Source organism: Ahaetulla prasina, chromosome 10 (genome assembly GCF_028640845.1).
Source record: "Ahaetulla prasina isolate Xishuangbanna chromosome 10, ASM2864084v1, whole genome shotgun sequence".
Classification (NCBI taxonomy): Eukaryota; Metazoa; Chordata; class Lepidosauria; order Squamata; family Colubridae; genus Ahaetulla; species Ahaetulla prasina.
This window is the reverse complement of record NC_080548.1, coordinates 56,735-114,539: the sequence shown is the minus strand read 5'-3', so window position 1 is coordinate 114,539 and position 57,805 is coordinate 56,735. Positions and strand designations below refer to the sequence as shown.

Genomic DNA, 57,805 nt, shown 5'->3' with positions numbered 1-57,805 from the left:
GTCAAGCGGGACTGGCCTAATATTTTTTAAATTTTTTAATTGGGGTTTTATCATTTTAGGGTTTGAAATTTGAAATTTTAAATTTTTTAATACTGGCCATTTCTTCTAATTTGCTCGGTTTTAAATTGTTGTCTTAACTGTATTTTTTCATGTTTTTTACCCTTTGGCTGTACACCGCCCTGAGTCCTTCGGGAGAAGGGCGGTATAAAAATTTAATAAAACTAAACTAAAACTAAATTCTGCTGTTCTGGGTACACAACTCTGAACACCGTACATTGAGCTGTACACCAGGCAATGCACACAACTCGTTGGTTCACAGAACTCAGGCTAAATAGGCAACAAAACAAACTTCTATGACCAAGTCATAAATATTTAATTCATGTTATTAAGCCTACTCTTATCAATGAGCCAGACTGAGCTTAGAAATTCCAATTCTTGTTGAGATAAAAATGTAGGATTGATAGCATCATCACCAGATGGATATAGTCAGTGGAACTACATGTCATCAGTCTCAGTGCTGCAGTAGAATACTGGGTGGACTCGCCTGAGTACTTTAGTCAACTGTAATGCCACTGTAATTGGGTTTATGATCTGAACAATTGGGAATGGACCTATATACTTAAGACCCAGTTTCTTACAAAGTTGGTTCAGCTTTAAGTGTTGACAGGTAAAGTCCCTGATTCTGAGCTCCCTCTGAGGGGTTCTCTTCTGATCTGCCTGTCTCTTTTGCTACTCCCTGGTCTTATTCAGGGCTTTATGCACATTTACCCAAGTAGCTTTCAAGCTATCCATTCATTCAGCTTGTAAAGGTAATGCAGATTTAAAGCCGACCAGCCCCTTTAAGACTGGGGATGAGTCAGCAGGGTTTTTGCCCTTTAAGAAGCTGCCTATATAAAGGAGGCCATTAGAGGTCTTCTCTCTCTCTTTGTGTATCATTCTTGTGTGTTGTGTGTTGCTCCCTGTTAAGAAGACTGGTTAATTGCCTGGCTTTGCTTAGCATGTGTGTGTGTGTTTGTGTATATGGAGAGAGAGAGAGAGAGAGGTAGAGAGAGAGATTGCTCCTAGAAGCACGAAGCAGAAAACACCAGCCTGAAGATGACGATGAGACTTTGTCGAATCGTCGCCAAGACACTTCCAATTTTACGCGGGAGAAAACCCGAATAACCAAAGACCTACATAGATATAGATGATATAGATATAGATATAGATATAGATATAGATATAGATATAGATATAGATATAGATAGATAGCTTGTAGATAAACCACTGTTTGAAAAACCTCTGTGTACTGTATTTTGTTCCTGGATTGTCTCAAAATAGCAGATATAGATAGATAGATAGCTTGTAGATAAACCACTGTTTGAAAAATCTCTGTGTACTGTATTTTGCTCCTGGATTGTCTCAAAATAGCAGTCACACTGTGCACACTCTGACAGGTTATGGGCCCAGTCCAGAAAGAAGGCCAGAGTGACTAGAGAGACCAGAGAGAAGAGAAACCCAGTGAGAGCTTGCACCAGAGCCAGAGGGGTTGTGCCACGTGGTTTGATAGTGGTTAGTGGCTTGTGAAAGAAAGCAGGCCGCATGGCCTCTGTCTGAGTAATGGGAGGAGGTTCCTTGGTGTCTTGGCTGAATGAGACAAACTACCTCTCCTGGAATATGAAGATGGAGATGTACCTGCAGAGGGAGGAGTTGTGGACGATAGTTACCAGCAGTCCTGGATGATGAGGAGTTGTGGACGATAGTCACCAGCAGTCCTGGATGATGGGGACCAGAGAAGAAATGAAAAGGCATTAGCCAGCATAATTCTGGCTTTAGAGGACAGTCAGCTGATACATATAAGGGGCCTCCAGTCTGCAAAAGAGTGCTGGGAGGCTTTGTGCAGTGTGCTTGTTAGGGAGACTGTGGGCAGCAAAGTCTGGCTAATAGTCAAAGAGCTGCTGTAAAAGGGGAAAATAACATTTATGTACTGGAGAGAGGAGAAACATTGTACAATGTCCTATATGTACCTGAATTAGATCATAATCTGTTAAGTGTATCCAGGTTAGACAGGCAGGGTTATGAAATACTGTTTGCAAGAGGGCAGTACTCTATCAGAAAAGGTGGAAGGATACGTGCATGAGGAGTTAAGAAGGATGGTCTGTATGTTCTAGGAAGGCAGGAGAATAGTTGTGCAAATGCTCCCACACATGGCAACTGTGTAAATTTGTTGCATGGGGGAGGAAGCATGTATGCCTGCACCCATAATGCAATACATGTCCCACCTGCATATGTGCATACACCGCATACCCCTCCCATGCATGCGTCCCACACTGCGCATGCACACATCCCTGCACATGTGCCCCTGCACATGCACCTCATCCCCCCTGCACCCCATTTTGGGCCTGGAAAGCCTCCTGCACCAAACTATGCTAGCGCAAATGGCCTCTTTGCAGAAGCAGTGGCAGCTTCTCCTCCTGCCAACCTCACACTCTGGGCAGCATCCGGAGCATGAGGCTGGCAGGAGAGGAAGATCTGTTCGGGCTGGCAAAGGTTGGTGCAACCCTCTCCTGCCACTTCTTCCAAGGGAGCATGACCACTTCCCAGCCAGCGCACCTCTTACCGCGACCGCTTCCCAGCTGGTGGGTCTCCATGAGTGAGGAATTGCGCTCTCCTCCGGTCCTCCTGGGGCAGCTTGTCTCCCCGTCAGCAGCTTTTCCTTCTAGCTGTTCCAGCATCCTGGACGGAAACAGCAGTGCGACAGCTGCCACCGGGGGCGAGGTGGAGAGGTGGGTGGCAGCAGCAAGGACAGGTGGGCCAGGGCTTCCCTCCTGCCCAAGCGGGCTTCTTGCGCAGCCCCAGGCCTCCGGCGGGGAGGGAGAGAAGCCCCAGCCCGCCGCTTCTGCTGCCACTGGGAAAGCGGCAGTGCGAGAACTGCAGGGGCGAGGGGGCACACTGGAATCCAAAAGAAGAAAAGGAACAGAGGCTTCCCTCCCTCCCCCCCCCATCTGAGTGGGCTTCTTGCACAGCCCCAAGCCTTTGGCAGGAGGGAAGCCCCAGCCATTGCCAGGGAAGTGGCAGTGAGAGAATCACCGGGGGCGAGGGGGTGAGGGCCACAAGGATGGGTGAGCCAGGGCTTCTCTGCCTCCCTGCCAGAGGCCTGTGGCCATGCAAGAAGCCCACTCAGGCAGGGAGACAGGAAAGCCCCGCCCCGCCCGTCCTTGCCACCGCAACCCCCTTGCCCCTGGAGTGGCGGTTGTCACACTGCCACTTCCCTGGCAGTGGCAGAAGCAGCCAGCGGGGTGGAGAGGGCAGCAGCAGGCTGAGGTGGCAGGTTGTTCATGCTGACTAAGAGGCAGCAGTGGCTGCTCCTCCTGCCAGCCTCGTGCTCCAGGCAGCATTCAGCCACTGGCCTCCCCTGCAGCAGCCCACATGGATCCCAGGCAGCACAGCTTTGAGGCCTTTCCTTGCAGCGGTGGTGGTGGTGATCAGGCAGGCAGGTAGGCACAAGGGAGCAACTGGCAACAGTGCTCCTGGCTGGCAAGGAGGTGGATGTCTCAGAGCTGCATGCGAGCATCAACAGCATGGCCAGTGCATACACATGCTAAGAGGAGCTGCCCAGTGGGCATATGTGCACCAGGAAATGAGCTTCCAGTTTCTGGCCTATGCATACGCACCAGCCAGCTAGTCTTCTGGTTACTGACACACATGTGTGCGTGACAATCAGCTCACCAGCTAATCTTCCGGTTTCTAGCACTGCTGAACTGTGAAGGCCAGTTGATCATTTATTTATTTATTTATTTATTTATTTATTTATTTATTTATTTATTCATTCATTCATACTTTTATACCGCCCTATCTCCCTAGGGACTCAGGGCGGTGTACAGCCATATAAAAACACATAAATATACAAAGTAAAACATTCATCTAAAAAACTTATTATATAGGCCAAAATTTAAAATAGACATATAAACAATAAAACCCAATTTAAAACCAAATCTAAAATTTAGACATTTAAAATTTTTAAAAATCGGCTTCCGTTGGCGCCACCTTCTTCGCTGAGCTCCTAATTAAGGAGCTCCGTACTGAACTTCGTAAAAGCCAGGAAAATGCCGGCTTTAATCTCTATCTCTGGATGAAAGAGAAAGATAAGAGCTGCGGGGGTGTGGTAGACCTCCCCAGGAGCTTTGTTTTTAATTAAGCAGAGCCCTGTGGGTCGAGAGTCCCATAAATATTCCTGCCATAAGCTCCGACTTCAGTGCGCTCCTGCAAAAGCAGGAAAAGAAGAAAGTGTCCATCTCTGCTAATTGTCTTATCTTTATGGATTTCTTTAAGCAGACGGAATGAGTGCGAGCGAACAATTACTAGATTGCAAGTATTTTTGATTTCCTGACTTCTACCCTTTTAAAAAGAGAAACTTTTTTTTTCTTTGTTTCAACTGACTCTTTAAGATGGCGCCTGAAAGGGAGTGAAAGTGACGAATGGAATTCTAAACAGCCTGTGTAACTAAGAAGCTAAGAAATGTTATGTGTGGATTTTAATGAAGTGAAGTGAGCTCTCCTATACTTAAAGGGGAAAAGAGAAGTTTCTAGACTTATATTTTGTGAATTTTAAAAACTGAAATGGCTACTAAACCACCTAAGACTGGGGGTAGAAGGGGTTCTGAACCAGCTTTAGAAGATTTGATTAAAGAACAAGGGAAAGTCTTTGAAGAAAAGTTTAAGGAGATAATGGATAATAATGAGAAAATAAGAGAGGAAATAAAAGAGAATAATAAAAAAATAAGATATTTTGATGGCTTTCCAAGGTCTGGCAAAAAGACTGGAGGTGGTGGAGGAGGAGGTGCAAGAAATTGCTCAGTCAAATCAGCAAATAGAAAATAGAATGGGGGGAATGCAAATTAAATTGGACAAAAATGAAGATCAAGTGGTGGTGATGCAATATAGAATGATGGAAGGAGCTTTGAGAATTAGGGGCTTGAATGAGGAGAAAGGGGAAGATTTTAAAAAAAATTTATCAGAAGCTCTGGCTGAATTTATTGAACTTGATCCACAAGAGGTTGCTTATCAAATTGACAAAATTTATAGAGTTAATTCCTGGATTGCTAGGCAGAAGAAACTTCCTAGAGATATTGTGGTTTATTTTTTGAAAAGAACAGTGAGAAATCAAATTTTGCAAGTTGCATTTCAGAAAAACTTGAAAATAGGAGAACAGGAGCTGAAGGTTTTGAAAGAGATTCCTCCCAAGATGTTAAGGGATAGAAAGGACTTTACATTTTTTACACAAGAACTTAAGAAATACCAGATTCAATTTAGATGGGAGGTTCCAGTTGGTTTGACAGTGTATTATCAAGGAAGGAGATATCGCATTGATACAGTGCTTAAGGCCAAAGATTTTCTTTCCACTGTGCTGAAACTTGAAGTAGAAATAATAGAAAAAAGAATTCAAGAGACTCAAATGGGTGTGGAAGCTGAGGTGATTCCAGTGATGTTACCATCTGAGGAACAACCACAAGAACAAAGACTGACGAGGGGAGCCCTTAAGCGTAAAGAAAAGGAGCAACAAACTCAAAGTAAAGTTCAGGATTCTGCTACAGAAGCGGTGGAGGAGCACGGCCAAGATACGGAGGACGATCTTCAGCTGATCGCTCAAAAGCTTCAGCAGCCAGCAATGGCAAATAAAATCTTGACCTGGAATGTCAATGGTTTGAATTCAGCTCAGAAGAGAAGAAAAATATTTCATTATTTGAAACAATTTAGAAATGATGTAATTTGCTTACAAGAAACGCATATTAAACTATCAGATCAAAAGTACTTAATAAACTCAAAGTTAGGTAAACATTTTGTTGCTTCTGCTTTGGACAAAAAACATGGCATAGTGGTTTATTTGAGAAAAGATATACCAGCCAAGTTAATAGAGGCAGATATTCACGGAAGATATATTGCTATTGAACTTACAATAGAAACAAAAAAGACCCTTTTGTTTGGTATATATGCACCCAATCAGCAACAAGAAAAATTTTATAGAATGTTGTATGATAAATTGATTCTATGGGATTATAAATTGTGTATTATATTGGGAGATTGGAATGGAGTAATAGATACACGAAAGGACAAGAGAACTTTTTCTAAGAAGATACCTGCACATGCAAAGCTGCCTAAATCCTTTTTTGATATGATAGAAGATTTTGAGTTGAGAGATGTATGGAGACTGCGGAATTTGGAGGAAAGAGACTACCGTATATACTCGAGTATAAGCCGACCCGAATATAAGCCGAGGTACCTAATTTTACCACAAAAAACTGGGAAAAACTATTGACTCGAGTATAAGCCTAGGGTGGGAAATGAGGCAGCTACTGGTCAATGTAAAAAATAAAGATAGAGCCAAGTAAAATAACATGAATATTTATTTGAACGAAAAACAATAAAGTGCAAAGGGTCCCCAAAAGAATATGGTATCAAAATACAGTATCTTTAAAAGTAACAGCAAGAAGAGAGAAAATCCTCAAAACTGGAGTTCTCCTCCTCATCATCTGTTTGTCCAAACAGAGCTTCAGCTACTTCAGCTTCTGTGATGTTATCCGCATATCGTTGTCATCACTGAGTTCACAGTCGTCATCATCACTGCTGTCACTCTCATACAATGCTGTCTTCACTGCCATCCATAGCATTACTAATGCCACATTTCTTGAAGACACGTTGCACCATGTCCTCTGGAATATCTTCCATGCATCACACAAACTGCTATTAGTTCTATGTCTGGCTTTCTCAGATTTCCAACTTTTGTCAGGCGAGCTTGACCAGATGTCATCCATTCATACCCACATCCACGGTCCTTGAAAGGTTTATTTAAACTGACATCTAGGGGCTGCAATACAGATGTAAGCCACCTGGAATAAAAAAGTGACTTGAGATGACTTTGCCAATTTTTTATGTCATCAGATGTGGGCTCTGAACATATCCCAAACTAACAGTGATGGTTTTTCTTTAAGGCTGCTCCTGGTAAATCTTCCAAATTTCTTCCAGCCATTTTTTGTTCCATCTTCATCCATCCTTTAACATATTGCACGCACTGTAATTTATGGAATTTTACCTTTTAAGGTCTTTTAAAAATAATAGGCCTCAGCTTGGTTCCATTAGCCAAACATGACAGAATGACTGTGAAATGGTTTTCATTTCCTGTGGTTCTTAGTAAATTGTTTTGTCTCCCAAACTTGCCACGTTCTGTTGCTTGGAAGATCAAAGGTCATAGGCGTTTCATCCAATATCTTGAAGGTCATAGTTATGGATCCTTCTTTGTTTTATGATGAATGAATGGAATGACATCACTTTTCATCAAGGTCTTTTGGCAGCTTCTGTGCAATCTTTGTTCTTTGCAAACATAGGCCAAACCTATTCATGAGCGGGTACACCATCCTGCTGATGCAACAAATTTTTCAGTGCCTGGTATTTTAAATTTTCTTCTTTAGCCATTTGAAGGGCATGTGGCGAATTCCCATACGTGTTACACAGTAACCATTTGACGACACTCCATAACCCATTTATGCAATTCAGTCTCTAGAGCCCCATATGAACTCGTTAAACCATGTCGAGCTTTTTTTGCCTTTGGAAGCTTTTCCAAGTCAGCTTTCATTTTCCGCCACTCCTTACTTGTTTTCGTCAACACAAAATTCCTACTTGCAATACTGTTATTGCTTTCTTCTGTTTGAAAATTAAGTTTGAAAGCAGTATGACCTGCGTTTTTGTTTTGATGGTCCAGGATTAGTACCGGTACCAATATTGGGATCCATTTCTAACAGGAAAAAAAATTATTATGGCGTCAACTGCCATCGAAACCATCACCCCAGAAAGCTGTCCAAAGACCCGTGGACGGCAAGCTATCTTTCAAAGGCGAAAAGAGGCAGTGAGAGGAGGCGAGTGTGTCAAGCATGGGCGAGAGGAGGCGGGTGACAACGCCCCTCCGCCCCTCCGAGGCGGGAGGACGAGTGAGAGGAGGCGAGTGACAAACACAAGGGCGAGAGGAGGCGGGTGACAACGCTCCGCCTCCGAGGCGAGAGGAGGCGAGTGAGAGGAGGCGAGTGACAAACAGCAAGGCGAGGAGGCGCGAGTGACAAGCGCCCTCCGAGGCGAGAGGAGGACGAGTGAGAGGAGGCGAGTGACAACGCGGCAGAGGAGTGACCGCCCCTCCGAGGCGAGAGGAGGCGAGTGAGAGGAGGCGAGTGACAACGCCCCTCCGCCCCCTCCGCCGACCACCGCCCGCGCTGCCATCAAAAGCGGGGAAGAAAACCTCTTGATCAGGAGATCCGTTCAACCAGGAACATATATTGGTAGTCAGTACATTAGGCAGTGGACAGATACACGATGGGCAAGAGAATTTCTTAAAATAAAGAAGATACCTGCACATGCAAAGCTGCCTAAATCCTTTTTGATATGATAGAAGATTTTGAGTTAAGAGATGTATGAAAACTCAGAATTTGGTAAAGAGACTATACTTTTTCTCTGATAGGCATCAATCTTTTTCACGTATTGATTTTATTTTAATTTCTAATGACTTGCTTTTTAAGGTGAAGAAAACTAAGATATTTCCAAGATGTTTGTCTGATCATAGTCCTGTTTGGATGGAATTGCAATATGGAAAAGAAGGTAGAAAAATTTGGAGATTAAATGAAAATTTGTTTAGATATCAGGATAATGTAAATCAATGTAAAAAGCAGATGAAAGAATTTTTTGATTATAATTTGAATAACGAAACATCGATAGAAATGGTTTGGGATGCCAGTAAAGCTTTTATGAGAGGTGTATTAATATATATTAATAATAGACAGAGAAATAAGCAACAAAGACAGTGTAGGTATTTAGAAGAGGAAATTTATAAGAAACAACAATTATTAATACATAACCCGCATGATCAAAAACTTAAAGATGCAATAAAGTTATTACAGAATCAATTTAATATGATAATAGCTGATCAGGTGGCAACAAATATACAATATGCCAAACATAATACTTTTTGTAATGCAAATAGACCTGGTAGATGGTTAGCATATACTTTAAGGAAAAGACAAAAACAACGTACTATAGAAAAAATAGAATATAAAGGTAAAGAGAGATACCAACAGGATAAAATTAAAAAAGCTTTTTTAGAATATTATACAAATTTATATTTTAAAGATAATATATTGAACAGGGATATTGATAATTATTTGAAGGAATATAAGGTTAAAAAATTAACTTTAGAACAATTGGATGAACTGAATCGGCCTATAACTTCTGAAGAAATTATTTTGGTAATTAAACAATTAAAAATGGGGAAAACTCCTGGTACGGATGGGCTTACAGTTAGTTATTATAGGAATTTACAGGATGAGATGTTAGGTCCACTTAAGGAATTATTTAATCAGATACAAATAGGAGGGGGAATTCCCCCCTCATGGAGAACCTCTTTTATTTCATTGATACCAAAAGAGAAACAGGATTGTTCTAAACCTGGGAACTATAGGCCAATCTCGCTTTTAAATAATGATTATAAGATTTTTGTTAAAATAATAGCTAATAGATTAATGTTGATTTTGCAGCAAAGAATTCATAATGATCAATCTGGATTTATAAAAGGGAGACAGATGAGGAATAATGTTAGGCAGATTGTTAATTTACTGGAGTATTTAGAAAAGAAAAATTTTATTCCAGCAGCATTTATTTTTCTTGATGCAGAGAAAGCTTTTGATCGATTGCATTGGGATTTTTTATTTAAATTAATAGAAAAGATGCAATTTGGAGATGGTTTTACAAGAATAATTAGGGCAATTTATGGAGAGCAAACAGCACAGATTATAATTAATGGTAGTTTAACAGAACCTTTTAAGATTGCGAAAGGAACAAGACAGGGATGTCCTTTATCACCATTATTGTTTATTTTAACTCTAGAACCATTATTGGATAAAATACGAGAAGTAAAGGAGATAGAGGGAATTAAAGTTAGACAACATGAATATAAGCTGAGAGCTTTTGCAGATGACCTGGTGATTACTTTAACAAACCCTATAAATTCTAGTAAATCTTTGTTGGAAATAATTGATCAATATGGGAAGGTTTCAGGGTTTAAGGTAAATCAGAAAAAGACAAAAGTGATAATAAAAAATATGGCTAGACAACAGAAAGAAAAATTAGAAATAACAGGATTTGAAATTGTAAAGAAGGTTAAATATTTAGGGGTCTATATTACATCGTCAAATGTGAAATTGTATAAGAATAACTATGAGGTTTTATGGCAAAAAGTTCAGAAGGAGTTGATTGTTTGGAAAAAATTGCAATTATCCTTGCTGGGGAGAATAGCTGCTATTAAAATGAATGTTTTACCTAGATTTTTATTCCTCTTTCAGATGATACCAATAATTAAGAGAGATAAGAATCTTGAGGAATGGCAGAAGGGAATTAATAAATTTATATGGGAAGGTAAAAAAACTAGGGTTAAAATGAAAATAATTCAAGATTCCTGGGAAAGGGGAGGTTTAAAAATGCCTAATTTTAAATTATACTATGAAGCAGCTGCTCTCTCTGTAATAAGTGATTGGTTTAATTTAACGGAGGAAAGAATTTTGAATATAGAAGGTTATGATTTGCTATATGGATGGCATGCATATTTAATTTATGATAAAAAAGTGGATAAGGCCTTTAAAAATCATGTGTTAAGAACTGCTCTTCTGCGTGTTTGGAAAAAATACTCTTACAAACTAAATTATAAGGTTCCTATATGGGCAAGTCCTAGACATACAATAGAGAATATAAATATAGAACAGAATCAGGAAATGATTACATATAAAGATCTTTTGTATACTGAAAGAGGTAATTTGCAATTAAAATCTCTGCACGTACTAAAGAAGAAGGAAAAATTATACTTGGTTTCAATATGAGCAACTACGTGCTAGATGGAAGGAAGATCAGAAAATTGGTATAGAGCAGAACGAGGGAAATTTGGTAAAGCAAATTAGAAATCAGTCTCAGGAGCATATAAAGAGATTGTATAATGTGTTACTTGAAATAGATTCTGAAAGGGACTTGGTAAAGGACTGTATGATAAAGTGGGCACAAAATTTTCAGGAGCCAATATTATTGGAAACTTGGGAAAAAATTTGGGTTAGAAATGTTAAATTCACGAGGCACAGAATCTGAGGAAAATTTTTATAAAATGTTTTATAGATGGCATCTAGATCCTAATAATTATCGTGTATGTACCCAGATATGCAAGCAAAATGTTGGAGATGTAATTGTGATGATGCTACATATTTTCATATTTGGTGGACTTGTAAGGATATAAAGGCCTTTTGGATAAAAATTTGGTGGATTTTACAAAATGTTTTGAAAAGAAGATAAAGTTCCTGCATAATTTTTTGTTGGGAATTATTACGGACTGTACAGTAATTGAGACTAAATTGATTTTAAATCTAATAACAGCAGCAAGATTACTAATAGGACAATATTGGAAGAAAGAAGTACCTACAATAGAAGAATGGATATTGAAAGTTGCCAATTTGGCTGAGATGGCGAAGATATCAGCCTTTTGAAAGACAATACAAGAAAGATACTTAAAGGAATGGAAAAATGGATTGACTATATTCAACGAGATATCAGACTAAGAGTTATCAGACTGTTTTGAATGATTATGATGTATTATTTTGATTGTTTTCGGGGGAAGTTAGGAATTGATGATTGTAGGGGTATAATTAAGTTGGGACGAAAATTTTTTAGCATATGTTTGTTTTATTTTTAACTATACCTTGTGCTCGTTCCGGGAAGTCGGGGGAAGGAGGGGGGTTGTGAAGGGAGGGGGGAGGGGAGGTGGGGGGAAAGGGGGGGGAAATTTTCTGTAAAACTTTTTGAATAAAAAAAAAAAATTTAAAAAATCTAGTCCAGTCCTGCGCAAATGAATAGATGTGTCTTGAGCTCGCGGCGGAAGGTCCGAAGGTCAGGAAGTTGACGAAGTCCTGGGGGAAGCTCGTTCCAGAGGGTGGGAGCCCCCACAGAAAAGGCCCTTCCCCTGGGCGTCGCCAGTCGGCACTGCCTGGCCGACGGCACCCTGAGGAGTCCCTCCCTGTGAGAGCGCACGGGCCGGTGGGAGGTATTCGGTGACAGTAGACGGTCCCGTAAGTAACCCGGACCTATGCCATGGAGCGCTTTGAAGATCATTACCAAAACCTTGCAGCGCATCCGGAAAACCACAGGCAGCCAGTGCAGTCTGCGCAGGAGGGGTGTTACATGGGAGCCACGAGGGGCTCCCTCTATCACCCGCGCAGCCGCATTCTGAACTACCTGGAGTCTCCGGGTGCTCCTCAAGGGGAGCCCCATGTAGAGAGCATTGCAGTAGTCCAGGCGAGATGTCACGAGAGCATGAGTGACATTGCGCATGCAGACGCACCAGTAACCAGAAGTCTAACAGTCCAGTGCATATGCATGCACCAGAAACCCGGAAGAGGAATGGGTGACGCTGTGCGTGCCAGGGGACATGGGTCTGTATGTCACTTCCAGCAAAAGTGCCATAGGTTCACCATCATGATGGTAAAGCATTCAGCTGTTCAACTTTAAATGGGAGGAGTGTCAGGGTAATGCAGATTTAAAGCTGTCCAGCCCCTTTAAGACTGGGGATGAGTCAGCAGGGTTATTGCCCTTTAAGAAGCTGCCTATATAAAGGAGGTGATTAGAGGGCTTCTCTCTCTCTTTGTGTATCATTCTCCTTGTGTGTTGCTCCATGTTAAGAAGACTGGTTAATTGCCTGATTTTGCTTAGTGTGTGTGTGTGTGTGTGTGTGTGTGTAAAGTAAGGTTCTACATTTAGGCCAAAAAAACAAAATGCACAGCTACTGGATATGTGGTACCTTGCTCAATAGTAGTAACTGTGAGAGGGATCTTGGAGTCCTAGTGGACAACCATTTAGATATGAGCCAGCAGTGTGCAGCAGCTGCCAAAAAAGCCAACACAGTTCTGGGCTGCATAAAGAGAGGGATAGAATCAAGATCACGTGAAGTGTTAATACCACTTTATAATGCCTTGGTAAGGCCACACTTGGAATATTGCATTCAGTTTTGGTCACCATGATGTAAAAAAGATGCTGAGACTCTAGAAAGAGTGCAGAGAAGAGCAACAAAGATGATTAGGGGACTGGAAGCTAAAACATATGAAGAACGGTTGCAGGAACTCGGTATGTCTAGTTTAATGAAAAGAAGGACTAGGGGAGACATGATAGCAGTGTTCCAATATCTCAGGGGTTGCCACAAAGAAGAGGGAGTCAAACTATTCTCCAAAGCACCTGAGGGTAGAACAAGAAGCAATGGGTGGAAACTAATCAAGGAGAGAAGCAACTTGGAACTAAAGAGAAATTTCCTGACAGTTAGAACAATCAGTAAGTGGAACAACTTGCCTGCAGAAGTTGTGAATGCTCCAACATTGGAAATTTTTTAGAAAATTTTAGATAGCCATTTGTCTGAAATGGTGTAGGGTTTTCTGCCTGGGCAGGGGGTTGGACTGGAAGACCTCCAAGGTCTCTTCCAACTCTGTTGTTATGTTATGTTATGTTATGTTATGTTATGTTATGTTATGTTATGTTATGTTATGTTATGTTATGTTATTATTATTATTATTATTATTATTATTTAAATTTGTATACCGCCCTTCTCCCGAAGGACTCAGGGAAGCCAAGTAAAAATACACAATACACTATAAATACAATTAAAATACAGTTAAAAAACTTATTAAATTGGCCACAATTAAAATTTAGGACTAAAACCCATTAAAACCCATAAACTTAAAACACTAACCCAGTCCAGCGCAGATGAATAAGTGGGTTTTAAGCTCATGAAAGGTTCGAGGTCCGGAAGTTGGCGAAGTCCTGGGGAGTTCGTTCCAGAGGCGGGAGCCCCCACAGAAGGCCCTTCCCTGGTGTCGCCAACGACACTGTCGCCCGACGGCACCCTGAGGAGTCCCTCTCTGTGAGAGTGCACGGTCGGTGAGAGGTATTCGGTAGCAGCAGGCGGTCCCGTAAGTAACCGGCCCTATGCCATGGAGCGCTTTAAAGCGTTCACCAACACCTTGAAGCGCACCGGAAGGCCACAGGTAGCCAGTGCAGCCTCGCAGGATAGGTGTCACTCGGGAGCCACGAGGCTCCCTCTATCACCGCGCAGCTGCATTCTGGACTAACTGCAGCCTCCGGATACCCCTCAAGGGAGCCCCATGTAGAGAGCATTGCAGTAGTCCAGGCAGCGTCACAAGGCGTGAGTGACTGTGCACAAGGCATCCCGGTCTAGAAAGGGGCGCAACTGGCGCACCAGGCGGACCTGGTGGAAAGCTCTCCTGGAGACGGCCGTCAAGTGGTCTTCAAAGACAGCCGTTCATCCAAGAGAACGCCCAAATTGCGCACCCTCTCCGCCGGCCAATGACTCGCTCCGACAGTCAGCCGCGGACTCAGCTGACTGTGCAGGATGCCGGCATCCACAGCCACTCCGTCTTGGAGGATTGAGCTTGAGCCTGTTTCTCCCCATCCAGACCATGCGGCTTCCAAACACCGGGACAGCACTTGATAGCTTCATTGGGGTGGCCGGTGTGAAAAGTACAGCTGGGTGTCATCAGCGTACAGCTGGTACCTCACACCGCCACTGATGATCTCACCCAGCGGCTTCATATAGATGTTGAACAGAAGGCGAGAGAATCGCCTGCGGCACCCACAAGTGAGGCGCGCGGTGGGCCTCTGCCCCCGTCAACACCGTCTGCGACGGTCGGAGAGATGGGAGGAGAACCACCGATAGCGGTGCCTCCACTCCCAATCCCTCAACCCGGGCGCAGCAGGATACCATGGTCGATGGTATCAAAAGCCGCTGAGAGGTCTAATAGGACCAGGGCAGAGGAATAACCCCTATCCTGGCCTCCAGAGATCATCCACCAACGCCGACCAAAGCCGTCTCAGTGCTGTAACCGGGCCGAAGCGGACTGGAGCAGGTCCAGATAGACAGTTTCCTCCAGGTGCAGGGGAACTGATATGCCACCATACTCTCTACAACCCGCGAGCGGGTTGGAGACCGGACGATAATTACCTAAAACAGCCGGGTCCAGGGAAGGCTTCTTGAGGAGGGGCCTCACCACCGCCTCTTTCAAGGCGGCCGGAAAGACTCCCTCCAACAAGGAAGCACTCGTAATCCCCTGGAGCCAGCCAGCACCAGCCAGGAGGGGCACGGGTCCAGTAAACACGTGGTGGCATTCAATCTACCCAGCAACCTGTCCATGTCCTCGGGAGTCACAGGGTCAAACTCATTATGTTATGTTAATGAGTCTCCCCTTGGACTATCAAAGGAGGGGTGGAGCAGCTGGTAAGGGCCTTAAGTTAGATCCTCTTCCTGGTTTCAATATGCTACTATGAAACACTGGGTGCACTTTCCCTAATATTCGAGGGAGGCTAAGTTGAACAGTCACTGGGTTAATCACCTTCACTATAGGAAAGGGACCTATGAACTTGGGTCCAAACTTCCTGCTACGTATTTGGTTGACAAATACACCTTATCTCCCATTTGGAAAGATGGTTGGAGAGACCAGTGCTTGTTGACGTGGGCTTTATATTTCTCCGCCGACTCAGCCAAAGCTTTCTTAGTGTTCTCCCAACCCCTTTTTAATGAGTTCATCCATTCTGTAAGGAACATGGAAGTGGGTGACTCTTGTTGTGTTTCGCCCAATCTCACCACAGCCGGGGCCTTCTTATCTGCTTCCGAACACGGAGGAATGTTCTAGTATGCCTCCCGGCCCCAGCCCTGGCTCCATGCCCAGACAGGCTGAAGAGGAGGAAATATCTCCAGCCCCCAGCTCTGGCTCCATGCCCAGGCAAACGGAAAAACTAGACCCCTCCCCCTCCTCCACAGCATGTGAGCCTGAGGGAGGTCTATTGCCAACAGCTGCCGACTGGAGTGACCCTCGCGTCAGAAGACTTGATAGGCGGAGGCAACAGAAGGAAGGGAGGGGCAGGCCTGGATAAGTGCTGAGTCATGGAGCCACACCCCATGGCCTATATAAAGGATCTGCTTTCTGGCATTCTCTGAGTCAGGCAAAGTCTAAACATATCTTGCTGAAGTCACTTTCTGGTCTCCTGCCTGCCCTGAGGACTTTGGCAGAGCTGCAGAGGCACGCCTGATTCGGATTTCCCTGACCCGGCCATCAGCGGAGGAGTGGGACACGACAACTCTCTAGGCAGCTCAGGCATCGGTACAAAATCCATGCCTATAGTTATCTGAAAAGGATCAACCCAGTGCTACTGTGTACTGCATTATTATAAGCCACTTCTGCAAACGGTAAGAACTCTGCTGTTTTCTTGTTGGTAATTTATATAACATCTAATGTATTGTTCCTCCATGGCGTTCAATTTTTCAGAGGCTCCATTAGTCGACGGATGGAAAGTTCCAAACATTGTTAGGTTACAGCTCTCTCGGGGTTATCCAAGTAGGCTGAGTTAAAAGAGCTGATTTAATGTCATTGGTCTAATTAGCAAACCGAAAACAAGGAAATAACTCTCGGAAGAACTGAATTTTCAAAAGTAAAATTTTATTGGATAAACCATGTTGTTGGTACTGAAGAAACAAAACCAACTCTGGTTTCCTGCGCAAATGCTTGCCCTGTTAAACAATACCTTCTCCCCACCCCTCGTTGATCACATTGTCCAATTATGAGATGGTCTTTTTTTTATGAGAATGGTCCATCTCTTTCTCAAGCACCTGCTGGTGCTTGAGAAACCTTGCTGATGACCTTGCTGGCTGCATGCTCACGATCTCTACATACATTCTCCACATTTCATTTCCCTCCTTCCAGTTCATTTGGCAAGTTGAAAAGCATTAGGTGCATTAAGAAACAAAGTGGTTCAATCTGGACAAATTTACATGGAGGGAAGTATGCAATGGGGTACCCCAAGGCTGTTTTAGGGCCAGGACTCTTCAACATCTTAACAAACGATCTAGATGAGGGGATAGAAGGGGAATTCATCAAAGTTGCAGATGGCCGCAAGCTGGGGGGAATTGCTAATACTTTAGATGATAGACTCAAGATACAGAAGGATCTTGACAGACTTAAGCATTGGGCACTATTCAACAAGACACATTTTAGTGGTGAGAAAAGTAAGGTCCTACATTTAGGCAGAAAAATTAAATGCACAGGTATTGAATAGGTGGCACCTGGCTCAACAGCAGTAACGGCAAGAGGGATCTAGGTGAACCTGGAATTAAGGAGAAAATTCCTGATAGAACAATTAATCAATGGAACATCTTGTTTCCAGAAGTTGTGGATGCTTCATCACTGGATGTTTTCAAGAAGAGATTGGACAGCCATTTGTCTGGAATGGCATAGGGCTTCCTACTTGAGTAGGAGGTTGGATGAGAAGACCCCTAAGATGTCAAGGTTCCAGAAATACCTCTTCTGCGTAAAAGAAACTCGGAGGCATTTCTTTTCCAGAGTTCTTTACTAGCATGAGGAGACTGGCACACGATGAGTGCAATTCCAAAACTGAAGTTCCGGATTCTTTTCCCAGTTATACAAACCCCAAGAGTCCCACCCCCCTGACCCCTTTGATGGTCACATGGTCCCACGTTCTTCCAGTTCATTCGAATATCTTCTTGCCACTCTTCCTGCAGATGTGAACACCATCCGACCTTGACCGCTTGAAGAATGTTACCATACCCCTCAACCCCCCTCCTCCCCTCAGGGGAAAAATGTGGCAGCGTCTGGAACCCTAAAGTCTAATATGGCGTCCCCCCTTGGAAAAGAAGCTATATCCTAGGAAAGAAAACAAAGAGTCGATAAAGAAGAGTGTCAGTGGTCCACAATTCCCTTCTACCCCCCCCTCCCCTCTCCAAGAGGTTTCTTAGGTTTGTCAGGAAAAGTGTCGTGAAATTGTTTAATTAAATTGTCCGCATTTACTTTCCAACTTTTGACCCAAGTAGATTCCGATAATGGGTATCCCTTCCAGTGGACTAAGTATTGTAATTGACCTCTGTAGAGTCTAGAATCAAGAATTTTCTTGATTTCATAGTGGGTTTCCCCTTGGATTATCAAGGGGGGGTGGGGGAGCGGTAGGGTGAGGTCTCAGATCAGAATGTCTAGCAGGTTTTAATAAGCTGGTATGGAATACCGGGTGTATTTTCCCCAACATGCGAGGGAGTTTGAGTTGGACGGTAACGGGATTAATAATTTTTACAATGGGGAAAGGACCCAAAAATTTTGGACCGAATTTTCTGGTCGGTATTCTTAATCTTAGATACTTAGTAGACAAAAAGACTTTATCTCCAATGCGAAAAGGGGGTTGAAGGGAACGGTGTTTGTCAGCTTGGGCTTTGTAATTCCGAGCTGTCACAGCTAAGGCCTTTTTTGTGTTTTCCCAACCTTTCTTCAACGAATTCATCCAGTCCGTTAGGGAAACTGAAGTGGGGGGTTGCACGGGGAGTTCAGGCATTGGAACGAAGTCCATGCCGCTGGTTACTTGAAAAGGGGTTAACCCTGTGCTGCTGTGTACCGCATTATTATATGCAACCTCTGCAAATGGTAACAAGTCGGACCAGTTTTCTTGTTGGTAATTTACATAACATTGTATGTATTGTTCCACCATCGAATTTAAGTTTTCAGCTGCTCCGTTAGTCTCCGGATGGAATCCAGAACTAAGTCCTTGAGACGACCCAATGGACCGTAGGAACTCTCTCCAGAACTTGGCTGTGAATTGAACACCCGTCGGATATTATCCTTTTAGGGACTCCATGCAGTCTGTAGATGTGTTTGAGGAAGAGCTTTGCTAATTTTCTAGCCGAGGGCAATCCGCTGCACGCAGTGAAGTGGGCCTGTTTAGAGAACAAGTCCACTACGGTCCATATCACTGTATTTCCCCCACTAGGTGGGACTTCAACATTAAAATCCATGGCAATCTCTTCCCAGGGTCTGGTGGGTTCGGCTACGGGTTGTAGGAGTCCAGGGGGTTTACCTGGTCTGGACTTCATGGTGGCGCAGGTAGCACAGCTCCTGACATAGTCTTCGATATCTGATTTCATTTTCGGCCACCAGAATTGTCTTCTAGCCAAGTGGAGACTTTTTAAAAATCCAAAGTGACCTCCTAGGCGAGAGTCGTGGCTTCTCTGTAGTATTGGCAACCGCATAGCGACGGGTACATAAATTTTGGTGCCCTTCCAGGGTATCCCATCCCTTAAGGTGAGGTCTGGCAAGTTTGCTTTAAACCAAGCATCGTCAGTGAGTGCTGATTTTAAGTCCGCTAGCAGTTTATTTGGTGGGATGTTAGTACTGGGGCGTGATCGCGGTCGAGTAAGTGCTTGGCTGGCCGGTTCGCTATCGGGGATCATCGCATGTATCACCTCTTCGCGTTGGCTGTCAAATTGTGGTTTCCTAGATAGGGCGTCAGCCAGTAGATTTTGGTCGCCTGGGATGGATTTGAGGGTGAAATGGGCGCTTGAAAACTGAGCCCATCGAACTTGTTTGGGAGAAAGCTTTGGGTTTTTAAGTATTCGAGGTTTTGTGGTCCGTCCACATCTCGAAGTTCTTTGCCCTTCAAGGAAGTGTCTCCAGGAGAGGAGTGCCCAACGTACCGCAAAGGCTTCCTTTTCCCAAACTGCCCATCTGCGTTCAGTGTCCGTCAGTTTTTTAGACACGTACGCGCAGGGCATAAGGTTGTTCTCGGCATTCCGTTGTAATAAGACAGCGGCTACTGCTACATCACTTGCATCAGCTTGGACCACAAAAGGTTTATTTGGATCCGGGTGTTGAAGAATTGGTTCCATCGAGAAGAGGCGTTTCAGGTGTTCAAAAGAACGTTGGCAGTCCATTGTCCAAGGTAGGGGTTGGTTAGGTTTGGGTTTGGCGGGTAATGGCCCAGTTTTTAGTAATTCTGTTAATGGTAGAGCTACTTCTGCGAAAGAAGGAATGAATTTGCGGTAAAAATTTGCGAATCCCAAGAAACTTTGAAGTTGCTTACGTGTGCGTGGCGGTTGCCAGTCCAACACTGCTTTTACTTTGCCTGGGTCCATTTCGATACCTTTGTTTGATATCCGGTAACCTAGGTAGTCTAGGGATTCCTTATGGAATTCGCATTTGGAAAGTTTGACATATAGCTTGGCGGCTAGGAGCTTTTTAAGAACTTGTCTGACCAATTTGATGTGTTGTTCCATATTGTCTGTGTAGATAAGAATATCATCTAAGTAGACAAGAACCCCATTGTAGAGATGGGGGTGCAGGGTTTCATTAATTAGTTGCATAAAAACAGCTGGAGCCCCTTGGAGGCCAAAGGGCATGACACGGTATTGGAAACTACCCAAGGGGCGGTTGAAAGCCGTTTTCCATTCATCACCTTCCTTGATGCGGACCCGGTAATAGGCTTCCCTTAGATCCAATCTGGTGAAAATTTTGCCTTTTGATAGGTGGTTCAATAAATCGTGCATAAGTGGTAAAGGGTATGTGTTTTGTATGCAAATCGCATTGATATTTTTGAAGTCAATACATAATCTAAGCGAACCATCTTTCTTTTGTTTAAATAGCACAGGCGCAGCTACAGGTGATTTTGCTGGTTCAATGAACCCTCTGGCTAGGTTAGTGTCAATGTATTTTCTTAGTTCAGACATTTCTGCTGGTGTCATTGAGTACATTTTGGGTTTAGGTAGTTTTGCCCCCGGGTGCAATTCAATTGCGCAATCAGTTTGCGGTGGGGGTAGAGGTTACATTCATCCTCGCTAAAAACGTCTGATAAATCCATGTATGCTTTAGGGATGCAGGGTTCATTAGGAGATGGCTTGGATATGGTGGTTGTTGGTTCCCTCTGGTGGTCATTTTGGATAAGGGTTTTTTTGTGGGTGGGGGGTATTGGGTCTAAGGGTCCGAAAGTCCATATAATTTTCCTGAATCCATCCTCCCATTTGATTGTGGGTTCCCATTTGTCCAACCAAGCTAAACCCAGGATGATGGATTCTGACATTTTGGGAATTACTATGAATCTTATAAGTTCATGATGGGCACCAATTTCTAAGCGAACCAGTTGTGTGATTTGGGTTGCTGGAACGCCACCAATCAAGGTTCCATCTACTTGGTGGAATTTAATTGGGTGTTTCAAGGGAAATGTTTTTATACGGAGTTGGGCGACTGTGGAGGTTGAAATTAGGCATCTGGTGCATCCTGTGTCCACAATAGCGTCTAAAACTTTTTTGGCTCCTCCCCCTGGAATTATTAAGTTTACTTTGATGGCAAAAGGAGGAATAGGTGCACTCACCATTGGGTCGTTTTCTGCTTGGTTTGAGTCGTCGGGAGGCGAATCAGATGATGGAAGGTCAGTAGGGAGGTCTATGGCTTGTCTCGCAAAGCGACTGGTATTTGGATTCTTTCGAGGAGGGTTGCGTGGTCTGGTAGCAGTTGGTGGCCGATACTGTGGGAGGGGTGTTGGGGCCAGGCAAACTGAAGCCCGATGTCCTAGTTTTCCACAACGGTAGCATTTGATTATTGTTGAAGGTTGAAAGGTGGAGGGTGTGGTTGGTTTTGAGAGAGAGGATCTTGTAGGTGGTCGTTGTGGAGTTGTAGTTGGTGATTGGCTTTGGAGGGGGTTGAATTCTCTGTCCAGAGCGATGGACACGTTGTACCAGGCATTAAGTTGTTCTGGGATTCCTCTGGTGGAGCAGGCTTTTCTGATGTTTTGATCAATTGTGTCTTTGAAGTAGTGGAGAATAATCTGTTCTGGCCAATGTCTAAGATTGCCAGCAACTCTTCTGAAATCCCATACAAATTGTTTTAGCGGTTTGTTACCTTGTTTCATTGTTTTTAGGGTGGTTTCACATTCTGCAATTAGGTCATCATCTTGAAACCGGTTGCGAAGCAGTGCCATAAATCCGTGAACATTGTTTAGTTCTGGTGCATGTTCATTGTATAGCTGAGCTATCCACTCTGAGGCTAGCCCCACATTCATACCATCTGAGATGGCGTTGATTAGGCTTCTTTCTGATGGGTATTGATGTCTATATTGTTCAACGTAAGCCTCAATTCTGCTGAGAAAGTAAGCCAGGTGGTGTGGATTCCCATCAAAGGTTGGTTTGAAAGGGGGAGGGGTTGGGGGAGGGGGTGCAGGGGGGTTTAGCTGGCCTGCTTGCGGCTGGAGAGGGATTTGCGGGGGCGGGGCCGTTGCTGTTGTGGCTGGTTGTTGAGCTGTAAAGGGGGGTGGAATTCCCCCTGGCTGCTGAGAAGGAAGTCCTTGAAATGCTTCAGCTGATGAAACAAACATCGGCGTGGGGCCCCCAGGAAAGAAAGGTGCTGAACTGGCTGGTTGCCATTGGCATTGGATCCACCCTTGTCCAGGATAAAACGCCCAGCCAGGAGGAATAGAAGCTGCTGGAGGCAGCGTAGGCCTCTGTTGGCGGGAAAGGTCGATTGGAGGGGGGAGTTGCGATTCCCCCCAAGCTCCTGGTGCTGCCTGAACTCCCTGCCATCCGAAAGAGGGAAGGGAGGTCCTTCTGCGTTCATCGGAACGGCTTCGAGCTTCAGTAATTTCTCTCTCTCTGGTGGGAGGGAAGGTGAATTTAGGCTGAGCTAAAGGCTCCCGAGGTGGGTGGTCTGAGCTTATGAGGGGCCTCACTTCCAGACGCTCAAAAGTTTCAGGGAGGTCTAATAGGGACTGGGATTTTAGGGGGTTTCTCAGGTCCCAATCCAGTGACTCTCCCGATTCTCCAGGTTTTACTGTCCTCCAAAGAGGTTGAGAAGAGGGAGGGGGCTCTCCATTCCCCACCGGGGAAATGTTTTCTCCCAACTGGCAGCTTACCCATGAATCAGAGTCCTTGGGCCGTGCTCCAAGCTGACAAGCAGGCTCTACCACTTCGGGACTTCGAGTCCTCTCCTCCGATAGGAAATAGGTGACTTCAACTAAATCGTCAGATTCATGTTCCGGTGCTCCTTCTACGCTTTCAACTTGCTGCTCTTCCATCTTCACTGGGTCTTTGCACCACTGTGGAGGTTGCGGAGACTGGGGCCCAGCACCCCTCTAACGGGCCCCCTCTGAGAGGAGGAGAGGGTACCGTTAGCAAAAGAAAGTTATGAGTTTTGGAATAATGTCAAGGTTCCAGAAATACCTCTTCTGCGTAAAAGAAACTCGGAGGCATTTCTTTTCCAGAGTTCTTTACTAGCATGAGGAGACTGGCACACGATGAGTGCAATTCCAAAACTGAAGTTCCGGATTCTTTTCCCAGTTATACAAACCCCAAGAGTCCCAACCCCCTGACCCCTTTGATGGTCACATGGTCCCACATTCTTCCAGTTCATTCGAATATCTTCTTGCCACTCTTCCTGCAGATGTGAACACCATCCGACCTTGACCGCTTGAAGAATGTTACCATACCCCTCAACCCCCATCCTCCCCTCAGGGGAAAAATGTGGCAGCGTCTGGAACCCTAAAGTCTAATATGGTTTCCAGGCCTGACATAAGGTTTCTTTCAACTGTTATTCCAAATTCTAATCTTTAAGGACCAATTGTTTAGACAGAACAGACCCTGTACTCTCCCAATACCACACATTTAACCAGATAACATGTCAGAGGAACAGAAGGGCTGCTAAGCAGGAAGGATTGTTATTCTTGAGGAGCATCTTTCCAGAAGTAGACACTCACTAACAGGGATCCCAATCAACGCCTCTGGGAATCTGTGGCAAAGCAAGAGATCCTCCCCTCAAGGGAAACTCCAGAAAGCCCCCAAAAGGCTATTTCTGCCCCACCCACCCACCTTTCCCATGGGTGGCCAAGAAGACAAACAGAACAGAGCCAGGCTCTGGAATCTGACTCCTTGGCGTGACTTTCTCTGGGAGGCTGAATTCATACAACACCCAAGGCCAAGGGAAGTTTTTTTATTTGTACTTTTCTGTATTGCAAATTCAAGCCATTACGGTTCATAAATCAGATTTCATTTATTAGATTTTTATCCCATTATCCTTTATAATTCCAGGCAACAAACATACTTGATATTCCTTCCTCCTCCTATTTTCCCAACCCAGGGAGGTGGATTGGGCTGAGGCAGCACTAGAAATTGAGTCCCCCAGTATCTAGCTTGGTGCCCTCACCACTAGACCAGACTATGCTTTAATACTTATGCATCAGCACAATTTAGGATATCCTCTAATTTTGGTTTACTCAACCACCTGTGGTTATAGCTCTCAGTGGGATATGAGTGCAGCCACAAAACAATCTAAAGTGAATGTAGATGTTTTATTTACAATAAGGAGACATATGTATTAAAAAGGAGACTGCTTCCCCATACATCCATGGATTTCCCTCAAGTTAGCAGGCGTTTCAGAGTAAAATCAAATCACCTTTTCCAGTTTGAAAAAACTATTTGGGCTCTGAAGAATAAAAGCATCTAGCAGGCAATTTGTCTTAATCTTTAACAAATGGAAAATTAAATAAAGTTTATTTTTTTTAAAAAAAGAGCCAAATACATAAGACAAAACAATTCAACCGGAAGATGGCAGCAAGTAGAGAGGACTTGACTTCATGGATTTTATGCATGATGAATTGGCAGCAGCTGTTTCAGCCAACAGTGCCGCTGGTGTGTAGGCTGCTGAAGGAAAGAGCTGGGCTTGTGCTTATTCAGTCTCTTGGGAAGGAAGGAGAAAAGTTCCTGGAAGATTCATCCTGAAGGACCACTAGTAGTCCTGTGGGCACAAGGGCAGAATGAACATCAGTGGGAATGCCAGCACAATCCATAGAGGCACCACTTCCCACCCAAGAGAGCTGAGAAGGACTAGCACCACAAGGTGCCTGCAGGAATAGAGCAGGGCCAACCCTGGTAAACCCTGCTCCAAACTCTGATCACACCCTCTCCGACAACGTTGTCCTTCAACCATCCAAAGCAGAGGCTGCAAGGAGGACATTCTTCTCCCCTTTAAGCAAGCTTCACCTCAACCCTACCCAGAACTGTGCAGTAACTGAAAGATGGCAGGACGCTGGGAAGAAAAAGAGAAAGGATACTTACAGCTCGTGGTTTTTTGTTCAACTTGAGATCAATCCTGCAATGGGAGGAAGGAAAAAGCGAAGTTGGCCTACGGATGGCTAAAAAGGCAGTCGCTGTCTGGGCCACAGCAGAAAAGCCTGATAGAAGCATTTCCAACCCACCTCCCAATGGCACCCAAAAGCAGATTCCACCCAACAATCAGAAGAAACACATTAGAGAGTTAGGCAGCATCCAAAGACCATGGAAACACGTCATCTGCTGGGTTAGCATGTTAAAGATAGAACTTAGAGGAGGAGGAGGCAGCAGAGGAGGAGGAAACGGTAGCCAGAGGATTTAGTGGCACCAGTAAGAATCAAATTATATTTTCTGCATTTGGGAAACTGCCTTATCTATAGGCCTCAGAAAGCAAAGCAACAAAAATGAATTTTCAGAATTCAGTAGAAGTTTATCTGCTTTTCAAAATAAAGAAATTAAAGAAGCAAAGAGGGTAGCCGAATGAGTTTTTTTAGCCAAGGTTATTAAATAAAAAGTTACCTCCATTGTGGTTTTGTCTGTATTTTTAAAAACTTGCCAGCCTAACCTAATATACATACCTACAATTAAACAGATAAACTATGGATTAGAATAGTTTTGAAAGCGCACATGGGGAAGTTGAAGGAGGATGGCAAAGGGGAAAAGAAAAGTCTACACACTGACATCACAGCACAAAAACTAAGTCAAATCAAGTCAAACTTACTCAAAGTCATAATCAAACATGCCAGACGGGCTGAGGGGCAGCATTCGAAAAGAAGAAAGCAATAGAAATTAATACACTAAGGAATTAAATCAATTAGTTGATTAGCCACCCTAGCGAAGTTCAAAAATAAAGAGCAAGTGACACATCACTGTAATCTTGAAATATAAAATTCACCCAAGACCGCCCCCACTCCCCTAAATAACCCTATGACATTGCAAGGGACAAGTATCAGCAACCTTGAAAAGAAAAGCAAGGTGGGAACCTCCCACAATGCTTGAAAGGAGCACAGCAAACAGCCAGATCGGTAAAGAATGGGCAAGATTCTGGCTGGACTGCCTGGGCAGAATGGAAGAAAACGGAAACGGAAGAGACTTTCCCCTGCTCCCTGGGCCGGGCCTTCCTTGCCCAGTGCCCGGCCTTGAGAAGGCAGAACACCAGCCTGGATTAGGGAGAATGCTGGGCCAGGGGCATCAGCCAAGAGAGGGTCTGCTTTCATTTTCAGGGGTAGCTCAGGCGCTGAGAAGACTCTGCTCCTCAAGTCCAGCCCAACCTATGTCTCCGCACTTTCTCCCGGCCTGTGAACGGGAAGATCTGGCATCTTTCAGAACAGAATATCCAGGCTTGATTTTTTTGTCTATTGGTACTTCCTGCCTTGAAGAAGGCCAATATCCATTTATTTGAAGATTTCCAATTCTCAATAAGGAATGCCTCGCTTCACAGAAAGGGTTATCATCAGACACTTGCAACTTAAACAAAATATATGTAACAACAGTAGTCCCACTTCTCCTCTTTGTACCTTCACTTTCATCCCCTTCTCTACTGTCATTTTCAAGACTACGTGACTGCTGGGGCAGTGCCACTTCCTTGCGTTAACATAGAGCAGACTGCATATGGAGATAATTCATGGCTTTAGCAGTAAAATGTCATTTCTGGGTTAACCTGCGAACCTAATTGGCTACCTCTTTAAGAGAAGAGGTGATGTCTCTCTTTGGGACAGAGTCCTTGGAAGACTGTTGCTGATTTATGAATCTCCTTGGGGTAGAAGACCACGACCAGCCTCTGAGGCTTTTCCATCTGAACCCCAAGAGAGTTGCTCAGCTGGGGATCAGCTGCCAGATTCAAAGCCCCACTTGGCCACTGGGCTCACGGGGAGGGGCAAACTCTGATCCTAATGTACCTTGTCTGTGGGGTGACCAGACAGGAAGAGAGAAATGTCAGGAAAACGCTCCAGAGCCTCAGGGTGCACAGCCCTAGCCAAGACCCGGGAAAGAAGCTGCTCGGGGTCTCCAGTCTCCCCTGCTCACCTGTGTCGGTTTTTATTCTTCCGCTTTTTGTGGCTACTGTGGTGGCTCCCTGAGGCAGAGGAGGCCGCTTTCTGGGGTTTTACCCCCTGAACGGAGGCATCCAGCTCTTCCACCTCTTCCTGGCTCGGCTCGTTTTCTTGGTTGTGAAAATCCGGGGAAGTGTCGCTCTCGGTGCCACTGCCGGGTTCGCCTGGAGGGGGAGAGGCAGGAGCCCGGAGCTCAGCTCCCCAGAGCCCCGGGAAAGGGGCCAAGGGAGGGGGGGCGGGGTACCCCCAAACAGACTTACGCTTCTCAATCAGCTGGTCCTGCACTCCAGCCAAAGCGCTGACCGCCTGCGGGGCAGAAGAGAGGCAGGAGGTCAGCGGGAGTAGCAGGACCTCGCCGCGTCCCCTCTCCCCTCCCTCCTTAGTGAGACCCCCACTTACGGCCGCCGAGGTGACCGAGGACTTGCTGAATAGCCGCTCCGCTTCCTTGAACTTCCGGTTCCGACGGTCGTTCTTGCTGTTGGAGTTTCTGCGAGGGGAGGGGGGAGAAGGGCGGGCAGCAGCGGGGCCGGGGGGCGCCTCCCTCCAGCGACCCCCTCCCCCCTCCCCCCGCGACCCCTCCCTCCCTCCCCCCCCCGCGCTCACTTCTGGTTGGTCAGGTAGCGGTCCCAGCCGCGGATGATGTTCCCGTACATCTGCGTGTCCTCCAGGTAGCTGCCCTCGAAGGCGTAGATCTGCCGCTCCAGGTTGGCCAGCGTCTCCTGCGGCGGAAGGACCGGCCGGGCTAGCGGGGGTGGGGTGGAGGGGGGTGGGGTGGAGGTGTCTCCGCTGCACGCCCCCTCCCCTCCCCCCCACGCAGGCGCCCCCCCTCCCCCCACGCGGCTCACCGCCAGCTCCTGCTTGCGCTTGACCAGCTCGGCCAGCTCGCGGCGAGTGTCGGGGATCTGCGGCGGGGCGCCGGCCTTGGCCCCAGCCCCGTGCAATGCCGCCATGGCCCGACCGCCCGCGCGGAGCAGCCCCACCACGACCAGGCCGGCAGAGGAGGAGGGGAGGGGAGGCGAGGAGAGGAGAGAGGCGGGCGGGGGCGGAGCGTGGCGCGGTGACGGGAGGAGGAGCCGCGGCCTGGAGCGCCCTCGGCCGGCCGGACGCCCGCCCGCCCGCCTTACCCTGAGGCCGCCGCCGCGCCCCTCATGCGCCCAGGACTGAACGGGCCGCACCGGCCAGAGGAAGTTACATCAGCCGCGCCGCAAGGTCGGGCGGGGAAGCGAAGGCGGCAGGCCGGGATTACCGCCTTGGGAGGCAGCTCGGCTCATCTTCCCGGAGAGGGAAATCTCGCCCCCCCCCCCGCGAACTCTGGTGGGGATGTAGGGTGTGATCAAGGCAGAGGGAAGGAGACACGCGAAGAACACACACACAGGCAGAGAGAGAGAGAGAGCGCTCTGTATTCTCTTAACCAAAAAGCATCTATTTTTAAACAAACTGGGATAAAGGAATAAAAAAGGAAAACGAGCTGAAGGGTCTATTAACTAAATGGCTGCCCCGCGTGTTCAGGATGGTCGACCACTTAAGAGGTTTTATCATGAAACATGCACTGGAAAAATTATTGGATGCCACTGAAGCATCAAACTTTAAAAAATATCACCCCAAAGCAAAAATGGGGTTCCTGGCCCATTGCCATGTCTAATAATCTCCATCTGAGGAGCCTTCAGATGTTAAGGCAGCGAGGGCACCCGGAGCCTCAAGGCTCCAATGTCCACCAGATGGATCCTAGTGGATCCAGGTTTACTCGCTGTCAGCACGACAGGTGGATTCTTCCTCCTCCTCCTCTTCTGTCTTCTGATCATCCTCTGTGGCATCGGAGGACTCATGAAGGAGGACGTATTCCCTGCTGCTGAAGCCAAATTTTAGCACATCCTTCTCTCTCAGTTCGTAATAACGTTGAGGTTCAATGCGCTGGTTATTCAAAAAGGTGCCATTGCCTGAGCCAAGGTCAATGATGTATGGTTTCACCTTACGACCCGCTGTGCCGTCAGGACGGGTATACTCCACAAGCCTTGGAAAAGAGGGGAGAGAAAAGAAACCCATGCCAGTTAATGCCCAAAGATCCAGGAATAGTTTGCTTCGTATGTACCTCTGAATTTGGATTCCTTCAGTCTCTCACATAGCTCTAGAAAAAGAGATCAAAAACACCAGATCCCTTTTCATTCCACAGCTGGAGGCCTTTGTGCCCAGATGGGAGAAGGCAGTTTATGTTCCTAGATTGAGTGGCTACCCAACTCCTAGGAACTCTGGGTAGCTTACAGTGAAATGAAAGAAAAAAGGCATACATACTAGGAACAAACAACGCAAGATATCCAAGACAAATAAGAGGCTTGACAGCTCCCTCAAGACCAGGCCATGAGCAGAGCCAGGCTTTGAGAGACTTGTGGAAGAAGTGGGGGAAGACCAAACTTGTGTTGAAGATGACATTCCTCCAATGGCAACTCCTGGTCTCCCAGCCTGAAGCCTCTTCAATATCCTGGTGAAAAAAAATCATTGGAACGCCCAACACTAATCCTTAATGGGCCCTGCCTTCCTCTCCTCTTATAAAAATAATGTTCATCTCAGGAAGGGGTGCACTGTCTTCCACTGGATGTTCTAGGTAGCCGGGCCATGGGTGAGGGATGGAAGGAATGAGGCTTAACAAAGTCAACAACCAGATTCTCCACATGGCCTTGCTTCCCCTTGGTTGCTAACACTTTCTCCTCAATTCTTTTTGAAAGCCAAGGGAATGGCCTTCTGCTGGTTCTCTTCTCCACCTATTTCTATTCCCAAAGTCAGTCTCATGAAACCAATGAAGTTTCACTTCTCAGCAGTGGTTTTCTCTTCTAAAAGCTACCCCTCTTTTTTCCACATGTAGTCCTTGACATATGATGACTGGGGCCGAAATCTGCTCATAAGTTATTGCAGTTATAAGGAAGCCATGTTTTTCTGATATTTTTCATGGTGATTGTTAAGTAAACCTCCAGGGGTTGTTAAGCAAACTCGATTTCCAAAAGTTGTGGTCATGCGACCATAGGAACCATAACTGTTCGTAAATGCAAGCTATTTGCCAAGCATCCAAGGTCAAGGTAACTCCAAATCAGGGATGAAATGTAAAATTTGTTACTACTGGTTCTGTGGGCGTGGCCTGGTGGGAGGAGTAATGTGACAGTGAGCGTGGCCAATTTTTTTTTTTTACTTTTAAAAGCATTTTTTCTACAACCTCTTTGGTCGAAGAGGTTGTAAAAAATGCTTTTAAAAGCCTCTGATCATCAGATAACTCAGCTGGGATCACCAGAGGAGCCTTTTAAAAGGCCATTTTTTTATAGCCTCTTCAGCCAAAGAGGTTATAGAAAAAGTGCTTTTAAAGTGTTCTGACAATCCCAGTTGAGTTGCCTGATCACCAGAACCCTTTAAAAGCATTTTTTACAGCCTCTTCAGCCAAAGAGGTTATAGAAAAAAATCTTTTAAAAGGTTCTGACGATCCCAGCTGAGCCGCGCGATCATCGGAGGCTTTTTTTTTTACTTTTAAAAGCATTTTTTCGGCTGAAAAAAAAATGCTTTTAAAAGTAAAAAAAACACAACCCACTGATGATCCCGTGGCCCAGCTGGGCATGTGGGGGGTGGGCAGGGATTTTTGCTACCGGTTCACCGAACCACCTGCTGCCATCACTACCGGATCGGGTGACCTGGTCTGAACTTGGAGTATTTCACTCCTGCTCCAGATGGTCAGAAAATGACTGTTGATAAGTCAAGGACTACCTCCATCTATCACTGATTCTTCTTCTAGCTGCTTTTTAGGCAAGCAGTTTATTCAAATCTCTCATAAGCACCATCTTCTGCAGTCAAGCTTCCAAGTCCCTTCTTCAATTCTCTCCACAGTGCAACATTTGCTTCCTCTGATAGCAATTACTCTCTCCTGCTTGATTTGTTTCTTTTCTCAGGTTACTAATCTTTTCCTGACATTTTTCGGGGCAACTGTTAAACAAATCGCCAGGGTTGTGATTTTTCACGAATTGTGGCCAAAGCAGCACCGGTGTCCCATGTCGCTAAAGCTTAAAGAAAATCAGGAAGCAAAAAGTCACAGGGTCATCAAGGAAGCTAGAATTATAGAGAATAGGTCAGGAAAGAATTTATTTGGACAAGGAATCCTACCAGGTTCTCTGGAAGAATGCACAATGAAGCCAGCAAAACACCAGCAGGTAACCAGTTTACCTGGGGATCAATTTTCTCCAGCAAGACAACAGCAAACTGGCTGAGGACCAGGAGTGCAGATGGAAATATAGTCAAGATGCATTTAGTTACTTAACCCAGAGCTATAAGGACCTTGACAACAATGGGATGGTTATTAGAAGTCAACACCTCAAGAGCAAGTTTGCCAGACTAACTTTATCTCACATTTTGATCTGGTAACCAGTGCTTGGTTGTGGAAGTCCCTTGGCAAAAAGCATTTTGATCTCAGGAACACATCTGATAAAACGGCCCAGGACAGGCTGCTTTGCAAGTCAGCTGGAGTGAGATGGATACCATGGCTGGCTTGCAAATCATATCCCAAGAGTGCTTGTCAATCAGTCACACTAAAAAGATAAAGTGGGCAGCTGTGGGCCAGAATAGAAGTGCATCACCTCTATGTCCTCTATTCATCAATGTTTTTCTTAATTGGGAAAAAATGTGGTAGGAATTCTTATCAATTTGCAGAGTATATAAAATTGAATAGATAGCTAATATCTGGAAGACAAGAATAATGTTGAAAAGTTGGAGAAACAGGCCAAAAGTATCATAATATTTAATAGAGACAAATGAATAGGTACAGATCGGGAAATATCTAGCTTTATATCAATAGTTCTGAAAAAAAAATAGTGCTGTGGAAACTCTGCAAAAAGCTGTGGAACTAGAATTAGGGAAGCATAGCAAGCTACTCCACTGCTGGGTCACGTGGTGCAAGCCAATGAAGCTGCTTGAAAAGGGGCGGCCACTTCCAGGATTGCACCACGTGGTCCAGCAACAAAGTAATTTCCTATTTTTTCCTAAACCAAGCTCCACAGATCTTCAAAAGGTGAGGAGGAGGATGTGGGGCCTGGTGGGGTGGCCCAAGGCTTGCAGAAACACGGGAGTAGAGTTGGGATCAGATGGGGGAGGGGCTGCAACATCCCTGTGGTCTGCCGTATAGGTGAATGACTGCAGTGGGGCTGCAGAGGCCATAATTTTGAGACCAGGTTGTAAGTAGGTCCATCATACCTTCAAACGGCCCTAAGGACCAGTCACAAGTCAAGGACTATCTGTAAAGAAGTTGGCTAAGCATGCCTGCATTATACACACAAATTCAAGCCTGACTTTCTCAAATTCTCCTCCTCCCTATCTACTGAAAAAATCCCATTCCATTTCTCGATTATTATGAAGCATGTATTTACTGTATCCTGCCTGGCTCCTTTACTTTGGCTAGCATGATAGCAGTAACTGCCACCTTTGTCCAGGGGCTTGAGATCATGGAGATCTTCTCCAGTGGAGGGGAAGAAGAAAGTATAGCAGGCTGAGTGGGATAATACAAGGGGCAACAAGCAGCAGGCTCTAGAGGTCAGGGTATAGGACAGAGGCTGTTGCTGCTTTTGTTGCTACCACAACAACCTAAATAGGTAGGGAGAGTAGAATGGGCAGCCAGCGTGTCCAGAGAAAGTCTGCAGGGGGTTGGCTTTGCCTATGCAAGCTACATTTTTGTAGCTCTCATCAAATTCACTCAAAACCTTCCAGGGAGTTCTGGCCCAGCTTGAAAATCTTGCCATAAACAGCTAATCCCACTACCCACTTCACCTCACCCCTCTGGATTCAGAACTTACCGATACTGAAAAACAGCATGTTGTTTAGAGCATGAGGGATGATCAATAGGGATATCAGCAATGCGTCGGTGCCTTCCCAACAGATAAGCACTCTGCCGATGAATATACATAACAGGAAGAACTTCATCATTCTTGAAGGGATATAAACGCCATCGTTTTTTGGGAATGCGTGCTTCTGGGGGTTCGGTATATTTGATCACAACACCACGAAAAGTATTGGAATCCTCTAAAAGAGCACCAGATAGTTCAAAGCTTGGTTTTTCCTTCTTGCTAGCCTCCTTGTCCGCATTCTTATTGCTGGGCCCTTTTCCCTCACTATTTTCCTCATCCCCACTTGCTTCCATTTGTTGACGATGTTGCCGTCGCCTCTCATTATAGAATTCCCTTTCTGCCTGCTGATCCAGGAGATGGTGGGCATCCTGTTTCCTTCCACGACTCTCGCCCTGTTCCTTAGTGAGCTTCCTTCGAACTGAATGATCCCGGCACCTCTCCCTATTGCCTTTTTGTTGCTTATGTTCGAGCTCTGAGCGGTCTTGATTCTGCCGCTCTTCATGTCCTCTCCGAGAATGATCCTCCAGCTCCTATAACAGTGGAGGAATAAATAGATATCTACAAGTGGAACTCAGGAATAAAAATAAATACTTTTGGATTCCCAGCTATATTTTATAAGAGTTCATTATTATTCCAATAATGGTTGAAACACATGGCCGCAAAGCATCACTGACATTTGAACTACTGGACGATCAAGTCTAACTAATGAAAGAACCCTGGCACCGAGAGGCTGGGCTGGCGGCTGCGAGGCCCAGGCCAGAGACCAGCCGCCTCACCTACGACCATGAATATTGCAATATCCTTCCTGTAAAAGACTACTTCAACTTCAATTGCAATAATACAAGAGCAAACAATAGATTCAAACTTAATGTCAACCGCTTCAAACTTGATTGCAGAAAATACGACTTCTGTAACAGAGTTGTTAATGCTTGGAACTCATTACCTGACTCCATAATCTCTACTCAAAATCCCAAAATCTTCAACCAAAAACTGTCTACTATTGACCTCACCCCATTCCTAACAGGACTATAAGGGGCGTGCATAAGAGCACAAAAGTGCCTACCGTTCCTGTCCTATTGTTCCCTTCATTATATCAAATTAACATAGTTATTGCATACTTTTGCTTATATATATATTTTTCTTTTATGATGTTGATGTTTGTTTATACTGTTGTGACAAAATGAAATAATTTAAAAAAACATCCGGTCTGACGCCTGGAAAGTTACCGATACACGAAAATCGAAGCGACCTGCTGCTCACGCGGGCCGCGGCCTCCTCCCTCCCGAGCACCCTGCGCCGGCTCCTCCAGCCGCGTACCTGCTTTATCCTGACGCCGGCGTGTCGTGGACTCCGGCTCCGCTTTTCCCGGGGCAGCGGCGACTTGCTCCTTTTGCCCGAGGACCGGCGCCTCTTCCTCGACTGCGACCTTCCAACGACACAAACCCCGTCAGGCACCAAGGCCGGGCCCGCCGCGGTCTACCTCCCCGCCCCGCCCCCGCCCCCCGTCGACCCTGCCCTTGACGCTTACCTGTCGGCCTCCCGGGGGCTTCCCCGCGGGCTGCGCTTCCGGTGCCGCCTCTGCCGCCGCTCCGACTCCTCCATCGCGCCTCACCGGCTCACAGTTCCTGGTTTCCGCCTCTAGGCCACCGCCGCCCTCCGCACGGCCCGGAAGCGCTCGACCAAGTGCTTCCGCCTTCAGTGGCGTGACTTGTTTCTAATGAGCGCGACGCGGCCCGTTATTGGCCGAGGCTGGAGAGCGGGTTTCTTGCGTCATGGAGAGCCGGGGGGGCTTTGTGCGCCTGCGCGCGGTTCCGCCCCCGGCGTCCCCGTGGCCGTGGCAACGGCGGCGCAACTGGCTCAGCGCCGGTCGGGCCTGGAGGCGCCGCCATGATCCCCCCCGCAGACTCCCTCTTGCGCTACGAGACGCCGGTGCTGGTCAGCCGTAACACCGAGAAGCGCTCACCCAAGGTAGGCGGGGGCCGGAGGGAAGGGACCGGAGGACAGCGCGGCCACCCTCCGTTATTGACTGCTCCGCCGCTCCGCAGGCTCGGCCGCTGAAGGGGACCCCGCAGTTGTCGGTGCCTGCGGGGCCCGTCTCGCCGCCTAAGGGCAAGGCGCCGTCGCCCTCGGTGGACCCCAGCAAGCAGGCCGAGGAGATCCTCAACGCCATCCTGCCGCCGCGGTGAGGCACGCGGGGGGAGGGGGGGCTCGTGGGGGAGGGGACTGAGGTGGGCGGGTTGCTCACCTGCGTTTCTCACCCACCCCCCCAATATAGAGAATGGACGGAGGAGAACCAGCTGTGGGTGCAGCAGGTCTCCAGCACGCCCAGCACGCGCATGGACGTGGTCCACCTGCAGGAGCAGCTGGACCTTAAGCTGCAGCAGCGCCAGGCGCGCGAGACCGGCATCTGCCCCGTGCGGCGCGAGCTCTACTCTCAGTGCTTCGGTGAGCGCCCGGGGGGAGGTGGAGGGGAAAGACCGGGGGACGAGCGGCTGCCGGCAAAGCCTGAGTTGTCCCTCCCTTCGCAGACGAGCTAATCCGGCAGGTGACCATCAACTGCGCCGAGCGCGGGCTGCTCCTGCTGCGCGTGCGGGACGAGATCCGGATGACCATCGCGGCGTACCAGACGCTCTACGAGAGCAGTGTGGCCTTCGGCATGAGGAAGGCCTTGCAGGCAGAGCAGGGCAAATCCGACATGGAAAGAAAGGTAAGGTCAGCCAGAGCTCCCTGGCCCAGGCACGAAGGAGACTTTCCTCCTAGGCTGCCCTGGTGGCAGCTGGCCCTTCTTAAAGGTTCCCCAGCTGGTTTCTTCTCTGTCTCAAGATTGCAGAATTAGAGGATGAGAAACGGGATTTGGAGAGACAGGTGAATGAGCAGAAGGCCAAGTGTGAAGCCATTGAAAAGCGGGAATTGGAAAGGAGACAGGTGGAAGAGAAGAAGCACACCGAGGAGGTCCAGTTCCTGAAACGGACGAATCAGCAGCTCAAGGTTAGGGAAGACACAAACTGAGCATTCTAGTTTTAATTGGCTGAAACTATAGTCACATTACTCTTGCTTTCCCTGCACAACACTAGTCTTTGACTAACCATAATTGAACCCAGAATTATGGTGGTTAAGCAGATTACTGCCTGAGCGGATGTGATTTTGATGTGTATTTTTTTTTGCATTGTAATTAAGTGAATCCGTTTTATCCAGGTTTTCTGTCATGTGTTCATATCATTGTAAGATGCTGCAAAGGTGAGCCAGTTGCCAAGTAGCCAAAATATTGATCATGTGACAAGGTACTATTGCTGTCACAACTTTCAAATCAAGTCATAATTTGCTTTTGACAAGTCCATTGTAACTTAAAACAGTCACTAAGTAGCTGGCTGTAAGTCGAGAACTACCTGGACTTGTTTTGTGTCTTAGCCCGAGTTGGACCTACACTGCTGGCAGTGTTGAAGTCTCAAACAAATCTCTCTCAGGATTCTGTTTTTTAAACTTAACAATTACGCTTTAATTTCTAAGCCAATGATATGGTGTTGCAGAATGGTCCACTGCTAAAATATTTGATGCAGTGTGTCTTCTTTGTGCCCAGCAGCATCTCTCAGGTAGCAGTTTTGTCTCTTCAATAGCTTCATAAATGACTTAGATGAGGGAATAGAAGGGGAACTCACCAAATTTACAGATGATACTAAGCTGGCAGGAATAGCTAATACCCTAGAGGATAGGTTCAAGGTCCAGATAGATCTTGACAGACTTGAACATTGGGCCCTATCTAACAAAATGAAATTCAATGTAGAGAAAAGTCTTACACTTTTCTAAGTCTTACACTTGGGTACGAAAAATCTGCACATTCTGCACATATAAAGCGAGGGAAACCAGGCTTAATAGCAGTGACTGTGAGACGGATCTTGGAGTCTTAGTGGACAATCATCTAAATATGAGCCAGCAGTGTGCAGCGGTAGCTAAAAAAAGCCAGTGCATTCCTAAATTGCATTAACAGAGGGATGCAATCAAGATCAAGTGAGGTACTAATACCACTCTATAAAGCCTTAGTAAGACCACACCTAGAATACTGCATCCAGTTTTGGTCGTCACACTATAAAAAAGATGTTTGAGACTAGAAAAAGTGCAGAGGAGAACAATCAGGATGATTAGGGGACGAGACTAAAATATACAATGAACGATTGTAGGAACTGGGCATGGCTAGTCTAGTGAAGGACCAGGGGAGACATGATAGCTGTCTTCCAATACTTGAGGGGCTGCCACAGAAAGGAGGGGGTCAAGCTGTTTTCCAAAGCACCTGAAGGCCAGACAAGGAATAATGGATGGAAACTGACCAAGGAGAGATTCAACCTAGAAATGAGGAGGAACTTTCCGACAGTGAGAACCATCAACGGATGGAACAGCTTGCCTTCGGAAGTTGTGGGAGCTTCATCACTTGAGACTTTCAAGAAAAGATTGGACTGCCATTTGTCAGAAATGGTATAGGGTCTCCTGCTTGAGGGGGACGGTTGGACTAGATGACCTATTAGATCCTTTCCAATTCTGTTAATCTGTTATATGTATCTTTTGGCACAGGCAGTATTCCTCACTGATCAACTGCTTTGTCTGCATTTTAGGCACAGCTCGAAGGGATCATTGCACCGAAGAAATAAGCTTTGTCAGCCCAATGCAAAAAGTGCCTTGAGGGGAAAAGGAGAATGCAACAGCTATAAAGAATTTTTCCTGAAAGAGTATATCTAAACTGTTCCACCTCATCTGAATCAACATAAATCCAAATACTGTTCAAATGTCTCTTGAACATTTAAAAAGAATCTCAACTGGCTTGGGATTTGTCTTTTCAATTAATATTTACTGGAGGTAAATAATAGAGGTGCTTTTTTAAAAAACCAAGTATTTTAGTTCTATGCGGGAGTCTGCCCAACTGCAAAACAAAGGGTTGTACAAAATGCGTTAAAATTAATCCTGACTCCTGAAATTTGATGTGGTTTAACTGGTGATCACACATCGAGATCAACTTCTCTTTTACCATCCATATAAGCCAAAAATAGTAAGAAACCTTACTCTTTCTGCTATTTTTGACTGTTTTCACATCGATTGTGTCTTTTGTAAGGATCCCAAATGGTAGCCAATAGTTTTCATGTTGTAAATGTTTACTATGTGGATTTATAAAGATAACAATTTCAAGATGTATATTTATCTTGGGTTATAAACCTCTGGGCTTCAGTGTCGATTTTCCTCTTGTTCCTGTTTCTATTTTTGACATTATGAGTATCATAATATCGAACACCAACTTTCTTTGAGTGCTGCTTCCGCTCGGCTCTTCTCTTCTGCAAAAGCAAAACAATGGTTTTGGAAAAATCCAAAACAATGGACAATGTAATAGCTATAATTTACTATCCCAAAAGGGGGGGGGGGAAAATCCCATATGTAAGTGCTACTGCAACTCTATTTTTAAAATCCACACTACATGACAACTATGCCGAGTAAAATGAACAAGTTTTCCCTTGGGCTGCACCTTATGAAAACCACAGAAGACAACTGATTGACATCCTGCCTTGAGTTTCTATATAACCCAAGGTGACCTACCTAATGCTCCCACCTCCTGTTTTCCTCAGAACAATTCCATGAGATAGTTTGGGCTACAGAAAAGCCACTTGGCCAAACTTCACTGCTGACACCTACCTCCTTTGAATTCAGTTTCTTGAAGACGCTGGAACTCTGCTGTTCCTCTCCCTCTGAAATCTTCCTTTTCTTTCTTTCTCCCAGTTTTCCTAAAAGTAGTAAGAGACAAAGCTCTTTCTGAAGAGCCAAACGTTGTGAGCAACAAAGAGTTTTCCAGTAAAGGACAAAACTGTTTTGGAATGGGATGGCTCTGCTCCCCTTCCACATAAAATGACAGCTTCCTGGCTCCCCTTTTCTCTGATGCATACCTTAAATAGGTTCAATGAACACAAGTAGCAAAGTAGATCACAACATGAGGAAAACTGCTCTCCAGAATAGGTGTGGGCCCTTGTACTGCAGCTTTCTAGGCTATACAGATGCATCTGGGAACTCCAAAGTGAACGAAGGCAACTACACTTTTACAGTCACTCGTTAATAACCACTACGCAGTACACACTGTCAAGTGATTCAGATGTTAGTCAAAATCCATGCAGATTAGTAACAGTTGATAGTTTTGAAAAGAACATTTGTACTGGACTATCTGCACTGCAACAAAGAATTCTGTGGAATCAAGCCAGCACTGGCTCTTTGTAAGAATAAAGCTATGAAATGTGCATATGATGCAGACACTAATGAAGGAGCCACCATACCTCTAGTCTTCTGAGTTTCAACAGCCACTGAATCCAACTCTGATTTTGCAAATATTTTTTCATTCAGCCCCTTAGGGATTCTAGGAAGGAGAACAAACAGTTACTCTACCTAAATCTGACTCCTCATTCTAATTGTATAGTTGTAAAGTTTCATAAAGATAAAGGTAAAGGTTCCCCTTGCACATATGTGCTAGTCGTTGCCGACTCTAGGGGGCGGTGCTCATCTCTGTTTCAAAGCCGAAGAGCCAGCGCTGTCCGCAGACATCTCCGTGGTCATGTGGCCGGCATGACTCAAGGCCAAAGGCGCATGGAACGCTGTTACCTTCCCACCAAAGGTCATCCCTATTTTTTCCACTTGCATGTTTACGTGCTTTTGAAACTGCTAGGTTGGCAGAAGCTGGGACAAGTAACGGGAGCTCACCCTGTTACACGGCAGCACTAGGGATTCGAACCGCTGAGCTGCCAACCTTTCGATCGACAAGCTCAATGTCCTAGCCTGGCTTTGGGAAGAAAAGAATATATACAAGGCAAGGATGGCGATGTCACATCTTCTCAAAAGCTCCCACTTCCCAAGCAGCAGTCTCCCACCAACCCAATCACCTCTACGTTTTCAGGGGTCTCCATTCTGCAGAAGCAGGCAAAATATGGGTGCATTTCAGAGTCTTTATTCAAACCATCATCTACAGCTGAGTAACAGCCATTGGTAGTAGGTGAGTTCTTTATCCCAATAGTGCATCATTAGATGTTGAACTGTTTAGCATTGGGAGGGGATGAGATGGGATCTTCACTGACACAAATCAAGGAAAGAAAAACCTATTTGCTCATTCCATCCCAATCATATGGGTTGCTTAATCTCTTTGGTGACCACAAAGAAATTTACTGACTGTGATAACTGTGGGCAGGCCCTACTATTATTGCTGATAGGGAATTCCTGCATGTGGCAGAAGAAACTGAGAAATTTATTTTATGGCATATTCCCACAGCTGCAACCCTCCATGTGTCTTAAGTATAAGTCCTAATGCATGCTCCACACATCTTAAGAAATTCCAAGTAGAAAATGGCTGCCAAAAAGTAAGCTTACAGCTTAAGTGGGCAAGCCTGATTTTTTGGAGATGGGTGGATAGGGAAAATATGGGTTATGCAAACTGACTGGCTGTACAGGAACAACTATGAGAGAGCAATGCCCAGGTTATTCTTTTCCTCCAGTTTTGTGCCCTATTCTTCCACTTGCCCCAGACTATTTCTGCCAGCACTGTTACATTTCAGTCCCTGCACAGATTAAAACAGCTCCTTTTGTTTCATTCAGGGGGCCAGAGAACCCCAAATGTGCATATTTCAAGCCACTTGAAGACCACTCATCTGTGCATAAAACATATAGTGCGTGGAATTTTTGTTTCAGTATGAATTGGGTGCTGCAACTGATGCTGAAAAGAAAGGGGTTGGGGATAGGTCAGTCTTGAGTTACAGTGGTGAGTGGGTGTTTTTAGGCCCTTCTTTCTGACCAATCAAATGAACCAAGGAAGGTCGGATGCCCTACCTTATTGCTGAGAATCTCCTGGCCTTTGCCTTCTCCAAGAATCTCTTGTACTTGGCAATCTTCTCATCCAGGCACCTAAGTACTACCTTTGGAACTTCTCTGGTGTTAGCCTCACAAGTTGGCCTCCCATGTGGGGAACTCTCCTCCTCCTCTTCCTCCTCTGTACCACTGTCTGTTTCACTGACAGCCAGTATATTCACAGGAGCCAGATCCTCTTCCAAGAATTGAGAGGTCACCGTGATCTTCTCATAGTTCTGTGGTACTTGAGGCAAAGGCCATTTTGGTGTCACATTGGAGCACTCATTACTCCCAGCTTGTCCTTCACATTGTTCTTTCATCCCTGGGTTCTCACTGTGACTCAAGCCTATAGTCACATCTGAGGCAGCTTCTGTGGGCTGAGAGATTAAGCAATGGAGGTTTGTCCGCAAGCCAGGTTACTTGTCCATCCCCATCTTTCATTTTGCCATTGGATTGCTCAACTTCAAGCAATCTTGTACAATTTTCTACTTGTGAAGGCCTTCAGTAAGACTGGCCAGGATCCCAACCTGATCTATGCCTGTCAGAATCCAGATTCATGAGAAAGGATACTCAAGTACACCACTCCCTTTATGCATATGAACCATCACTACTGACTAACCATCCAATCCTCCTATCTCCATGAAAAGAAGATAGGGATTCCAGACATAAACAATGGCTTAGTTTCCTTTTTTCTTCTGACAACAGAACATGAGGAGAAGGAAGATAATTACAGGTAGTCCTCTACTTATGACCACAACTGAGCTGAACATTTCCATTGCTAAACAAGACAGTTAAGTGAGATTTGACCCATTTTATGACCGTTCTTGCCAATATTGTTAAGTGAATCACTGCAGTTGTTAAGTTAGTCACACCAATTGTTAAGTGAATTTACGGGACCGCCTGCTGCCGACAGTTACCTCCCATTGTCCGATACGTCCAGTGCGTGCCCACAGGGAGGGTCTTCTTAGGGTGCCATCGGCTAGTCAATGTCGGCTGGCGGCCCCCAGGGGAAGGGCGTTCTCTGTGGGGGCCCCGGCTTTATGGAATGAGCTGCCGGTGGGACTCCGTCTCCTCCCTGATCTCCGGACCTTTAAGCGTGAGCTCAAGACTTTCTTTTTTCACCAAGTGGGGCTGGCCTGATTGATTTTAGTATGGGGATTATAGTGGGTTTTTTATAGGGTTTTACCTAGGTTTTAGTTTTGACAAATTTTAGCTAATATTTTAATGTTACAGCGATTGAATCAGTTTTTTAAATTTGATAGTGTATTTTAAATTTTTGGGGATTCTTGTTGTTTTATTGGCTGTACACCGCCCTGAGTCTTCGGAGAAGGGCGGTATAAAAATATGAATAAATACAAATAAATAAATAAATCTGGCTTCCCCACTGATTTTGCTTCTTAAGTCACAAGCAGGGATACTGTAATTGTCATTAGAGTTGCCAGGCATCCGAATTTTGATCATGTGGCTATGCGAATCCTGCAATGACCTTGTGACAAATTGTCATAAGCCACTTTTTTCAGTGCCATTGTAACTTCAAATGGTCACTAATGAATGGTTGAAAATTGAGGACGACCTGTACACTAAAGTTAGTTGTTCTGAACTACTCCCATGAGCAGTTTACAGCCATGACAAGGATGCAAAAATATTTTAAGTGTGATTTTTATTCAAGTAAGGTGGGGCCCTCCTCACCTTGCATGCAGATGGACACCTAAAGACACAGAAAAGGCTCATCTAGTTGTCTGCCTATTGTGCCCAGACAGACATTATGAATATTCATAGAGACCCAAGAAGATGAACCGATATAAGGGAAGGAACATTTTTATTATTTCAAGTTCTTGCTTGAAAGCCAGCACATTTATCAGTTCTGCTTAAATATTGCTTGATTGTTAACTACTGCCCTTTTATTTGCTTTCAGGAGTCATTCCCCTTTTTTGTTTTTGAAAAGAAACATTCAAGCTATTCTGGCAGCCCTTACCTGAGAATCTTGTTCAACATTTGGAGGCTTCACAAAGAACGGGATGCGGCCTCTCTGCCAGTCATTCAGCACCATCCGACTGACCGTATGTAGATCAGGCTCTCCTCCCTGAAAAGGCACAAGGGCCAGCAGTCACAATTGAAGAAGGGAAGAGAGGAGAGCAAAGCCTGATGATGAAGGGGCCTGGGACCATGACTTCAGGCAGGATATGGGGGGGGGGGGGGAAGAGAGAGAGAGAGAGAGAGAGAGAGAGAGAGAGAGAGAGAGAGATGGAGGGAGGGAGGGAGGGAGGGAGAGGGAGAGAGAGGAGGCACTTATGGGCTGAACTCATACCATACCTCCTCAAAATGTTTCACTGTGTACTCCGATGGCCTGATTCATCCAATATGCAAAGACAAAAGACACTCCCCAAATTACCATGAACCCCATTTCAGCCTCCTAGAGCATGCCATGAGCAACCATACAGAGTCATCAGCTTCTTGTTCCATAATCATCTTTTCTCTCTTATCCCTTCTGGCTGCTCCCCGCAGGATCCTCAGGAGGCAAGTTCTCCTTCAGAAAACATCTCACCTGCTGACCAAACGTCCACACTAAGAGCTCCAAATTCCTTTCTCTATTCAGCGCCCATAAGACCAGATTCACCTTTAGTAACTTCCCAGTCTGGAATGCTAACTTCTTCAGAAAATCCTCTGCATTTCCCCAGGACTCTATTTTATATGTCTTCCTGATGTATTCCGGCTTGGCTCTATCCAGCACTGTAGCAATGTGGTCTTCCGGACTCTTGATTTTTTCTACCTGAACCTGGAAATTACAGAAAAGTCAAACCTCAAGCTTTTACCAAAGACACAAATTCCCACACATACATCTCCAATGACTAATAAAATACAGTTGGAAGGGACTTTAGAGGTCTTCTAGCCCAATCCCTATACCGTTCTGGAGAAATCGTTGTCCAATCTCTTCTTGAAAACTTCCAGCAATGGAGCATCCACAGAAGTAGCCCATTCCGTTGATTAATTCTTCTCACTGTGAGGAAATTTCTCCATAGTTCTAGGTTGGATCTCTTTAATGAGCTTCCATCCATTAGTTCTTTTCTAGCCTCAGGTGCTTTGGAGAATAAGTCAATCCCCTCATCTGTAACAGCCCCTTGTGTACTGGAAGACTGCTAACATGTCAACCCTAGCCCTTCTCTTTGTTAAGCTAGACATATCCAGTACCTGGAACAGTTCATACGCTTTAGTCTCCAGTCCCCTAATCATCTTTGTTGCTCTTCTCTGCCCTTTTTCTAGTCTCAACATCTTTTTGTATAATGGTGACTGAAACTGGGTGTTGTGCAATATAAAGCTCTATTAGCCCTTCATGTGATCTAGATACTATCCCTCTGTTGATGCAGCCTAGGACTGCATTGGCCTTTTTGACAGTTACAGCACAATGCTACTTATTGTGAAATGGTGGTCTAATAGGTCACCAAAATTCCTCTCAGTTACTACTATTGAGCCAAATGCCACTATTCTGTCTCTATGCATTTTTTTTCTTGTCCAAGTGTAAGGCATTAATTTTGTCACCACTGAATTGCATTCTGTTGGATAGGACCCAGTGTTCAAATCTGTTAAGGTCCTTCTCGATCTTCTAAACCAGGGGTGTCAAACTGGCAGCCCACAGGCCGGATGCATTACGTGCATCACACCCACCCTGGCTCTGAAAGGCAAAAATCTGCACAATACATCACGTGACACAATTGAGTTTGACATCCGTATTCTAAAGTGTTTGCTATTCTTTCCAGCTTTGTTATTTGAAACTTTTATGAGTTCCCCTTTTATCCCCTCATCTAACTCATCCATGAAGATGTTGAAGAGCACTGGGCCCAAGACAGAACCCTGGGGCACCCCACTGCATGCTTCCCTTCATGTAGATGTGGTTCCATTGAGGACTAGATATTGGTTGCTGTTTGTCAGCCAGCTATGAATACATGTACTGTCTATTCCACATTTTTCTATCTTACTAAGAAATAGCTGTGGTCTACTTTGTCAAATACCTTACTGAAATTTTAAGTAAACCAATCTATTGTAATTATTTAAGTGCCTGCATCTTGGCAACATTTTAATAAATAAGACTGGCAAGTCAGACTAAGGCAGAAAAAACTTTTGTCTCCCTTGACACTTACAACTCCTTTCAGTACAATATCTGTTTCCGAGTCTCCTGAGGGGTACACCACACCTGGGCAGTCAATAAGGAAGATACGGCGCATTAAAGTGATGTACTGCCATACCTGCAGGGGAAAAAGGCCAGACTGTCTTTTATTTCAGAAGGAACAAAACACATGGCAGCAGCTCTTGATACTATTCAAGAATATAAACATCAAGAATTTCATGGACAGGAAACATGTGAGTAGCCCTTTAATGCCATTATCTCAACTGCTATTACTTTGGAAAGGCTATTTAGCTAGAGTGCAGGGCATACAATAAATCCAACCTGTTTTTTTGTCTCTAAGGATAGCTTTTCTAGTGTTCACACGTCAGCAAACTCAAAACCACATGGCAAGGGGTTGGGGTTTTTTTTGTGGGGGGGGTGGGGTAATGGCATTTAAGTGACATTCTGTACCTGGCTAATCATCAGGGCTTATTGACACAAAGTTTCTCACTTTACATGCTACTTCCAGCACAGCCATTTTGAGATCCTTTGGCCATCTGATAAAAGTTTTGTTCAGCATCTCCCTCCAAGGGATGGTGACAAGTTATCAAGTATTTGTCATATCTGCAAATATAAAACCTTAAGTACAGAGGACTATGAATTACACATCAGGCACTTTCACTCCAGCCCTGCAATTCTGCAATCCTAGAAATGAGAACATGCTTCACGCTGGTATAGAAGACCTTGTCTTCAGGCAGAAGAAGTCCTGTCAGTCACAAAGGCTACATTTTAATCCTGAATCTGTGGGGAAGCTTGCCTTGGTTTCACCAGCAATGGGAGCCACGCTGCAGACTTTCTTGGAGCGGAGTGTGTTGATTACAGAGCTCTTCCCCACATTAGGGTATCCAATGAAGCCCACGCTGATCTGCTTCTTATCTACATGCAGCTGTTAGGACAACACACAGAATAACAAACAAACATCCCAAGAATTAGAGAAAGAAGCTTTGAACCAGCAATTGGCCTTTTGGAGAGCCAAGTGTAAGGTAGTCAGTTGACTAAAAGTCACCCAAACTGGCAGTCTCTTTTCCATCTACAGCTTATTGGTTTAAGCTTTTAAACATAGCTTATAAAATGGGCATTCATCAATAGACACTTTAAGTAACTAGGTTCTATGGAGGACTGGTAAAGGCTTCTGTCAAGCTGAGGGGACAACTCAGTCAGACTGGGAACTTACTTCTTTGTTTGGAAAGTGAAGGGCTAACCATTTCTGCTTTTCCCTGAAAAGTGCTGGAGACTGCAAGAGGGCATTCAAAATATAACCTCGCAATCCCCTGGCCATTCAAGCGATCTCCTCTACAAGTCCATGCCCATGGAGGGCATGAACAGCTCATTAGGAAGCAAGCATCCAGTTTTGCTCTTTCTTTCCCCATCTGGGTGATGCTGATCCCCCTCCAGACTATGCCACTTTTTGGCCAGTCAGAACTCTTTTGGAAGACAAATCCTTGAAAATGAAAGCGGTTCAGGTGACCTGATATCATCATGACATTCTGAACCCTCCCTCAAGTAACCATTAGATTGCCTACAGCAGGGATGTCAAACTGGCGGCTCGCGGGCCAGATGCGTCATGTGCAGGCCACGCCCACCCCAGCTCCACGAAGGGAAAATGTCATGAAACATCACGTGACAGCATGATGCCACAAGTTTGACAACCTTGGTCTACGGAATAGCATGATCTCTGGGAGAATAAATCTTTCAGATATCCAGCAGCTGACTCTGTCTCAGGACTGATCCTTCTTGCTAATTATGACAAATCACCACTCCTATCTGTGTGCCATCAACCAAGCAGCAGAAACTCCAAGAGTAGCTGCTTTTTTTTTAGTTGAAGCTTCAAGGCACCTCTGGACTAATTAATTCTCTTGGAATTTTATAATTTACCCATCTTTCGCTCCCCATCCCACCCCCAATGTTCCAAATTAGTCCCTGCATCTCAGAAAGGTGCTTTGGGAAAGAAGGGGTCAACCTATTCTCCATACTGAGATGCAGGGATTAATTAGAGAATAGGTTGACTTCTCTATGACAGCCCCTCAAGCATTGGAAGACAGCTATCATGTCACCCCATATCTTTGCTAGACTCAACATACTCAGTTCCTACAAGTGTTCATTGTACGATTTAACTTCCAGTCCCCTAATGATCTTTGTTGGTCTTCTCTGTATAATTTCTAGAGCTGCAGCAACTTTTTACGTGATGATCAGAACTAAACGCAGTATTCCAAGTGTGCTCTTACTAGTGTATGCTTTTTTTGCAGCTACAGCACACTGCTGGCTCATACTGAAGTGGTGGGCCACTTAACACAGCATTCTTCAATACACTCAAGGCAAGCAAAAAGATATACTATACCTTTCCAAACTGCCGCAAGAGCTGAATGAAGGCGCCTTTTCCAAAAGGGTTTGTGAGGCTGGCATGAAAAGCCAAGGTCGGATACTCCTGAGACAGCACTGCCACCCAGCGCCTCTGGAAGAAACAAGCCAAATCTCCATGCTCAGCAGCCCCTCCATCCAATGCAAGCCAACAGCTTAAGGAGGAAGTTGCCAGCTGACAGGTTCTGCCCCCCCCACCCCTGCATTCCAAGGTGCAGCAGGTAAAGCACACATCCAAGCAGTTGCAAAAAGTCATTTCCAATTTAAACCTCTGCAAGCTCCATTCCTGACATTTCCCAAGCGCATGTGCAAAATGCTCTCTGCCCTGGAGGCAAGCAATCAGCAGCTTCTTCTTGTGGCCCACCTCATTTCCCAAGGGACCTACCGTCACCCATGTGGGCACAAGATCACATTTGTTCAAGACAAAAATGAGATGCTTCCAAGGCTTCTCCTTCTTTAGGTAGGCCTCCACGTGAGGGGAACGGGTCCCCATGGGATCTCTGGCATCCAACACTTGCACAATGACATCTGATGAATCTATCACCTGGCAGTCCAAAGACAGGGCAAGAGATTTAGTGGACTGGGGAAGCATCCAGGAGGATTTCCATGTTTTAACTCTTCATAACAATCAAGTTCAAGCATTTCAAGTTATGCAGATAAGCAGTTCTGTAGAGACTGAGTTGAGAAATCTAGAATTGAATACATCAAACTCCAGGCCTACTTTAACTTGGAAGAAACTCAGCGCTTTTGGTTAAGTTAGGGAATCAAGCTAGAAACCAGGAGATGGTGAGTCCCAGTTCCGCCTTAGGCATGAAAGCCAGCTGGGTGATTTTGAGCCAGTCACCCTCTGTCAGCCCAATCCTACCTCACAGGGAAAGATAGGAGAAAGAACATGTATTAGGTATGCTTGCCATCTTGAGTTATTTATACAAATAATAAAGGAGTGATAAAAACAATAAATAAGACAAGCAAGCTAGCTCAGGATACCTTGGCAGGTACAGCTTTTCCATGCCTTAGTCAGAAATGTTTGTGAGAACACAATTACACAGCCACATTCATCATCCTTTTATCTACCTTGTAAAGTTCTCCCCAGATCCGCTTAGACTGTCCTTTTTTGTAGATTTCTTCTTGCACCTCCACCCTGAAAAAGGGAACCAGAAGACTCAGCAGCACAAAAGCACAACCTTGCTATAAGTCAGTAGATTCCTTTTCTCCTGGGAGAAGGAATTGCCTTTCCTTATAATAGATTTGGGTACCCAACATATTGTCTCTTCTCACAGAATACTCTTACATCAGCTGAACCATCCACGCAGGTGCTGCTGTGGTGGCTCCTCTCTGTGCCCTATTTATCTTTTTCATGAATAAAAGGGCATTCATTTATTTGAAAGTTTTATTAATTTTAAGTGCTAGGTCTCAAAGGAGACATTGCAGGTGTCCCTTCTGTTGGTTCTTTGTTAAAACCATTTAGTTGTAATCAAGTAAAACAAGCATTTGCAGACTATAGCAAAGCTCTCTGGCACATGAAATATCACTGCACCTGAAAGGCAAGAGAATATGGCAATTCCCATGGTCAGAATGGGAAGAATTCAAGTTGAGTGGAAGTAGAATTACCACCCAGTAGTAGTAGTATCCACCCAGAACAGAAATGCCGGAAACTGCAGCCAAAGAAGTCACAGTTGTCAATGAGATGCCTTTAATGCAGGACCAAAAAATCATCTAGGTGCTCTCATAATGTAGCTGGAGCAATTAGTGATTAGGGATACAGGTGGATTCAACTGAGACCCCATTAGGCACAGGTGTCAAACTCAATTGTGTCACGGGCTGGATCATGATGTACTGTGACTTCTTTGCCTTTGCAAAGCTGGGGTGGGTGTGGCCTTCACATGATACAGCCAGTCTGTGGGCCACCAGTTTGACAGGCCTGCCATAAGGGTATCTAACGCATCACCATCCACATACCTCTACACCAAACCATATTTCTAGGGCCAGTTCTAATAGTATACCTGACTCCAGTTTCCTCTGTCACCAGATCCCGGTCTTTGTCTTGGCTGTAGTTGCTGGCCTCAGCTATGGCATTTTCCACCAGAGACTGCATATCACTTGCCAGGAGATTTGGTCGTTTCCGCTGTGATTTTGGACCAAAGGTTGTTCCAAAGGTTTCTGTATCAAGAATGTGGACTTTGGAATTCTAAAAGAAGAAAAAGACTATGTCTACATCATCCTGGCTCAGAACAGGCTGCTCAAGCTCACCTGGAGCTCGCCCCACAAAGAATTTCCCCCATCTGAGCTTTCCCCAGAGAACAGCTACAGGGGTACAGCAACACCACTCCTGGCCCAAAGCAGGCTATGCTAGCCAGAGTGTAAACTTTGTGGGTTGGTAACCCTTCCTTCCTCTGTGATTGAAGTTACAAGGATGAAGATATTGCTGTTCTTTGCCAAATGCTTTGTTTCAGACATAGAGCTTTCATTCTGCCAAAATTCAGAACTGTCCAGGATAATCTTCCTCAGAGCTTGATTTGTTTTGGACAGCCAGCTCCTTCTTTGGAACCAACTCTTCTCTACCTAATAACCAACTAATAACTAATAACCAACTCTTCTCTAGCTAATAAGAACTGCTAAGTGAGTGATATGTGCTTGAACTTTAGAGGACCCTAGTCAGAATTTATAGTTTTCATTTTATTAGAGACATATGGGAACTGCTGAAAAAAAGAGCTGTTCAGAGGAAAATCAAGCTACACAGGAAAATAAGAAACATGGCTCTTAAACATTTTTGGACTTGAGATCAAGGCATTGGGATCTGGCAAACTGACATGCAAGCTTGAAAGCAGCTGTGTCTAACATTTGTAGATTTCCCTGACATTGTATGCCATATGCTAAATAAATAAATAAATTTGTTCTTTCTCTCTCTTAGGTTCTTAGATAACTATGAGCAAATGTAAACAAAGATGAACACAACTATAAATGGTATATAAATGTTTCCCCAAAAATAAGACCCTGTCTTATATTGTTTTTGAACCCTGAAATAAGCACTTGGCCTTATTGCCATGCGCTCAAAAGCCCGATTGGGCTTATTATCAGGGGATGTCTTGTTTTGGGGGAAACAGGGTAAATGATGCATCTCCACTAGGCTTTCCTATTCCAGTCTTATATACAGAGGGTGTCTCATTCTGTGAGGTGGGAACAAGGGAAGGGAGATAGAGAATGCAGCTACAGTCTCCCCCAGAGTCCAACCCACTGAACCTCCATCCACACACAGTGGTGATACCTGGGTCAACAGGACAAGCATACCACTCACATGAGGTTTAATCCGGTCATGGAGCAGAGAGAGGGGCAACTTGCTTTGTTTCATGACCACTCGATAAGGATCCTTCATCACCATCTTCATCTCCTCCTGGAATCTCTGGAGAAAGGACTGTTTGATCACACGTGTGTTTCCTACATAAACGGGATGTTCCAGTTGTTGGTGCCTGATATAGCTTGGATTGACAAGATACAGGGAGCAACACAGCACTTGTATCAGCAGCCCTCTCAGTCTCTCTAACACAGCTTTGGGGTTAATCAAACCCAAGCACAGGAAACCCCCACCCCTGCAACTGTCCCAATCGAAGCAAGCTTACCAAACCATTTAATGTTGGGCTCCACACGGGCTATGGTGCCTGGTGCCACTGTGGACTGGAACTCGAGCGGTCGGACCAGTTTCCCACGATTGTTCCTGTATAAAGAAGAGTAACATGGGAGCCCTTATAGTAATTGGCTTGCTTAAAGCTGCAGCTCTGTAAGAGAGCCCCCTTCACATGAAAAAGGTCTTGGCCCCCGCTGGGTAAAGCTGAACTCAATGATGCAACAGCAAAAACATTACGGAACTAAATGGCCCAGCCCTAACTTGTATTCTCCGTGTGCTAAGATGATGAACGCCTTTAAAACTGTATGCATTTTCAGAATGGGTGGATTACAAAAAGATTAAATTAACTCCTATCCCTTAAGAAGACAACTTGGGCCATCTCCCACCACTCTTCTTGTTTACAGGAAAGGGCAAATAAATGCTCAAACAAAATTCAATAGCTTGGCATAACAGAGTAGGCTGCCAAGTGAACAACTGGAAGTAGTAAGGGCTCCTTGGTCAGCAGTCAGGTGGAAGGGCAACAGGTTGCAGAGATGGAGGCCTCCCTGTGCAAGGCTGACACTTTTCCACAGACTGAGCCAAGTGATGGAGCATAGACTCTGAGAAACACTCTGCTAAGACATTTCATAGTTGCAGTTGGCCCCTTCCACAGGCAATGCTTGGGAAAACATGCAAGGGTGATTCCATTTAGCACCTGCTTGTGGATGCTGAACACATGTGGGTACACAACTGAGCACAAAATTGACTGGTTTCCATATGGAAGAAAGAAGCTCCAATATTGGTAAAAATATTCATATAGATGAGGAAAATCAGAGGCTGACTATACCTCAAACTCATACCTTTCTGGAAAATGATCACTCTGCCACATGATAACATCAATGTAAACATTTACTGATTAACCCCATGTCCAGGAAGCCAAAGAGGGTGATTGTGGAAGCTCCCCCCCATTAAAGATTTTTGATATGTGATGAATGGTGCCTACAAAGGGGGAGCAGATGGGTTTCTCTGTAGTTTCTCAGGAAGGAGGGAGCACATTGGGTGGATGGGGGGGAGAGACAAGAAGCAACACAGCCCAGAATTGGATAGGAGACAGAGGAAGAGACATTGTCACTCCCTAGAATCAACCAGGGTATATCTGTTAGGGTGGTGGTCATAAAGATTCAGTCTGACAAATTCTGTCAAATGGTGTGAGCAAATAAAACACTAGACTTTGGCTGGATTATTGTTCTTAGGCTGGACCTGACATGGCCAGAAAGTTGGAAAATGAGCGCTTTTGAGGTGAGTTGGAATCCTGAGCAAAGAAGTCTTCAGCAACTGTGAAGAAAAAAAGGCTGTATGGAACTGGCTTCTGAAACTGCTTTTCAAGTTTTCAGGGAGAATGGGTAGAAGACTAGTTCCTTTCAAGATCTTCCCAGAAAATGATATGACCATGTCCAGAGCCAGTTCTTGATTTATCTAGTTCAGGTTGGTGAACTAGATAAAGCTACAAGAGAATATTTCTCAGCAAAGAAACAGAATAAAAACAATACAATCAAAACAATGCAGAAAAGTTTACCAGAGCCATTGGAACAATCTGGATGGAATTCTGAAGGTACTGCCTCATCCCAATGGGATTGGTTTTCCTCACTCAAGAACTGCCTCATCCCAATGGGATTGGTTTCCCCCACTCACTCCGCAGAAGGAGAATGCTGCAGATCCTATCAGCCAAGACATTCCAGTGGTCGGGGTCCAGGAGAGCTCTTTCTGCCATGGCTCCTGCCCTTTGGAAACATGTCCCTCAATGTGAGATCTGCACCCACTCTTTTGGCCTTCCAAAAGGGCTTGAAGACTTGGCTCTGCTGGTTCTTCTAGAGCCCTCAGGGGGCATCCCATGCTGAAAGTAGTTAATGGACTTGATGGAGATCCCACCCACACGCCATTGTATTCTGGTGGTATTGTAACTTATTTCATTTCTGCCAATTTTAATATTTAATGTGTTAATGTTTCTATCTTTGCTTTTATGTTGCAAGCCACCCAGAGTCACCTAACAGTGAAATGGGTAGCATATAAATTTAGTAAATATTCATCAGTACAGGTAGTCCTCAACTCACGGCAGCAATAGGATCTGGAAGTTTGATCACTAAGCAGATCAGTCATAAAGCAAGGTATCATTTAGTGACTGCAATCCTGGCACTCCTAGCTGTCAGGGTTGTTAAAGGGAAAGAGTCCAGGGTATGGAGCACGGGGTGCTTCAGGGGCTTGAGGGAGGCCCAGCACAAACCATGCACAAGTTGTGGGGTGCCGCTGCAGTACACACAAGCTGCCCCTGAAAGACTCGTGTCCCAGCCTGGCCCAGCAGCAGAATGCCAGGCTGCCACACCCTGGGAAGTTCCATCTGCACACCCAGCCCAGCAGCACTTATGACTGCAAGGACACTGCAATTCCCTCCACCCACCTATCTTCCCCACCTCACCCAATTTACGTTCTTTTGGCCAACAGAACCCATCAGGGGCAGTACCAGGGCTGAAGTAGAGGCCTGGGACCTTCAGCCTTAGCACACTGCCACTAACCTCTCAGTCTCTACAGTACTGCAGCTACTACTGAGAAATGCCACCTCAAGCCTTATACCCCTGGTGGTGAACCTCTCTGTGAGCACGCACGCCATCATCCCAGCACAGTATGCCATGGGGCAGGTGTTGGCAAGCTGCGGGCTCCTTTGTCCCTCTTCTGTGGCTCCCTGTCAGGTGATCCCACCACTGGCTGGTCCAGCTCCTCACCCTCCCCTCCTAGTTCCCACAAAGGAGTCTTTGAGGGCTGAACGCCCGAGAGGCACAGATTTCCTCTGCCTTCTGTGTTCCCACCCTGTGCTGAAGCAAATCAAACCGGCCAGGGTCTCCCTCCCCGTTAAGCGGCCCTGCTGAGCGCAGCTCCCGGCCAGCACCAGCGCCACAGTGGGAAGGTGTGTGCCCTGCATGCTCCGCTCTCGCCGGCCAGAGATGGGGCTCCACGGTGCCGCCTCCCAGCTGGAGCGCCACATTTGTTTGCTTGCCTCTGAGGGAGCTGTGCTTAAGCTGCCCGGGTCCCTGCTGTGGGGAGGGGAGAGAGAGAAGGAAAGGTGGGGGGGTATCTCCCAGACAGGATCCAGATTGGAATTGCCTTATTTTGCGTGAATCTCTAATGCTTGGCTTTGTCTGCCAGCCTTCACTCCCCCTCTACAGCTCCAGTGGTAGGATTCACAGATTTCTGAAATCTGAATAATTGTACCAGTAATTTGAAGAAAACTTTCAAACCTTTTACTGTATCATTTAAAACATCAAGTACTTTGCTCCAAAATACACTGGTGCTCATTTTCAGCACATGCCATGAAATCTTGGCAGAAATATTAATGCTACATTATTTATTCAGTGACACCTACTAATGATGAGAATTTCCTGATTCTCATTAATTTCCATGTGTTCATTTCACACCCGAAAGAATTAAAGAAAATTATTTTGCAATTTAGCACAAGTGTATCACTCCTGCCAAGTATATTTTTGGAGGCCAAAAACTTTCCTAGCAAAGTTCCAGTGTAGAAATTTTATGCTACCAAGGCTGAGGAAAAATGAGCCCAGGATGGTCACAAACTGTCCCCACGGTAGAAGGGCCCAACTACTCTTAAGCCAGGCCTTTGTAACTGCCTGAAGCCTTTGGGACTTTCAATCAGGCATGTTTTACATGCATCACTGTATACAGGTGGTCCTTGACCTACAACAGTTCATTTAGTGACCGCTCAAAGTTACAACAGCACTAAAAAAGGTTACTTATGATCATTTTTCATTTACAACCATTGCAGCATCCCCCTGGTCACATGATCAAAAATCAGATTCTTGGCAACTGGCTGATTTATCAGGGTTGCAGTGTCCCAGGGTGATGTGATTGCCTTTTGTGACTTTCCTACAAGCAGTCAATGTGGGAAGCCAGGTTCATTTAACAACCAGGACACCAATTTAACAACTGCAGTGATTCACTTAACGACTGTGGTAAGAAAGGTCACAAAATGGGGCAAAATTCACTTAAATGTTTTACTTAGCAACAGAAATTTTGGGCTTAATTGTGGCCGTAAATTGAGGACCCGAGGGCCAGGCACAACCACGCTCGATCGTACTGAATCTGTTTCACCAGAGAAGAACGAAGTCGGGGCTGGAGCTGGGAGGGTCGTCACGGGCCCTCCAGGCCGGCTTCTCGGATGAACAGAGAAGGAAGCGGGCAGAGGGCTCGCAGCGGCGCCCAGGCGGTCCGGCCCTTCCACTCACCGGCGCTCCCGCTGTCGATACATATTGAGGCGCCGGACGGTGGCGCGGTCCCGCATGTTGTGGCCTCCGGCGCCGGCTGGGCGATCTGCGTGGACAAAGCGGAGATTCAGCGGCCGCCGCCCGGCAAACCCCCTGCCCGCCCGCGACTTCACTTACCCGGGTTGGTGCTGGCGCGCGATGGGTTGAGGCTGGCGCGGCGGCCCTGGAAGCGCGGCTTCCCCATGGCGGCGGCGGCGGCGGCGGCTGAGGAGCGCGAGGACGGCCGGCAACGACTTCCGGAAGAGCCGAGGCGCCCTTCCGGCTGCCGCGAGCCACGCCCCCCCCGCATGACGTCACGCAAGTCACGGAGGACGTGAGGCGGTTGGGAAGCTGCAGATCAGAAAAGTTGAAAAAATTCTCCCAGCAGATTAGAATGGAATGAAATGGAAGAGACCTTGGAGAGCTTCTAGTCCAGCCCCCTGCTCAAGCAAGAGAACCTATACAGTCTCAGACAAGTGACTGTCCAGTCTCTTCTCCAGTGATGGCGCGCCCACATCTTCTGGTGGCAAGCTGTTCCACCGGTTAATTGTCCTCCCTGTTAAGAAGTTTCTCCTTAATTCCAGGTTGCTTCTCTCTTTGATTAGTTTCCAACCATTGTTTCTTGTCCTGCCTTCTGGTGCTTCGGAGAATAATTGGACCCCCTCTTCTTTGTGGCAGCCCCTCAAATACTGGAAGACTGGCATCATGTCAACCCTTCTTCTTTTCTTTAGACTAGCCAGACCTAGATCCTTCAGTTGTAAGCTGTACTCCTTGGGATCTGGTAAGAAGGTAGTTCCTCCTCATAGCCACTGGTCAGCTGCAGCTGCACCCCTTCTCCACCCACTGCTTCTGGCTGGTCTTCTGAGTCTCTGGTTGCAGCTACGTCTCTACCTTCTGCCTGTGGAGATTCTCAATCATCCAGGTCATGGTTGTCCCAAAGGTGCTTTTTCAAAAAGCAACTGGACTTCCTTTTTTTTTTTTTTTGCTTGAAGACGTTTCTCTTCTTATCCAGGAAGTTTCTTCAGAACTCTCTTTTTATCAGCCAGATGCCCTTCTGAGACGCCTGCCCTTTCCTCCTCCTCTTGCCCAGTGCCACCTGGTTCAGAGTCCCCTGCGTCTTCCAGATGCTCCTCTGGGCCCCTCTCCAAAGTTCCAAATATACAACAATTTAAAAAACAACAATACAGCCTGAAAAGTTGAGTTTTGACCCAGAGCTCAGATTTCAAAAACAAATACATATTCTTGTTCCACTGGCTCTGGAAAGCTTAAAACCACTTCATTTTCAGATCCGCACTTTCCCTGAAGACTCTCAGACTTAGTGGTAGAAATCAATTCATCCAGAAAACTTGAGGTCTGACTCGGAGCTCAGATTTGAAAAACACACATATTCATGTTCCCCTGGCTCTGGAAAGCTTTGTCCACGCAGATCGCCCAGCCGGCGCTGGAGGCCACAACATGCGGGACCGCGCCACTGTCCGGCGCCTCAATATGTATCGACGTACCTGGCTCCTTGCTGCGTGACTATAGCCCTACCTGAGCTACTGGAGGTGCTTGCCGGAGTGGCGGTTGAGATTCCCAGACTTTTGGTCATGGGGGATTTCAACTTGCCATCGGCCGGCTTGTTATCAACTGTGGTCCAGGAGTTCCAGGCTTCCATGACAGCCTTGGACCTGATTCAAGTAATTGATGGCCCTACACACATTGGGGGGTCCACACTGGACTTGATTTATATCTCTGGACAGTGGCTTAATGATCTGGTATTAGGAGATTTAGTGACGGAACCTGTGTCATGGTCAGATCATTTTCTCCTTCGCCTAGACTTTCAGACCACCGCTCACCACCGCAGGGAGATGGAACCAATGCGTTGGTTCCGTCCCAGGCGCCTGATGGACCCCGAGAGGTTCCTGATGGAGTTTGGGCCGTTCCCTGAGGATCTTGCCCACGGCACAGCCGAAGAACTAGTTGCGGCTGGGAACAGGCCGCGGCTGCGGCTTTGGACCGTGTCGTGCTTTTGCGGCCTCTGACCCGGCGCAGATCTCAATTGGCCCCTTGGTTTTCTGAGGATCTGAGAGAGATGAAATGCCAGAGAAGACGCCTAGAGAGTACCTGGAGGTCCAGCCGTTCCGAGGCTGATCGGACACTAGTTAGGTCTTTTTCAAAGACCTACCTAGTGGCACTGAGGGAGGCGAAACGTTCTTACGTTTCCACCCTCATTGCGTCGGCAGATAACCGCCCGGCCGCCCTGTTTCGGGTGACCCGCTCTCTCCTACATCAGGAGGGGCGGGATGATCCCTTGCAGGGACGTGCCGAGAAGTTTAGTGGTTATCTATACGATAAAATCGTTCAGCTTCGGGATAGTTTGGACCAAAATTGCGATGATCCAAGTGAGATGACGGAGACGTGTCTTGTTGAGGTTGTTTGGGATGAGTTTGATTCTGTGGCTCTCAAGGACGTGGACAGGCTACTGGGGAGGTTACATGCCACTACATGTTTACTGGACCCGTGTCCCTCCTGGCTGGTGCTGGCCACTCAGGAGGTGACACGAGGCTGGCTCCGGGGAATTATAAATGCTTCATTGTTGGAAGGGGTTTTCCCCGCCGCCTTGAAAGAGGCGGTGGTGAGACCCCTCCTCAAGA

The 57,805-nt window shown here is 45.8% G+C and overlaps 5 protein-coding genes across 9 annotated transcripts; 1 reads left to right on the top strand and 4 right to left on the bottom strand.

Annotated features, from left to right (window-relative positions):
• Positions 1-15,182: 15,182 nt before the first annotated feature.
• Positions 15,183-23,212, bottom strand: LOC131204845 (uncharacterized). Its single transcript, XM_058196466.1, has 2 exons — positions 21,246-23,212; positions 15,183-17,764 (listed from the first exon to the last, which is right to left on the bottom strand). Exons 1-2 carry the CDS (start codon positions 22,938-22,940, stop codon positions 17,690-17,692), a joined length of 1,770 nt encoding a protein of 589 aa, XP_058052449.1. The 5' UTR covers positions 22,941-23,212; the 3' UTR covers positions 15,183-17,689.
• Positions 23,213-24,394: 1,182 nt separating this feature from the next.
• MEAF6 (MYST/Esa1 associated factor 6) lies at positions 24,395-28,137 on the bottom strand. 3 transcript variants are annotated; one of them, XR_009156557.1, is made up of 9 exons: positions 27,866-28,137; positions 27,624-27,739; positions 27,420-27,507; positions 27,281-27,326; positions 26,995-27,184; positions 25,691-25,720; positions 25,489-25,547; positions 24,976-25,009; positions 24,395-24,655 (listed from the first exon to the last, which is right to left on the bottom strand). XR_009156557.1 is itself a non-coding variant. In XM_058195247.1 (7 exons), exons 1-7 carry the CDS (start codon positions 27,968-27,970, stop codon positions 24,647-24,649), a joined length of 588 nt encoding a protein of 195 aa, XP_058051230.1. In that variant the 5' UTR covers positions 27,971-28,122; the 3' UTR covers positions 24,395-24,646. The 3 variants fall into 3 exon arrangements, 1 of the variants encoding a protein (XP_058051230.1); XR_009156558.1 differs by lacking the exon at positions 25,691-25,720 and having other exon boundaries at positions 27,866-28,127; XM_058195247.1 differs by lacking the exons at positions 25,489-25,547; positions 25,691-25,720 and having other exon boundaries at positions 27,866-28,122.
• Positions 28,138-28,402: 265 nt separating this feature from the next.
• Positions 28,403-34,571, bottom strand: SNIP1 (Smad nuclear interacting protein 1). Its single transcript, XM_058195246.1, has 4 exons — positions 34,413-34,571; positions 34,202-34,310; positions 32,834-33,414; positions 28,403-29,031 (listed from the first exon to the last, which is right to left on the bottom strand). The coding sequence occupies exons 1-4, from the start codon at positions 34,484-34,486 to the stop codon at positions 28,761-28,763; spliced, it is 1,035 nt and encodes a 344-aa protein (XP_058051229.1). The 5' UTR covers positions 34,487-34,571; the 3' UTR covers positions 28,403-28,760.
• Positions 34,572-34,630: 59 nt separating this feature from the next.
• Positions 34,631-38,100, top strand: DNALI1 (dynein axonemal light intermediate chain 1). The gene is made up of 6 exons (XM_058195249.1): positions 34,631-34,852; positions 34,930-35,066; positions 35,160-35,329; positions 35,413-35,591; positions 35,708-35,872; positions 37,489-38,100. The coding sequence occupies exons 1-6, from the start codon at positions 34,772-34,774 to the stop codon at positions 37,522-37,524; spliced, it is 768 nt and encodes a 255-aa protein (XP_058051232.1). The 5' UTR covers positions 34,631-34,771; the 3' UTR covers positions 37,525-38,100.
• Positions 38,002-55,453, bottom strand: GNL2 (G protein nucleolar 2). 3 transcript variants are annotated; one of them, XM_058195244.1, is made up of 16 exons: positions 55,308-55,453; positions 55,152-55,236; positions 50,876-50,970; positions 50,554-50,693; positions 49,262-49,446; positions 48,333-48,399; positions 47,644-47,802; positions 47,239-47,352; positions 45,658-45,786; positions 44,875-44,979; positions 43,356-43,514; positions 42,714-42,821; positions 40,721-41,115; positions 39,184-39,263; positions 38,555-38,671; positions 38,002-38,199 (listed from the first exon to the last, which is right to left on the bottom strand). In XM_058195244.1, the coding sequence occupies exons 1-16, from the start codon at positions 55,372-55,374 to the stop codon at positions 38,144-38,146; spliced, it is 2,061 nt and encodes a 686-aa protein (XP_058051227.1). In that variant the 5' UTR covers positions 55,375-55,453; the 3' UTR covers positions 38,002-38,143. The 3 variants fall into 3 exon arrangements, with proteins under 3 accessions (XP_058051227.1, XP_058051226.1, XP_058051228.1); XM_058195243.1 differs by having other exon boundaries at positions 38,555-38,643; XM_058195245.1 differs by having other exon boundaries at positions 38,555-38,643; positions 55,304-55,404.
• Positions 55,454-57,805: the final 2,352 nt, after the last annotated feature.

Bases quoted from the DNA above. Each gene is read 5' to 3' on its own strand.
- MEAF6 (XM_058195247.1), bottom strand. From the start codon at position 27,970: ATGGCGGCATTGCACGGGGCTGGGGCCAAGGCCGGCGCCCCGCCGCAG. The intron at 27,508-27,623 runs GTGAGCGCGGGG...CTCCCCTCGCAG, and splicing joins CGCTACCTGACCAACCAGAA to AAACTCCAACAGCAAGAACG. The intron at 27,185-27,280 runs GTAAGTCTGTTT...CTCCCCCTCCAG, and splicing joins GGACCAGCTGATTGAGAAGC to GCGAACCCGGCAGTGGCACC.
- DNALI1 (XM_058195249.1), top strand. From the start codon at position 34,772: ATGATCCCCCCCGCAGACTCCCTCTTGCGCTACGAGACGCCGGTGCTG. The intron at 35,067-35,159 runs GTGAGGCACGCG...CCCCCAATATAG, and splicing joins AACGCCATCCTGCCGCCGCG to AGAATGGACGGAGGAGAACC. The intron at 35,592-35,707 runs GTAAGGTCAGCC...CTCTGTCTCAAG, and splicing joins AATCCGACATGGAAAGAAAG to ATTGCAGAATTAGAGGATGA.
- LOC131204845 (XM_058196466.1), bottom strand. From the start codon at position 22,940: ATGGAAGAGCAGCAAGTTGAAAGCGTAGAAGGAGCACCGGAACATGAA. The intron at 17,765-21,245 runs GTGAGTGCACCT...TTTCTTTCCTAG, and splicing joins AAGCAGAAAACGACCCAATG to GATATAGCTTCTTTTCCAAG.
- SNIP1 (XM_058195246.1), bottom strand. From the start codon at position 34,486: ATGGAGGAGTCGGAGCGGCGGCAGAGGCGGCACCGGAAGCGCAGCCCG. The intron at 34,311-34,412 runs GTAAGCGTCAAG...TGTCGTTGGAAG, and splicing joins AGCCCCCGGGAGGCCGACAG to GTCGCAGTCGAGGAAGAGGC. The intron at 29,032-32,833 runs GTAAGTTCTGAA...CTCTTTTCCAAG, and splicing joins CATGCTGTTTTTCAGTATCG to GCTTGTGGAGTATACCCGTC.
- GNL2 (XM_058195243.1), bottom strand. From the start codon at position 55,374: ATGGGGAAGCCGCGCTTCCAGGGCCGCCGCGCCAGCCTCAACCCATCG. The intron at 55,237-55,307 runs GTAAGTGAAGTC...TTGTCCACGCAG, and splicing joins GCGCGCCAGCACCAACCCGG to ATCGCCCAGCCGGCGCCGGA. The intron at 49,447-50,553 runs GTGAGTGGTATG...TTCTTCTTTTAG, and splicing joins ATGACCGGATTAAACCTCAT to AATTCCAAAGTCCACATTCT.